At 42.9% G+C, this 72,089-nt stretch overlaps 1 protein-coding gene across 3 annotated transcripts; it reads left to right on the plus strand.

Moving 5' to 3' along the window:
* The first annotated feature begins 9,441 nt into the window (after positions 1-9,441).
* Positions 9,442-39,394, plus strand: TFAP2C (transcription factor AP-2 gamma). Of its 3 annotated transcripts, XM_068264454.1 has the most exons (8): positions 9,442-9,489; positions 11,448-11,924; positions 12,963-13,018; positions 15,684-15,697; positions 16,540-16,744; positions 20,667-20,785; positions 24,990-25,131; positions 38,975-39,394. In XM_068264454.1, the coding sequence occupies exons 1-8, from the start codon at positions 9,442-9,444 to the stop codon at positions 39,258-39,260; spliced, it is 1,347 nt and encodes a 448-aa protein (XP_068120555.1). In that variant the 3' UTR covers positions 39,261-39,394. The 3 variants fall into 3 exon arrangements, with proteins under 3 accessions (XP_068120555.1, XP_068120553.1, XP_068120554.1); XM_068264452.1 differs by lacking the exon at positions 15,684-15,697 and having other exon boundaries at positions 12,963-13,057; positions 16,556-16,744; XM_068264453.1 differs by lacking the exon at positions 15,684-15,697 and having other exon boundaries at positions 12,963-13,014.
* Positions 39,395-72,089: the final 32,695 nt, after the last annotated feature.

The following is a 72,089-nucleotide window of genomic DNA, read 5'->3' on the forward strand; positions in this document are numbered from 1 at the left end:
CTTTAGTGGTTTCCAGTCCTGAGGCTGGGAGCACACGTGTTTGAATCGCATGCATTTCCTGGGAGTGTGGGAAACACAAACAAAATCGCACATAACGAAAGACTATGGGCCGCATTGCAAAACACAGTTGTGTGCATTTTGCACTCCATTGTAAAAGGGGAGAGTATAAAAAAAATGCACATGCATACAAAAACACTCAACAAAAAAGTCAAAATTTACAGAAAAATGCAGAAATGCTCAAGGCAGAAAACGAATGGTTTTCCACACAGACAAGTGTGCTCCCAGCCTAAGGTTGAGGGTAGGAACACACTAGACAGAAACGCTACATACATAATGTAAGTCAATGGGCTGCATGAAAAAACTTACTTGTTTGCGTTCGGCAATGTGCATTTTTGAAAAAACGCTGAACTTGCTGCAATAAAATGCTAGCAAAACACATATGCGAAACGCGAATGCATCCAAAGTGCACTTAAAACGCACAAACGCATATGCAGCAAAACGGAACCTTTCATGCAACGCCTAGTGTGTTCCCATCCCAAACTACATACATAAAACTCAGCCAAGGCAGTCGATAGAGACCACCTCAGGTGAGAATCATTTGTAAATCTAGAGTGTGTACAGAGGTGTTACCTTAGAGCATACATGTCAAACTACAGGCCCGTGGGCCAAATCTGGCCCTTGGAGCCATCAGATTTGGCCCTCAAGTGGTTTCCCTACTTTGCATTATGTTTGGCCCACTCTAGACCACCAGAAAAGCTATACTGCAGGGTAAGCCCTAGGTCACCAGGAAAGCCATATGGGGAGGGGAAAAGCACTACCAGTGAACTGTCTAGAAAAAGGAAGGGGGCCACTAGACACCAAAGCCCCGTTCACACTTGCGTTTTGGCATGCAAACGGACCGAATCCGGATCGTATCAGGACCTGATCCGGATTGGAACCGTACGGTTCTGATCCGGATCCGATCCGGATCCGGTCCGTTTGCATCAGGACTGCTTCAGGCTGCCATCCGGATCCGTGGGGGAAAAAAAAAATAACAAAATACCTTAAAATTTGTTGGGGTCTGCAGAAGGTGCACCTGTAGAATCAGGTCCTCCGCTGTAGGCCTCACCTCCACCTCCGACATACTGCCAAACAGCTCCAGCACGTGTGTCACTGCTGCTCCACTCCAGATTTGCTGGGCCCATGTGTCCCCATCCGAAATGGCCGCTATAAATACGCATAGGAAATGGGGTAGAACGTCCGGTGTTTGTCTCCAGTGTGTTCTGTGCTTCCGTTTCCCATTGCTTTCATATTTCCGGATGGTGCAGTCAGGCTCCGGTCCGGGTGTGTGGGCCAGATGATCCGGACCGGAAAATAGCGCATGTTGGAAAAGTGTCCGGAGTCCGGCTCCGGTCCGGCTCCGTACTGTACGGAACGGACACGTGTGAACGTCCGCATAGCCTTTGCATTGCTATGCGGAACGTACGTTCAGTTTGTACAGTATACGGTCCGGATCCGGCCCGGCGGATCCGGACAGGGAATGCTAATGTGAACCGGGCCTAAGGGAGGAGGGGGCCACTAGACATCAGGAAACTGTATAGGAGAGGGAGGACCACTAAAGATCAGGTAACCTAGGCTGTTTAGCTATGCTGAATTCTCTCCCCCAGAGCATTCTGGGAGACCGCGTTTATTTTGTACTGGCTTCAGAATGCTTAGTAAACAAACATTCCGCAGAGATCACCTGACAGGACTAAAGCTGTTGCCGCTGTTGTGATAAATTTCAGAATGTAAATCAGAAAGATGAAAGATTTTACAATAGGCAAACGATGACTAATTTATACATGAAAATTACATTTAAAAAAAAAAAGCAATTTTATTCACGTTATTTTCACTACAGTTCCTCTTTAATAGCACCTTAGGAAAAGATGAGAGCTACATGTGACGACTGTCACTCATGTTTTATGCTAAGGGAATCATTCCAGTGTATTAGCCTCAGCCAGGCCTGGATTTACACCACAGCAGCCTATAGGCACAGATGCCCTGGCACCCTACACTTCCCCCTCCATGAACCTGCAAACCCCTGCTGCACTGCAAGTGTGCTAGCTGTCGCAGCTGTCACTTATTACTTACGTCCCTTGGCAGCTACAAGTGTCCCTTAGTATTAGGTATTAGGTAATAATAATAATAATAAGTAGCTAGTGGCTCCCCAGCTGAAGGGACATCTCATTGGTAGACTACTGAGAGCTGAGTGAGTAACCCCTCATTTACACTCTGCTTACGACCCTGCATAGGTAAGGAAGGAGGCTCTAGGCATAGGGGAGGGGAGTGAGCCGCCTTTCCATCATCAGGCGCCTGTAGGCACGTGCCTACAGTGCCTTATGGAAAATCCCTTTCCCTGCCCTGGCCTCGGCACATGTAAGTTGATTATACACTGTACAATACTGAATGTCCAATCTTACCACATCTATGTAGTATGTAAGCCTACTGAAAGAGTCTGTTCAGCGTATATGCAGCCATTTAACCTTCTATGACATAAATTTGATATAATTAGACATGACTGTACAATGATCAGGCCCAGATTTACATCACAGGAGCCTATAGGCACAGATGTCCTGTCACCTTAGACTTCACCCTCCGTGAACCTACAAACCCCCGCTGCACTGCAAGTGTGCTGGCTGGCCCAGATGTCACTTCTCCCTTACTTTCCTTGCCCATCATAGCTACAGATGCCCCTTAGATTAGGTAACCAGAGCTATCCTCAGTATTAGGCCTGGAGCCCACTAAAAATCGCATAGCGCTATCGCAATCGAAAGCAATTTTTAATTAGCCCTTTGTAAGCAATTTCATGAGCATTTTCCGGCGATTTTGGTAGCGATTGTAAAAAGTGTAAGCTTTTCACCAGGAATTGTGATAGCGATTTGCGATTAGCGATTTGAATTCTGATTGGTCCTTTCAAATTATTATAATTTTTTTTTACAGTTTGCAGTCATTTAAAATCGCACACAAATCGCTATGGGTAGCAATTCATGAGCGTTTTGCCAGCGCTTATATACTTTACATTGAAGCGCAAACTGTGCCCACAAAATAGTCATCGGCCATTATTTATAACAAATGCCCAAAGCTGTTGCCCGTTTCTTTTTGAATGTGTACGCACCTTACAGTGGGGCGCTAGCTGTATGTAGTGTTGATGCATTTGAGCTCTTCGAATTTGGGACATTGTCCTGAAGTCTTCCAATCAGAACTTGCATGCGGACAGAGGCAGGGGGCATTAACACACCCTTGTTTAGTGGCTTAGCTAGAGATTATGGGGCCCCATAGCAAACATTCCTTCGGGTCATAAGATGTAGGCAATCTTGAGCAATGCCACCTGCCCCTACCTTGAGTAAATTGGGCAATTTACATTCTTATGCAATCTACACTGCATATAGTCCATGGGCACTGCCACTGAGAGGGTGGAGGAACACAAGAAAGTTATTGGTGAAAACATCAAGTACCACCTGACCTGGGCCCTCTCTGCTCCAGGGTCCCATAGCAACTTCTGTAGCTGCTATGGCTATTGCTATGTGCCACAGCCTACCCTTGTCGCTGCCTCTGGCCACTCCACTCCACGTTGCGTTCCAGCTCTCCGATACTTTCTCCATCAAAGCCGGAAGAAGGAAGTATTGGAGTGATGTGAAAAGCGACGTGGAATGTAGCAGGTAGAGATGGCGACAAAGTTGAGTTTTACATTAATCCAATACTTCCACATTCTGACTTTGAAGGAGAAAATTTTGAAGAGCTGGAACGCCACGTGGAGCGCAGAGGCCAGATGTGGTGACAAGGATGAGTTATCTGCCTCTTAGCTTATTTACTGATACCAGAACCAGTCCAAAAGCTCTCATATGATTTTCAAATCCTGCTCTAGGAAAAGGAACTCAGTACAGAGTGCTGTGCTGATGGGGAGAGAATATGAGGGTAGAATCAGAATGAGGATGCAGTGTGAGATCTCCTGGATTGGCTATGTGGCTGGTTAGTGATCCGGCAAACTTACTGAACCTTTTACTAAGCTAGGCTAATGGCTAAAGGTGCGTACACACATGCGACTATAGTCGTTTGTAACGATCGTTCCCCGATCTTTACTAACGACGATCGTTACAAAAAACGAACCACCGACTATTAAGGCAAACGACGAACGAGCCAAATCGCTACAAAAGAAAGTTCTGTCTCGGCGGATTTTAACCAACGACGATCGTTTGCAAAAGTAGTACATCGTTGCAAATGGTCGTTCGTACTAGGCTTGACATGCGCATTTCACTATTTCTCCCTGAAACTTCTCATTTTTATGCGCAGGCGCAATAGTTGCTTTACGTGATGTAACGTTTGTTCTAACGATCAGATCGTTACACACATTTAAAAACTAACTTTACTCAGGTCGTTCTTTCATCAATTAAAAGCTCGTTCGTAGTTCTCAACGAACGATCGTTGTCGCTTGTGTGTACGTAGCATGAGGCTGTAGACACGGTTTTGTTTCAGAGACAATGGGTCTCTGAGGTCTTCTTATATGTCCTTTATAATAGTAACATTGTCAAGGTTGTTGATTTGCATTATGGGTTGATACTAGTTTAAAACTTCCTGAAAATATTGTCGGGCCCTTTCAATGGCCTCAATTCACTAAGGTTAACTCCTGTCTTTAATAACTCTTCTGAGCTGTTTTACAGTTATCACCATGGTGATATAATTGTGATAACTGTAAAACAGCTCTGAAGAGTTATTAAAGACAGGAGTTAACCTTAGTGAATTGAGGCCATGTCCAGTGCGTTGTGTCAAAAGTGCAGCAGACAAATGATTGTGTATACGCAGAAGGTGTGCAGACCTTCCTGTGAGCATTTTCACACATGTATGTTGCATTAGGGAACTTGCATTTCCCAATGTGAACGTGTTCATGGGGGCAAACTGCCTGTGCTGTAGCTGGGAAAAAGGGGGGAGCTGGAATCTGGTTGCTGTGGGCAACTACTCATTGGTGGTCATGTGATCGCCACAGGGCAGACATGTGGTGGAGGGAGTTGGAATGGTGGCCAAGCTCTGCAAATCACTTTGAGGGCTGGAACCCACTAGAGCGATTTTTTGAGCGTGTAGGGAGCGTGATAAATCGCTAGCGATTTCTCTAAACGCTCTGCCAATGTAAATGGATGGTGCAAATTCCACAGAAGCGATTGCGATTAGCAAAATTACAAACGCAGGACATGCAGCATTTTGTTAGCGTTTGCGCTTCAATGTAAAGTATATAATCGCTGGCGTAATCGCTCATCAAAACCTGCACTGAGCGATTTTGCAAGCGTTTTGAAGTTACTGCACACTGTAACAAAATTAAAATTAATAGAAAGGACCAATCAGACTTTAAAACGCTAATCGCTGATCACTACACAACTGCTGGCAAAACAGAAACACTTGTGTTTCTAATAACCCTTCTCTCTTCTGTACCAGCTGGACACTGCTTTATTCAAAACAAAAGCTCCATATTTGTAACACCTTCATGCTCAGGTACTTGCCTCTTATATTATTGCCTTCAGCCTTGGCTTGAGAAATAATTACCATTTTGAAGGCCTCTTTTTGGATTTAAAGTGGCCCTGTAGTGATATATAGTAGAATGCAGTAAAGTGTACACGATACCCACTTTTACGGTAGTTATCCTGGTTTCAGCCTTTAAAAACACTCTCTATAGCTAGAAACTGATGTGCATTGATTTGTAGCCCTGCCTCCCCACTGAGGCTTAGCCTTGGCTGTTTATTATGCCACATTCTCCTCCCCCCTTGCATTCTGGGAGACAAGATATTTTGCTGCTGGCAGAGCTTTTTCACCTCTGTGGCCACACCCTTATTGCACAAAGCCGCTTGCACAGGGAGGCATCATTCTACTGGGCATGCATAGTACGGTTGCGCCTGTACAAGGATGCAATGTGGGCTGCAGGATGATTTTGAAGCCTCTGGACTGTCCAGACACATCCCTACTTTCATATCCGGCTTCAGATGCACTTAAAGGTGTACCAGAGCTGAAAAAATAGAACAGTTTTATACATACCTGGGGCTTCCTCCAGCCCCATGCGCACGGATCGCTCCCACACCGCCATCCTCAGTCTTCTCCTTCTCCGGTAACGGGTCCTGTAACTTAAGCCAGTTGGGGGCCAGTCTGATGCAAGAGAAGTGCTCTCTTTACGTATTTCTCCAGCAGCCGCCGGACAGATACGTAGACGCCGCACTTCTTTTGCACAGACTGGCCACGACTGGCTGAAGTTACGGGACCTGGTACTGGAGTAGGAGAAGACTGAGGATGGTGGTGTGGGAGCGATCCGTGCGCATGGGGCTGGAGGAAGCCCCAGGTATGTATAAAACTTTTATCTTTGCTCAGCTCTGGTTTCCTTTAAGGCCCATGCAGATGAATTGATAGGTGCTCATTTTCTTGGTGGTTGTTTGACCAGTGGGAACACAAGTGCCACATTGCTCTAAAGGACCCCTGGGCAGAGGACACATGGGCAGCGTTAGGGGTGTTGGCGTCACAGATAGAAACTCAGGGCATAATTATAGTTAAATATGGTAATTATAGTTAGCCAGGTGCCCCTGCAGTGATCAGTCGGTGCCTCCGCAGGGCACATACAGGCCAAGAGCTAGGGGGGCCCAGGTGTGGTGCCCAATGTAAGAATGCAGAATGTAGAGGAAGCCTTATTATTCATTACCTGCTCCCAGCTATCCTGTCTCCTCCACTTCCTGGTTTGTTAACTACGATTAAGGGCAGATGGTAGGCCCGATACGCGTGAGTTGATCCTGTGATTTTATTGCCATGTCTGTGGATTTTTCTAATAAACTACAACCTTTTTATACTTCTACCTGGTCTGGCTTGCGGATTCTCCTTTTTTGTTTGTTAGCAAGTGCCATGCAGCCAGCCAATCCCCATGTGGCTTTCCCTAACCAGGAAGTGGAGAAGATGCGATAGCTGGGAGTAGTTAGTGTATAATAAGGCTAGTGCTGAGCATTCTGCATACTTACATTAGGTACAGGACCACTCCCAGGATCGCCTCAAGCCCCCCCCCCCCCTTCCCAGCTGCCAGCCCCTGGCGGGGGCTACAGTTACGCCACTGGGAGTAGCCATTACCCCTGAAATGCACTTTGTTTTTTATGTTGCATATTCTGCTGTTTCCCAGATGGGCTTTTTTTTAATAGTTACCGTACTTTTTTCATTTTGTGGGAAGTCATAGCAAATGCTGGGTCAGCTGACCGTCTGCAAGTAACCAAAACCAGCCAATTTAATTAGCCAGCTTATGCCTGGTACATACATCCAATTTTGATTGGCCAATCACTGGCATATTTTACCACTTCCATGTAGTATGAGAGTTTACTTGCACAATTTGCTCATAGTATTCAAAATCTGTTGACCTTCATACTACATGGAGGTAGTAAAATTGGTCAGTGAGTGGCCAATCAAAATTGCATGTGTGTGTGCACCCTAACTGACCAGCACATACTGGGTATGGCTTGCCCAGTTTCACCTCAGTGGTCTGGTCTCCTGGGTGCTGGTGTGAGTCCTGCCTCTGCAGGTGATGCCAGGGCTTGCTGGGATCTGTAGTGCTGCAGTGATGTGGCTGCACCTCCCCTCTCTTCTCCTGGGTGCTGGTGTGAGTTCTGCCTCTGCAGGTGATGCCAGGGCTTGCTGGGATCTGTAGTGCTGCAGTGATGTGGCTGCACCTCCCCCTCTTTTCTCCTGGGTGCTGGTGTGAGTCCTGCCTCTGCAGGTGATGCCAGGGCTTGCTGGGATCTGTAGTGCTGCAGTGACTCCCCCTCTGGTCTCCTGGGTGCTGGTGTGAGTCTTGCCTCTGCAGGTGATGCCAACCATGCCAGGGCTTGCTGGGATCTGTAGTCCTGCAGTGATGTGGCTGCACCTCCCCCTATGGTCTCCTGATTGCTAGTGTGAGTCCTGCCTCTGCAGGTGATGCCAGGGCTTGCTGGGAACTGTAGTGCTGCAGTTATGTGGCTGCACCTCCCCCTCTGGTCTCCTGGGTGCTGGTGTGAGTCCTGCCTCTGCAGGTGATGCCAGGGCTTGCTGGGATCTGTAGTGCTGCAGTGATGTGGCTGCACCTCCCCCTCTGGTCTCCTGGGTGCTGGTGTGAGTCCTGCCTCTGCAGGTGATGCCAGGGCTTGCTGGGATCTGTAGTCCTGCAGTGATGTGGCTGCACCTTTCTTCTCCTGAGTGCTGGTGAGTCCTGCCTCTGCAGGTGATGCCAGGGCTTGCTGGGATCTGTAGTGCTGCAGTGATGTGGCTGCACCTCCGCCTCTTTTCTCCTGAGTGCTGGTGCTGATAATTTGGTGACGTTTGGAGCAGCCTGGCTGGGACTCGGAGGTGACAACTTGCTGCAGCTGCTCCGCGGCAGACGGGCAGCAGAGGGTTAACAGTGTCACATTTAGCATTAGCGCAGAATGTAATGCCCGCATGTCGGACTAATAAGCAGGGACTTTTGCTGTGGAACATGAGATACTGCTGGTGAGTGGACTTCATCTGTGAGAGCGTCAGGGATGAGCCAGGACACTATCTGCATGGAGCTTGTATGTCCCCTACCAGGCTACCACCCCTTACCTGTGCGGGATTCCTCCGGCCACTCCAGCCTCCTCTCGCATCCGCACAAACACGCTGGCAGCACACACTGGTGGTTTGTCCTCAGACTGGCACTTTGGGGGGGGGGGGGAGGGGGGATGTGTCTTTTGATATCGCTGTGTAAAGCTGCTGCCTTATTATTTTTAATACCTTTTGGCCTCTATTTTACTTGGGGACACTTTATTTTTTATTCATTTTACAAGCCATCAGTTCTGATGCAATAATAAAAATCCAAAAAATGTACAGTTGTTTGTACAAAAACTTCACAACTTTAAAATAGGCAGCTTAACTTTTTTTCTACCATTGTCATTCATTCATAAAAGCACTCCAGCCCTTTTCGTCCTAATAATAATGATGATGATAATAAGTGTAGCTAGTGAGTGTGTTGCAGGTGCAGCCCAGCCAGCAGTAGCTGAGAGTGTTTAGATAAGAATATCACACACAAGTGTGAAGTCAAACACGGGGCTGATGCCTGTAATGTAACATTTCCTCTATAGATAAAAAAAAATCCTCATTGACTTCTCCATAGAGCTCCCTCCAGTGACTGCCCAGTCCAGGCTGCTGCCTGACATTACCCAGGGAGGCGTGGCCTGTGCGGGCCGCCTCCTACCATTGGCCAGCTCTGCCCCCCTCTTGCGCTGCGCTGAGCCCAGTCCCCACTCCCCAGGGAGGAGCCTGCATAATTGCCACATTTAGACACACAAGGAGGAATAGGCTGCATGCATTACACAGTAGTCAGCAGTTGCCCCATCAGCTTCCATGCCTGCTGGGACCTGGGGATACACAAGCTAAACACTTGGATTACAAATTTCTGATTGTGTGATCATCTGGATCCCGGGCACCATGCTGTGGAAACTGGCTGATAATGTTAAATATGAGGAGGAATGCGAGGTGAGCCTTAAGGCATTCAATCTGAACTCTGCTACTTTTGCTTTAAACGCAATGCAATTTTTGTGTGTGTTTTTGATTTTTTGTTTTCTGTATTTTGTTTGTTTTGGGGTTAAATCACAACAGGTTGTGTGTGAGTGTTTGCTGTGCACCCAGGACTAGCTTCTGTTTCCTTTTATTATGTTGATTTTGCAGCCCATCAAGGTACAATGATTGCTCTGTGAACTTGGTGAGGGGTTTATGCCTGTGGAGTGCTTGTTTTGTTTTACATTTGTATTGTTCCTGGTAGTAGTGGTGTGTATCTGTAATCTGCAGTGCTTTCTGTGCATTTGGTTTCTTTTTTTTCCCCCTTTTCATTCTCCCGATTTTATGTTCGTATAGTAAATCAACAGACCGATGCAGGACTGATGATCTTGCTATACACTCCTTCAACGCTAGTGGGCGCCATAGTCAAAGAATCCAAGGCAAATATGAGCAGTAGATGGGGAGGGTAACTGATATTATTTTGCATTTATCATTTGATATCAAAGTGATACTGTGTATTGCCCTGTGGATACTTTTTTTTTTTTTTTTTTTTTTTAAGTTTTTGAGAGTTACTATTAAGTAATAATGTGCTAAATATGGAAGGTATTTACCCTTTACTATTTAACATCTTTTTGCTGAGATCCTGTCTCCCCACTATGATGCACATGGTATTTTTTATCTAATCTCAGTTTGTTATTTAGTCCTGATTTATGATTGGTTGGTTGTGAACACACAGACTGCATAGGCAATGCCTCGTAGTATGTTTTATTATAGAGTCACTTTCAGATCCTTTATGAGAGCTGACTCATCCTCAAACATTCTGTCTTATTTGAATTCGCTCATCTTAGTCTCTCATTTATGCACATTGGTCATGGTCTGCGTGGTGCGCTTGTCCCGGCTCCTGCCGATTCGTTTCAGTCATTTGTAATCAATAGGAGGTATTTAGTAGGGTGCGCTGGTCACACAGGAGCCTGTTGGGCTGCTTTTTTGTCCTGAATTAACTAGCCCTGTTATTTTAACAACCGTGAAGCTATAATCTGCTAAAACCAAGCATCAGCCCAATTTAAACACTTAAGCTTAGGTTGCGGCCCCCCCAATTTTTTTTATTTTTATTTTTTTTTTAATCCTCCAAGCTAAAAATAGCAGAACATAGTCTGGTCAGCGAGCCATGATATTAAAGTGCAAAAAAATGTTTGTGAACTTTTTTGGGCTATTAGAATTATTTTTGAGCTAAAAATCTCATGCTTGCCCATTAAATTGAATGCACAATTATTTTTTTAACATGGATACAAATGTGGAACATGTATACCATGTTTTCAATAATTTTAGTAAGCAATTTTGAGACCACTTGCTTTTTTTGTTTATTAAACTTACCATATTTTTAAAACCAAAAATATGACACTGCATTGACAGTACTTGTGGCTTGTAGTAGCAACTTTGATATAAAGCATTGGTCCCAGACAGTAAGTTCTTGTGGGGTTTATTTCAGAGACAGTAAGACTATTAAATATGTCAGTAATTCCTTGCAGGGTTGAATCCTACTGCTGCATCCGCTGGTCCAATTGCAAGCAGCTTGTATGTGGTTTTTTTTGTGTGCAAACAGCAGCATGAAATTTTAAAAAAAGCAAAATCAATTTGTGCAGTGCTTGTCTGTTTTTGCAACTTAATAATCGTGGCTCACACACAACAGATTCGCTTAAAAGGGATTTAATAACTTCCTTATTTAATTCACCCCCCCCCATGGGAGAGAGGGAAATTAAGTTCATATGATTTTGTTTAACAGATCACAGTGCTCCACTTTTGAACATGTGGGGAGATTGAAGGATGAAGATTGTAATTTAGTGCGCTTAACAAGCTAAATCTTATTTAAAGAAAACTTGGTGTTATGAACAAATCTAATTCTTTTTTTTTTTTTTTTTTTTTATTAATTATTCTAGGATAGGCATGATGGAACCAGCAATGGTAACCCCAGGTTACCCCATCTGTCATCAGTCAGCCAACACCTGTACAGCCCAGCTCCCCCTCTTTCACACCCAGGATCTTCTGAGTTCCAGCCCCCGTACTTTCCACCTCCTTACCAGCCTCTGCCCTACTCCCAATCTACAGACCCATACTCTCACCTAGCCGACCCATTCGCCTTGAACTCTATCCATCCTTCTCACCCATCACCCAGTCAACAGCAAGGATGGCCCAACCGTCAGAGCCAAGAACATGGAGGACTTTCTCACCACAACAGATCGGGGCTGGTCCATCACATTCCATCTTTGGATCCCTCATCTGGGAGACTAAGCAGAGACTTCCAAAGACGTCCAGACATTCTTCTTCAGCATGCTACAAGCCATGGGCTGGATCCCTCCAGCCTAGCGGACAACCTTGGTCTATCAGAAATTGGCCAGCAAATGGAAGATGTTGCGGTAATGTCTTTTTTAACACAATTTTGGAAGCTGTTTGCTTTGTTTGACTTGGAAAATCTGACATGAATTTTTAACTGACAGCTTGACGTTTAATGTTCCCAGATGATTAGGTTTATAGGAAGCCATAAACTGGTTGCCAGCTTAGGAAGTCAAGCGGCTTTTGTAGTGATGATTTAGGGTTTGGAATGACCATGATTAGAAGGAGGTACATTGTAAGGAGCTTTTTTTTTCTTAATATAGTGAAAAATGATTATTTAGAACGATATGCATAAATTAACATTAATCACCAATTTCTCTGACTTTCCCTTGGATTTTCTTGCCTATTCTATATAAGGTTATATATAACCTTATTAGCACCTCAGAAGCAAGAAGATCCAAAATTTGAGTCTATTCAGGGATTACTTTTTTTTAGTAGTAGTTTCTGTTTCTCCAGTGTTGCAGTAATATTATACAGGTGTGAAATGCATACTGTATCCCCTTTTTAACTTTTGTTTTAACATTGTTCCTTAAAAAAAAATAAAAAAATAATAATATATATTTATGTTCTTTTACATTAAATTTAAATGCTTAAGGGCACTAGTTATGTAACTTTAACCTTTGTAGCCTTAACTAATGGATGCAAATAACATGTTATACATTACATTCATAAACTTCAGTAACATTAGGAATGCAAACTTTATCGACAAGTTGAAACTTTTTTTTTTTTTTTACTTTTTTATTTTACAGATCTTGCCTTGTGCCTGGCAGTGTAGCACTGCAAATTCTACTCCTATATTATAATAATACTGTGATTTAATATGGAAGATACATTTTACTATTATTGAAGTTATAATGTGGGGCCATTAAGTTGCATTTTCAAGCTACAGATCTATTCCAAACAAGAACATCATACGTTCTAGTACAGATGTTCTGCTCTTTCTATACTTTACACAAAAGCTGTTTTTATGTAGATGATTATTTGTGGTTGTATGGTTATGTGATTAAAAAGTGAAATTGGGGCAATGGATAGCCTAATGATTATTTTTTTTCTTCTTGCAGAGCTTAGAGGAGCAAGGTTTAATAATGCATGATCAGACTGTCATCAAAAAAGGTTTGTTTAAAATAAAATATTCCTCCTTTCCAAAAATTTGTGTGTAGTTCCATTAAAAAAAAATCATCTTAAAAGCAAAATATTTATGGTCTGTTTATTTATTTTTTTATTTTTTCTTAGTATGTTTTGAATATTTTCTTTAAAAATGTAGAAGGGTGACTAAAAACTGAGAGAAATAATTTCCAGCATATGCAATCGCTGTATATGAGGGTTTATTCCTTTTTTGTGTTAAAAAGTCTATTTTTATACACTTGATTTGCATTTGGTATTTTTTTTTCCCTAAATAACAAAACATGTTTTCCTTGACTCTAAACCATAAATGCATTCCAATATCCTTTTAACCCTTGAGAATTGAGCAGAAACAGAGCTTTTACTGTAAACTATCTTGATTGCATGATTGTATCATGTCAAAAATATTTATATGTCAAGTTTTTTTAAGTGGGACGATGAGTAATTCTGTTATCGCAAACATCATTTTGCTGTGAAGCGTGCAAAATGTCTGTTTTGGCTTAATTAAGATTAAGGGAACTTTTTTTTTTTTTTTTTTTTTTTTTTTCCTTTGATCTCATTTATATAGCAAATGTCTAATTTTTAAAGATCCTGCATTGTCTTACAGAACCCTAAATGATGCTGCATTTAGTCAATTTTATTTGTAAGCACTGAAGAAAGTGCAGTACCTAAATTGAAAATGGATATACAATCAATGAAAAACTTTTTTTTTTTTTTTTTTTTTTGTTTGTCTACCTGTGATACAGAATAGGGATATTTCTATACTTCTATGTAGCCAGCTAGCTGTGCAAGCTGTTAAAGGAGGGTTTTGCTCTATCTTCCAGTTGCCTGCAGATTAAACAGATTATTCTTTGAAGCTTATGTAATTTGGCTATTTTTCTGGTGTTCAGTTTTCTAAACCACCATCTGTTTTTTCCATGCTCTGTTCAAATTTTTGTACAATAAGATCTGTTCATGTTGTTTACGGTTAGCCAAACTGGCATTGCTGCACATGGGCAGATAAGGGACAAGAAGGGAGGGGGGATATGTATTTAAACAGGAAACCTACAGCCTAGGTTTAAAAAAAAAAAAAAAAAAAAATCTTTATTTTTAGAACATGCTATGGAAGTTTACATTAATTTCTTTCACCAATTTCTGAAGCTGGGTTAAATTGAATCTTGTACATTTTTGACTTTTGAATACATTTTGGGTTGATGAACTTAATTTTTTTTTCCTTTTATCACAAATATTTATTTTTATTTTGTTAGTAGCCTTTAAATACAGCAATCGATCTCTTTTTGTAGCACATCCACCACAGACCATTGTCCCTATACACAAACTTGTGTTTTTTTATTTTTGTTTGTTTTTGTGGGTTTTTTTTTTTTTTTTTTTTGAAGCAGGTTTGATAGCTTTTGGCTTATTAAGTTGTAGAGGGCTTTTTTGTGTGCAGCCAATTAAAACCTTCAGTACTGGGAATTTTTCTCCTGAATGTGGTGTTGCCCAAAAAATTTGAGCTCACAATCACCCAGCTGGCTTTTTGACATCCAGTTATTCACACTAAGCAGTGTCCACCCGCGCAAGTTTAGTTTGTAGAGAATGTGTAGATAGATGCAAACAAACAAGTTGTACATACAGCAGTTTGTCCCAGAAACAGGAACAATTGTGCAAAGTTAATGGACTTTTATATGCTGAAATATCTTTCTATTTTTCTTTCTCTCTCTCTCTCTCTCTCTCTCATCCCTTCCCCATTGATCCTAAAGAATGTAGCCTGACACTCCTGCCAGCCTCACTACTAAACTGGTCTTAACTTTTTCTGAGACATGACTTGTACCTCCTGTTTTATTTATTTAAAGCCATTGTATTGTTAATTCTTCAGCAAAGTGCTGGGAACGCTTGCAGAGATGTACAAATGCTAGGCCTTGGATTCAGATAGAGAAAGAGACACAGTGTGTATGTGAGTGTAGGCTCTTTCAGAACACGTGCACAGAGTCCTCCACGCCCTTGTGTACATGTCAATACACCTACACACTTCTGGATTTAGGCCTTAAAGAAGTTAGGAGTGTCGCAACAAGTTCTGTAGATAAATGCTGAAGTTGAGGTCTGGCAAAGTATTCTATAAAGCATTTGTGTGTATAAATTGTTATTATTATTATTATTATTAACCATCTTGAGGTACTTTTTGAAGTTGATTTACTAGCAGGGCTGTGGAGTTGGTACAAAAATCAACTGACACCAACTCCTCCGTTTTATGAAACTGACTCTGACTCTAGGTGCCCAAAAAATTGCTTTGACTCTGACGTCGTTTGAAGCGGTTATTCAGAGCGATTCTAGGCATGTGCAGAGCGATTTTCTACGCATGCGTAGCATTTTTGGTGTAGCATATTTTATTTTTTGTTACAATAGAGCTTCTGTAACTAAAACGCTTGGAAAATTGCTCTGATCTAGCACTTTTCAGAGAGATTTTCAACTTTCCTATACTTAACGTTGAGGCAGAATCGCCTCAGAAATCTGCAAAAATGCTGCAGGACCCGATTTTGCATTTAGAGGAGAAATAAAAAAAGGATCAGGTGTGCTCCATCCCAATCAAATACATTAGCCATTGTTTGTTTTTTGTTTTGTTTTTTAAATGCTCAGAACCGCTCTTAGTATGCACCATACCTTAGTCATAGACCCCGAACAAGCATGGCAATCGGATGTTTCTGAGGCATCTTTCCAATTAGGAGGCTGAACTGCCAGGCAACTGGTATTGCTTTAATGGAAATAAATATGGCAGGCCTCCATATTCCTGAAGGTCAGCTCTGCAGTAGCCAGAGAGAACTAACTGCTCTGTGAGTTCAGGCACCCATACATCTATCGACTCGGCCAATCGACCATCTGATTTGATAATTTTCATTATCGACTCTGGTGAAATCGGTGTCGCCAAGCGCATGCCTGATCGAGGATGCGACCAATTTTGGGGCGAGCATGTTGATCGGACATGCTGCAAGATGTTAGGCAATCGTGGTTGGTCGGGTGTACATCAGTAATGATGAGCGACGAAATCCCCAGCGCTGCCCACCCCCCCCCCCCCCCCTCCAATGTCCGATGTGCCTACCCTGGCACATCACACACGCAACTACGTGGGGTGCATGTATGGATGGAGACCAGAGCCAGTGGTGGCCACGGGCAAGTAGTGTATAGTGTACGTGGCACCGGAGGGGGACACATCGAACATTAGGGGATGACAGCGTCGGGCCAGCGAGGCGACTTCGCAAGACCAATTCCGGATCAATTTCAGCATGGAACTGATCGGGAATCAGTCTGCAGATATTAGAGAGGGATTTGTTTCTTGGTCAAATCTGCCCATCTTGGCTAGATGTATGGCTACTTTGGCCACTACCACCTACCCTAGGTCACTGGGGTTGTCCGTTCAAATCTGGGTTCATAATCGGAACCTCCCTACTGAGATTTGGTTGTTGTGACTATCTTTTCTATGTTAATAGAGATGATTCTATGCAGAAATGCAATCAGTGTGTTAAACGTAGTGATTTGTTGCAGGTAAAAACACTCTCAGCATGCCCTACCAAAAGGATGGACTGATGGGGATGGTCATTAACCCAAACGAAGTCTTCTGCTCAGTTCCTGGAAGACTGTCCCTCCTGAGTTCCACCTCCAAATACAAGGTTACAGTGGCTGAGGTACAGCGCCGACTGTCGCCCCCAGAATGCTTGAACGCGTCCTTGCTTGGTGGTGTCCTGAGAAGGTAAGACTCAGAGCTTGCTTAGTTCATGCAACCTCAAAAAATGGCCTATCAAACTAGGTAGTTCTGAACTCTGTATGGGCTTTTATCTTTGTTATCCTGGGCATACACAGCTCCTTTGTGCGCCGGTCCCCACAGGCGTCCGGATCGATTTGCGCTCGTCCCCGTGGGTGCTTCCTTATCTGATGCTCGTTTCTTCCATTGTCCACCCGTGGGGATAGAGCGTGGTATCGATCCGGCGCGGTGATCGGACATGTCGGAAATTATCAATCGAGCCATCAGCGGCTCGATTGATAAGAAACATCTCACTATGTATGCCCAGCATTAGTTAATATTTGCCATTTCCATTCTTTGAGAGCATGTCTACAATACACACAATAGGGGTAAAGGGGCACCTTGGTTTGGCGTTAGTAACAGTAAAAAATGTAAGGGTTGAGGTGGCTTACCTATATGACGACAGTCACAAAAGATAACAGAAGGCACTCAATGCTATCCGGCTATTTGCTGATTGACACTTGTATTGGCCTGAGGAAGTGGGCCTCGACCCATGAAATGCAATGCCTGTGCTAAATAAACCTTATCTTATGTTACTGTCATCATTGAGGTAAGCCACCTCACTTCTTTATGTTTTTACGGTTTCTAACTCTGTTTATTATCCAAACCAGGATGCCTCTTTACCCCTATTGTGTGCACATACCCCCCCCCATCCCCTTAGAGCAGTGATGGCTAACCTTGGCACTCCAGCTGTGGTGAAACTACAAGTCCCATGAGGCATTGCAATACTCTGACAGCTCTAAGCATAACTCGGGGAGGCAGAGGCATGATGGGATTTGTAGTTTTTATCACACCTTGAGTGCCAAGGTTAGCCATCACTGCCTTAGAGGTTGGAGGGGATCAGTCTGATTTCACCTGGTGGACACCATTGTGATACCCAGGGCCATGTGCAATTACATTTTTCACCTGACTTTTTTTTTTTTTTTTTTCTCCTCCCAGAGATAATTTTCCAGCACTTTTCAACTAAAACAGTAGCAACAATTATGTGAAATAATACTATCAATTTTTTTTTGAGTATGTACTTGCTTTCTGGTGGCTTAAAAGGCAATTTTCACAAGTTTAAAAATATCGCCTAGGAGAAAATTCAGATGAAAAAGTGAATTGCATATGGCCCCCAGTATTTTATTTTATTTTTTTGGGTTCATTGTCTCCACCTGCCTCATGTGGTTGGTTGCCCCTGCTGCAACCCACTTTTTGTAAGTAGCCCTTTTTTTGTGACAAATATTCCATTCCATTTGAATACTACCATACTACCATTGTTTTTGTGTCTTTTCCTTTCGGGTCCAGAAGCTGTCGCTCTTTAAGACATTTCGTAAACGCAACACAACTCTAAATTGCGAGACAGTTTGCACTACAAAAGTTGTGAGTGATCAGACGGTTTGATCTCTCGTGCTAGGGCTTGTCTGCAGATGGTCTTTGTCACGCACTGTGTACTCACGGAGCAAATGTTGCACAAACCATCCTCCATCACCTGTTTTGAGAGACTTATGTATGCTGTGGATGGCAAATCCTGTAGTTACAAAAAGTCACATACTCACTTGGGTCCTATAGAGCCTTCCTGGTCCTCTCATGGTGTCCTGGTTCCAGTGCTAGCGCAAGCACAGTATGGTGCCGCCTGGCTCCAGCCCCCCCCCCCCTCCCATTGCACAAAGTTAACCAACTGGTTGAATATGCCTTTCGGGATCCTTGGAAGCACTTGCATTCCCGAGTGCTTTCGAGGATCTCCAAAGGCATATTCAACCAGTTGGTTAAATCCGTGCAATGGGGGTGAGGGTGCTGGAGCGAGGAGACCAAGCAAGGACCAGAAGGCTATGTGAGATTCTGACACCCCATGTTTTTTTTCTTTTTCAGGTCTATGGGTACCTTAAGACCAGTCCTAAATAGATTTTGTTTTGTGCGTTTTGTATAACATTTGAATCTCCTCCAACTGCTATTTAATTAACAAAGGAAGGGTGGGGGGAGCAGCCGGAAAAGTGTCCTTGTATGAATTGCCACAAAACGTACTCTCCATACTTTCTGGAGCCGCTCGGCTCATAACAATGGCTTGCTTTGTTTACAAAACTGTAAAGGGACCACAAAAGTGCAGACGGATAAGATGAGGAAAATGTTTAAAGAGATCGTTACACCGCATTGTGCAGCCTCCTTCGTTACGAGACAGCTCATTTAAATGTCAACTAATTGTATTCAAATGAATTGGAGGCTCTGCTGTCCAGTGTTTTGTTGATTCTTTTGAATAGTCACTTCAAAGCTCTGGTCCTCCCTTTTTGTTTTTGAAGGACACATCTTAGAAATGGAAATATTTAATATGATCCTCATCCAATTAAATAGACCCTCGGCTTTGCATTTCTTTTTTTAAATCCATTTGTTTCTGGGGGACTTCAGATCTTTAGCAGCTGATTTGTTGAAGTAGAATGTTTTTTTTTTTTGGGGGGGGGGGGGGGGGGGGGGGTAATGGAAGGTCAGGTATGGTCAGATAGATGATATGCTGGCATGGCATTTTGTGCATAAAAAGTTAGAGCCCTTGGAAGGGATAGAAGGCTCTGTGAGCTGCTCTGGTTTCCCAAGTAAGGCGATATTTATCTGATGCCTGTTTGAACCATCAGAGACCAGATGGACTCTTTGGTGGAATTCCAGACAACTTCTTAATGTATTTATGGAACTCTATATAACCTGGTTTCCTCAAGGCCCCATGGCCAGTCCTTATGGCTGCTATGAGCGGTGCTCCATAGCCTACAGTGGGAGTGTTGTTTTTTTTTTTTTTGTGGCCCTAAAGTGAGACTTCCTTATTTATTTTTCTATTTAAGCAATACTAGTTGCCTGGCTATCCTGTTGATCTCATTGGCTGCAATAGTGTCTGAATCCCTCACCTGAAACAAGCATGCAGCTAATCTTGTCAGACTTAAGTCAGAGCACCTGATCTGCATGCTTGTTCAGGGTCTTTTGCTAAAAGTATTAAATGTAGAGGATCAGTAGGGCAGCCAGACAATATGCATTGTTTAATAGGAAGTAAATAGGGGAGCTTCTATATCCCTCTCGGTTTAGGTTCCTTTAAGTGTTTTAATAGTGCATCTTGATACTGTCAGGGCTTTGAGGAACTCAGGTGAATCCTCTGGACGTCTTGTAATTTAGTACGAAGACTAAAGGTCCGTACACACGCCGTACTAAAGGCAACGACTGGTCCATTGTCACCTCCCGCTGGGCGGGTTTTCAGCAGACAGTCCGGCGTGTGCACAGTCTGTTGGCGGACTGATAGGGCTGTTTCTGAGTGATCGGCCGGGCGGATCGCTCAGAAACAGCCTTATCAGTCTACAGACAGACTGTACACACGCCGGACTGTCGCTGGAACGCCCGCCCAGCGGGAGGTGACGACGGACCCGTCCTAGATGAAAACTGCATTGAAGACTTGGCAAAATTTCAGGTCTTCCTCAACGTATTGAAAATAAGCCAAGCTTTGCTAGAGGTTCACTTTAAATATTGTTCTCAGTTGGGCCCCGGTAATTGTAGCAATTCCATTAAAGTTTTAACTTTATTAACATGTCACAATAGTTTTGAGGTTCTCCATTCTGAAAGGAACTGGATGTAATTCCTCTGCAAGTCTCCGCAGAGCCAGAGCCCTTTTGAGCCAGCTACTGTGAAATACTATCGTCTTAATCCATTGTCTATCAAGGTTTTGATACATTGTTCTGTGACGTGAGAGGCTCCTGCCCTTGTCAGATCAATGTTTTCCTCCTGTAAAGTCTTGTTGCCTTTTGGGAATATTACCCTGGCAGATATTTGAGAACTGTTTGTTGGTTAAACACCTTGGCGGGATCATTGGAAGTGATCTAACGCTTCTGACTCTCTCAAATAATTATATATTTTCTTCTTTCAGAGCAAAATCAAAAAATGGTGGAAGGTCGCTGCGTGAGAAATTGGAAAAAATTGGCCTGAATTTACCAGCCGGGAGGCGGAAAGCTGCAAATGTGACTCTCTTAACGTCGCTTGTGGAAGGTTTGTTGCTCCTCTGATGTGAATTTTTATTTGTTATGATTTTGTTGTCATTTAAAGTCATTGGGAACCTGGAAAAAAAAATCAACCGTATACTTACCTAAGAAGAGGGAAGTTTCTGGGTCCTATAGAGCCTTCCTGCTCCTCTCACTGTCCCCTTCCTGGTAGCAGTATTTGACCAATTGGTCAAATACTACTTTCTGCCTTTGAAGGAGGGTTCGGAAGCCTTTTGTGTGCCTGAGTGCTTCCGAAGACGGTGGCGCTCGGTACTGCGCATGTGCAAGCGCGCTCTCTTGTGTGATCACGCCTGCGCAGTACAGAGCCGGCCGTCTTAGGGAGCACTTCGCTCCTGAGGACTTCCGAAGCCTGCTCCAGAGGGGAGATTCAAATGGGGAGCCAGCGCTGCAACGTGGGGACATGAGGAGCCGGAAGGCTCTATAGCAGTGTTTCTCTCCCCCCCCCCCCCCCCCCCCCCCCCGGCAGTGTTAGTTGTGTGCTAGGCACTGTACATACACATGTCTATCTCATCATGTCATGTCACTTCGCGTATCCTTTAAGTGATCCTGACCTAAATTTTGATACTTATAAACTGGCCACTGGGGATGGTCAATGAAATGCTTATTATTCTGTCTGCAGGTAAATTAAAATTTTATTTTCCACCTGGAAATGGGCCTTCAAATCTGCTGGAAGTACATTTGATGAGCCTAATTCCAAGTCACATATAGTTTGGAAAAAGAAAAAATACAAAAATTTGCATGCAAGTCAGAATATTTTTTTATTTATTTATTTTTTTTTTTTTATCTCCTTGACCATCTCTTCTGATTTATATTTGGCAAACCATAGATTTAATGAAATCATGCTTTTTTCCGAGATTCCGAGACACCTTCAATTTTTATTGGCCAATCAGTGACCAGTTTTACTGCTGCCATGTGGTATGATGGTTTACCTACAGAATCTGCTTATAATATTCAGTCTGGCCCTTATACTACATGCAGGGGGTAAACTTGGTCAGGGATTGGCCATTCAAAACGCGCCTTTAATTTTGATCAGCCAACCACTGACCAATTTTACCACCTCCATGTAGTATAAGAGCTTAACTACACAATCTTTTCGTAGTATTGAAAAATCTATGGACTGTCATGGAGGTGGTAAAATTGGCCAATCATAGGTCCCTCAAAGTTGAAAGTGTATAGCAGGCTTCAAGCCTGGTACACACTTTCAACTTTGGCCAATCACTGTCCCATTAAGAAGGTCTAAAAAGTCAAAGGGTAGGGGGTTCCTCTGACATGCACAGTGACTTGTTGTGCTTGCTGATAGAAGCTTTTTATCAATATTTATTTCTCTTTTGAAGTTTCTGTAGTCCTTTTTTAAAAGCCGGACGTTTCTGTAGTAATTTTACACGATGAGGCATTGGTTAACATTGTTGGGTTGTTAGTCACTTCCTTTTCCCATCCCTGCTTTGCATGCCAGTTCTACGACCTCTTTAAACTGCCATTTTCTTGTGGGTGGTTAGAACAGGATCTATATAACCTCTTAATTGGCTTTTTGTGTGGCTCATATAAGTGCGCTCAACAACTTCCAGTAGGAAGTGGAAAGTTTCTGAGTTCGGTACTGGTTTGTGGAAGCTGTTGTTGAAATTGTTCGGGGGGTTTAAATACTAAAGATGGAGATTAAAAATGGGCACAACCAGACTGAAGCTTGTTCTCCACAATAAACCTTAGTGTCTGGATATTTTCCATGTGTTTCTCCATGTTGGGGTATGTGGGTGTGTGTGTGGTTATTTTTTTTCTTTGGACCTCCGCTACCTCCTATTTTACTTTTTTTTATTTCTGTGACTGGAAATAAACTGCATGAATATTATTATTATTATTATTATTATTATTATTATTATTATTATTAAAAAAGATATATATATATATATATATATATATATATATATATATATATATATATATATATATATATATATATATATATATATATATATATATATATATATATATATATATATATATATATATATATATAAATAATTTTTTTTTATTTATTTTTTTTGTCTTCCACATAAGATAAACTGAGGTTTCTGAAAAACAGATGCATCTATGCTGCTTTAACCTCCTTAGCGGTATGGACGACTATATACGTCCATCACCGCCGGAGGTCGCCGCTCAGGCCCTGCTGGGCCGATTTTTGCAAAATAAAAAGCAGCACACGCAGCCGGCACTTTGCCAGCCGCGTGTGCTGCCTGATCGCCGCCGCTCTGCGGCGATCCGCCACGAGCAGCGGCGAAAGAGGGTCCCCCCAGCCGCCCGAGCCCTGCGCAGCCGGAACAAAAGTTCCGGCCAGCGCTAAGGGCTGGATCGGAGGCGGCTGACGTCAGGACGTCGGCTGACGTCCATGACGTCACTCCGCTTGTCGCTATGGCGACGAGGTAAGCAAAACAAGGAAGGCTGCTCATTGCGGCCTTCCTTGTTTATTCTGGTCGCTGGAGGCGATCAGAATGACGCTTCCGGAGCGCCCTCTAGTGGGCTTTCATGCAGCCAACTTTCAGTTGGCTGCATGAAACAGTTTTTTTTTTATTTTTTTTTTTTTTATTTAAAAAAAACCCTCCCGCAGCCGCCCTGGCGATCTCAATAGAACGCCAGGGAGGTTAAATTGCTATTACATAGGCTCCAAAAAACTTTGCTAAACTCAGCCTGGGAGTTTCATTGCTAGAAAGAGAATTAGGAAAGGAGAAAAGGATACTCGTACAGCAATTTGTGCATCAAACTCTCTGGATGCAATCAGGAGGATCACAAAATAAGGGCACAACTGTGATCAGGGCTGGGTCTACTGACAGGCAAAGCAAGCACGTCCCTAGGGGCAGATAGTATTAGATAAGCTGTGGAATGTAGCCAGCACCCCCCCCCCCCCCCTTCCTCTTCTGGTGCCTGTTGCTGTATTCCACAGCACAGTGAATAGAGCAAAATTCAAACTTCATACTTTTCTTTGTGTGTGTGTAAGCATAAGGCGGTGTGGCTTAGGGTGTGCCATATGGTGGGGTGGAGCTCAGGGCCGGCGCTACCATTAAGGCAAAGGAGGCAGCTGCCCCAGGGCCCCAGAGCTTGTAGGGGCCCCCAGTGGCTAAAAGAGGAAAAAAAATTTTCAAAATCGGCCTTATAGTTTTTGAGAAAATCGATTTTTAAAAGTTTCAAAGGAAAAAAAACACATTTAAAAACCTGCCGACTTTAATGGTTAATAGCAAATCCACCTTAAATGCTAGAAACCCTAAATTTGCAGGGTATGTTAAGGAGATCATTAGAAATAAGAGGAAAAAACAATTTTTCAAAAAGACCTTATAGTTTTTGAGAAAATCGATTTTAAAGTTTCGAAGTAAAAAAAGTATACTTTTTAAATGCGGTAAATGTCACTTTTAGTAGCAAACCTAACGGTAGTGTAATTTTACATGCATCAAGCGAAAGCGCAATAAATTTCCTGACGGGGTTTCCAGGGGGTCTATACGCAGCTGCAGCGCTTTGGCCAGGGATCGCTATACAGCCGCAATATGGCTGTATGAAGATCCCTGGCATTTTTTCCTATTTTCCCAAATTTTTTTTTTTTTTTTTTTATGTTTAGAGTGTGGGAATTTAAAAAAAAATTGTGGGGTCCCCCCTCCTGAAACTTTTTAACCCCTTGTCCCCCATGCAGGCTGGAATAGCCAGAATGTGGAGCTCCGACCGATTGGGGCTTCACACCCTGACTATACCAGCTGCAAAAAAGGTCTCTTAATGCCGATTTTTGTTCCGGGGTATATGTTGGGGGGGCCCCCCAGGTTTATTTTGCCCTGGGGCCCCATTGTTGCTTAAACCGGCCCTGGTGGAGCTTAATGCAATCAGTCTTCTCTAGGCTCTTGAGATGTAAATCTAGGTCTGACACTCGTGCCAAATTTCTTGGACAGACAAGTCAATATGGCTGCCCCTACTCTGGTTGTGCATTGTTTGAACTTATTTTGAATGGAAAAACAAACCCACCAAGATTCCTTACACAACATATCCTCTCGGGCCAAAGCTATTTACTATCAGTGATGAAGACACCACACTGTTCTTTTTGCTGTGGAAAACACAAATAATTTTGCTTTTATCATAAACCTGCGCATGTGAAGTACATGTGGTGTTTTTTCATTTTGTTTGTGTCCTTTCGTGAGGTAACCCCGATGCTTTTCTTGCAGGGGAAGCTGTACATCTGGCTCGGGACTTTGGCTATGTCTGTGAAACAGAATTTCCCTCCAAAGCTGTGGCAGAATACCTGAACCGGCCACACATGGAACGCAATGAGATGGTCAACCGGAAAAACATGCTCCTCGCCGCTAAGTAAGTCTACCCAAAAAAAACATATTTTTTTTTCTTCCATCTTTTATGCTTGTTTCTAGACCTGGTTTGTACCTAGGTGTTCAATAAAAAAAAAAAAAAATTTACATGTTCTCTGAAGCATGGTTAGCAACACACCTGTGTTAGCAACACATTTGTCTCTATGAAGCACCATGTCTCAGATATTTCCAACTTCTGTCTGTGGACTGCGAATATCTGAGGAATAGGGCTTCACAAAAACTAAACAAAGTATGGAGTGAGTAGAAAGCAGAGATGTGAAAGCAGTTGTTGTTTCGAAATATACAGACTGTCTCTCAGCTGAAGTACCCTGTCTTGCCTTGGGGGAGGAATTGTATGTATGAAGCGTAGATCAAGGCCAGTCAAAATCGCCATGAAGATCATTTGTTGTTGGGCCTGACTCCAAGCTGCAGAAAATTGAGCACAGTTGGAAATTGGGGTTCTGGTGACCTAAGCTAAGTGTGTGTGTGGCACTTTGATTCAGCTGAGCGTAACATTGCAAAAAGGCACTGGAGATCTGGGTGCCGCCATAGGTTGTAATGGGAATTACGGTTGTAGCAGAACTCTGAGAGTAATTTGTGTGCTGTCAAACGGAACCCAAATTACTTTAAATACATCGTATTTCAAGCCACCAGCAGTGGCTGGCAGCTGACTTGCTCCTTTCCCCGGTGTCCATGGTGGCCTGGAGGGGAAATGGTGATTAACGCTGCTGAAACTTTTGCAGAAGCAAGGGGAGCAGTTTTCCGGCTTCACTCTGCGCCCAAATTTCCCAGGACCGTTTTTTGTAAGCACGCTCAGCTGGGTGCTTTTCCTTATGCACTGTAGGAAGCGAGGGGGTGTGGTGCACGCATGGAGGTAACTGCCACATGCCTGACTGCCACTCTCGCTCCACCCGCCCCCCCCCCCCCATTTTTCCCTTTGAGCTGACCTTAGTCAGCAGAGGTGGCCGTTAATGTATACGAGAAGATTGCAAGTTCTAAATATTTTGCCTACCTGTAGCTGATTTGGATTTTGTAAGGTACTCTTTTGTGTGGTAACGCTTTCTTTAGCATTTACTTCTTGGGTTTTTTTCAACTCTAAGGTGAAAATCTGGTGTGTAGTTTATTTATTTTTTTGTAAATTTTCCTGTTTCGGTTTATTGAACCAATTTGTACCATTTAGGTATATTTTCAGGTGAAAATAAGTTGTCAGGTTCCGCACCGTCTAAAAGTCTTCATTTATTTATAATTCCTTTAAAGGGAAGATCCGCACTGTGTTTAAAAAAAAATAAAAAATAAAATAAAAATACAAATCCACTTACCTGGGGCTTCCTCCAGCCCGTGGCAGCCAGGATGTGCACTCGGCGCCACTCCGGAGGCTCCCGGTCTTCTTTGGTGGCCGACCCAACCTGGCCAGGCCGGCTTCCAGATCTGGCTCTTCTGCGCTCCAAAATGCGCCTCACTGGGGTGCGCTGACGTCATCGACTGAGCTGTACTGCGCAGGCGCAGAACTACTGTGCCTGCGCAGTACAGCCTGGAGGACGTCTGATGTCAGCGCGCACCAGTGAGACGTTGGAGCACAGAAGAGCCCGACCTGGAAGCCGGCCTGGCCAGGTTGGGTCGGCCACCGAAGAAGACCGGGAGCCTCCGGAGTGGCACTGAGTGCACATCCTGGCTGCCACGGGCTGGATGAAGCCCCAGGTAAGTGGATTTGTATTTTTATTTTAGTGTGAACCTTCCCTTTAACCTCCCTGGCGGTAAACCTGACACAGTGTCTGGCTAGCCACCGCAGGGGATCGCATGGCCCCAGGAGGATTTTTTTTTTTTATTTATTTATTTATTTATTTTTTTATAAAAATGGCTTCATTTGGTTAAGCTAGGCCTTGGCTAGCTAACCATATCCCCAAAGTGCTTCTGGTCCCCTCTGATCGCTGCCGGTACCCCCAGGGATCCCGCGATGGCGCAGCCTCCCAATCAGCACCTGGCTTCGCTATGGGGATCGGAACTGCGCATGACGTCATGTCTGACCGTCGCCATAGCGACGAGTGAAGCGATTTGGGAAGTTGCGGCTATCGCGAGATCGCGGACGGGTGAGTGTTGCCGGAGGTGATCGGGGGGTGGTCAGACCGGTGCCGGGGGGACTTTGGGGCCACAGTTATTTTGCCTAGTGCTAGCTAACATTAAAAAAAAACACTTCGAATTTAAAAATAATCCCTCCTGCGGACGCAGCCACCACATCTGCGTACCGCCAGGGAGGTTAACTGGTTAGTGTGCTTGTGATGCCATCTGATGAAAGAACTATGTTCTGAAACGCTGTGCGTCATGGCGACCCGGCACACTCTTTTATGCCCTCCTTTTTTTTTTTTTTTTTTTTTTTTTTTTTTTTAATGGAATTTTTATTACTAAATGAAGACTTTTAGATGGTGCGGATCCTGACCACTTATTTTGATTGGATGCCCCGCTTACACCAGGGGAGATCTCCGCACGTCATAGTCCATTGCTGCTATCACACTGGTGATTCATACGTATATTTTCAGGTGAAGATTCTCATTCCATTGTAAGGATCTTCTTTGTGCCAGGTGGCCTCAAGCTTGTAGAGACCACTGAGTTTTCTTTGTATAGAGTTTTTGCTGCACGTTGCCCTGTATTAGTAAAGTATTTTTATTGTTTTTGGTCTGTTGCTGTTGGTTAGAGTTCAGGTTTGTGCAGAGATGATTGGGGCTAAGTGACTAACTGCATCGCTCATAGGAGCCTAGCAATAACCATGGCCATAATAAATGGTACTAGGAGAAGAAACACAGACAACGGGAGCCCAAATTGGCAGTATGTCACAGATAAATGGGTAGGTATAGGTTATAGGCCCCTTCCATGGCCATAATAACACCTGTTTTAGAGGGAGGGTAAAGCTTTGTACACCTATATGAGGACTGTTTGAATTATTGGCTGACAGTATTAGTTTTGTACAGAGGGGACAGCTATGGGTTCCATTTTTGGGTCAGAGGGCTGACAGCGTGGTGCAGGGTGAGTAAGTGATCAACGCAATGGCCAAGACAATCCACTAGTCTTAACGCTCACCTGAACATTGAGGGGGATTGGGGACCACTGTGCACATGCAATGGCATAACAATTCATGGCGCCCCCTCCCTTCCCCAGCAAAACTTTGATGGGGTCCTTCAATGGTCACACCCCTTCCCATCTCATGAATCCTAGAACAAGTGTGGCCATCATGATCTTCACACCCATAAGTGTAGCCAAAAAAAACACCTGATGTGACGTATATTCACTTGTGTCGGAGGAAGTGAACATTAGTAGTTTGGGGAGGGGGGCACAGCTCTGGGCCACCCTGTGATTGCAGGGGCTGCTTCCCTCTAGTTATGACCTTGACTGGCTGCCTCAGCCAAAAACCATCTACCTTGTACAGAGCTTAGGAAGTTGGGACTCTCAAAGGTTTCAAGGGCCACTCATTCTGTAGATGGGCCTCTGAGTCGTGTACTAGGCCCAGTTTGGTGGTGTAGATTTTTAATTTGCATGAAGTCCTCAAACTAGGCCCTGAAGGGTACATCATGGTGCCCACAACATTTTACAGCTTCTGATGCCTAGCCCTGTATAGTAATCACCCAGCAAAGTGCCTTAATTTAAGGTTTCTCATGCAATTGGGTTTTAGCCTAAAATCTGAGCAGTGATGGACGGCTGCTACCGAACAGGAGTTCCAGCATTCGGCATGTTGCTTTTGGCCACCTTCGGTAAGCCTGTGTTCCCCTCTCTGTGTAAGACGAGAATCCAGGCCATTCAGCTGTGTAATGTGCACTGAGCTGGCTGCCTAATGCCTTTCAAAGCCACTCAGTGATGCAGAACTCTCTCGAGAGCGATTTGCAAGCTCGCTTAGCAGAACATGATCTTGTTGTGTAATTAACTTGTCGGCGTGATAATAAGTACTTAATGAACTCAAGTCCGTGTAATTCAATTTTACATCCATCCCACAAGTCTTGGGGGCATTGGTGTGTATCGATCACCTGTTCTCTACTGCGGTCCATTACCGCACAACTTTACAGAGGTTAGTTAACCGAAATGCTCTCCACTTTGAGATAAAAATATATAATATAAATATATATTTTTAAATGTAGCATCTTTTTTCTGTAAGTTGGGTTATAAGACAAAGAGCGTAAGTTAAACTATATCTTTATACTTTATGTTGTATCATAAAATTAGTGGTGTTTTTTTTTTTTTTTTTTTTTTTTTTTGTATGTAATGCATACATGGGAAAAAACTGGTGCTCAGAATTTAGCGGATAGAAGAATACAGGTAGTCCCCGACTTAAAGGGAACCAGAGATGAACGATAATGAAAAAATTAAAAAGCTTTTATACATACCTGGGGCTTCCTCCAGCCCCATAAGCCTGGATTGCTCCCACGTCACTTCCGGCAGACGCGACCAATCTTTCGCATGCACAGGGGCTCCCGCCATACCCTTACGCATGCGGCTGCGCAGTATGCAGCCGCACGCGTAAGGATATGGAGAGAGCCCCTGTGATGCGGACAATTGGCCGCGTGCTGACTCCAACTGGCCGACTACGGGACCTGGTACCGGCGGATCCAGGCAGCGGAGGACGGCGGCATGGGAGCGATCCAGGCTTATGGGGCTGAAGGAAACCCCAGGTATGTATGAAAGCATTTTTAATGTTTCAGCTCTAGTTCTCTTTAAGAACGACATGGATTCTGTGGTAACAAGTCAAGTTGGACTTGTAGTTTTTTTAAGAAAATCGATTTTTAAAAAATGGCTTTTAAACTTTTTACATAAGGTACGGGGGGCAGAGGTTGCATGGGGGGACAGAGATGTGGCACAGTGTTCTGACTTAATAACAGATTCAGGTTAAGAACTAACCTACAGTCCCTATCTCGTCCGCTAACCAGGGGACTACTTGTATTGGTAAACTTGCAGATAATCTACTTTTGCTGTGCTAATGATGATAGTAAAACATCAATAATATTTACCAATATTTTACCAGATCTAAACTTAACCCTATTCTTACACTGAACCCTCCCACTAGCAATGCCTAACCTTAAAGGACCACTCCAGCTAAAAAAAGTGAGCATTTAAAATATGACAGGACCAACAGGTTTTGGACAGGTCTATCTCCATATGAGGGGTTCTCAGGGTTTTCTCTGCTTTCATATCCATTTTCTGAACAGTGGTTGTCAAGTCTAACTACCAAAATAGTGTGCAAGTGAGCAGGGAGGCTGGATGGTATCTTACTATTGTAAATTATTATTTTTTTTTTTTTAATTTCTCTGCCTGAAAGAGTTAAATATCAGGTATGTAAGTAGCTGACTCAGACAGGAAGTGACTACAGTGTGACCCTGACTGATAAGAAATTCCAACTATAAAACACTTTCCTAGCATAAAATGGCTTCTGAGAGCAAGAAAGGGGTTAAAAAGGGGGAATTTCTTATCAGTGAGGGTCACACTGTAGTCACTTCCTGTCTGAGTCAGGACTGAGTCAGCCACTTACATACCTGATATTTAACTCTTTCAGGCAGAGAAATTAAAAAAAAAAAGTTACACAGCATAGTTATTAGTGTGCTAGGCCCTGTACATACACATGTCTGTCTCATCATGTCACATGTCAGTTCGGGTATCCTTTAAAAACAATGAAAACCCTGAGAATCCCCCTTGAGGAGACAAACTAGTCCAAAACCTGCCGGTTCTGTCAGATTTTAACTGTTTGCTTTTTCACTAGAGTGGTCCTTTAACCACTCCCACAGGATGCCTAACCCTAACTGTTCACACACACGCGCGCACACACACCTACCTAACCTTAATCACCCCCCCCCCCCCCTCCTCTTTCAGCCACCCAAACATCCACCAGTTGCGAGCACCAACATTTCCTATTTCAATATAGTAGGTAATAGGTGCCCAATTTTTTTGTTTAATTTTTTTTTTTTTCCCCCCTGTGAGGTCGCCACTTCCTGTAGGTGAGGGTGTTGCATTTAGGCATTGATTTTGTTAGTTCATGTTTTGGGTGCTTGTGAATACTCAGGTGTTGTTTAGATAGTTTAATGCTGAGTTGGGAACTAGTCATCTCAGCTAGATGTTTTGTGATTGCCTTGGATTTGTATTATCTTATTTTTTTTAAATTACATTTTTGTTAAATTGCTGTAAACCTAGATCAGTGCTACACAGGTATTTTTGCCATTTAATGTTATTATAATGATCATTCTGTTTTAAGAATTTCAAATTGCTACTGTATGTGGCATGACCCTTATATGACACTATTAGCTGCAGGCTTGTTCCAGGTGTGTGATTCGGACACTACTGATGCCAGAATGATCAGCAGGACTGCCAGGCAACTGGTATTGTTATAAAAAGGAAATAAATATGGCAGCCTCCATAAACCTCTGGCTTCAGGTACCCTTTAAGTCCTTTTATACCACCCAAGTGGACCTGGGTGACCATAAGCTTTCACGGTACTCTATAGTTTTGTTTTTAAGCTTTATTGAGATGTCTGTCCTTGTTTGGAATATTTCATTTAATTTGTCTCTCTAATGGGTGTTACAGAAGACAGGAAGTTGAATTAAAAATGTAACGACTAGCAACACTCTCAATAAAAATATTTTTTCTGTATTTTTCTCACTGTCTAGATCTAAAAAATTTTTGGATGGAGTCAAACTTTGCATTGTATTTAGGAGCATTTTGATGTATAGACTTAAGACTTAAACACTGAACAGAGTAGACTGTTTAAGCTTTAGACAAAGAAAGGTTCTCGCATTCCCCTTTTTGGAAAGTGGGAAAAAAAAATTCTGAGGTTGTAAAAGATACATAAAGGTTCCATGAGGTCCACAAGCATAGCTAAGTCACTCTCTTCCCCCAGGCAAGCCAGATGTAATATACGAGCACAAAATGCTACCATTACTACAGGTGGCTGCCTTCCAGGCTTGGCCTCTTTCAGGTGATGACCAGAAATTTTTGAATCTATTTCAAACTAGAATTGTATATAACATACCCTTTTATAAAAGGAAGGTTTTAGAGATGGAACTAATAATCAGTCTACTTCATTGTACTCATGCCTGCCTTTCACTTCAAGGGATTAATGTTAGTAATTATTCAGCGTTCATCAAGTGTTGTGTTTTTTTTTTTTTTTTTTTTTTTTTTTTCTTATGCACATATAAAAAAAGATGGACCCATAGCTTCCTACCAAACATTATCAGTAAAACATTTTAGATCTTGAACTACTTGTGCATTCTTATTTTCTTTTTCTATCTATCTCAGAGAGACATTGCTTGCTTGCTTGCTTGCTTGCTGGTGGCTTATAGGACATTTTATTGATAAGTTGTGAAAAAAATCACCTAGGAGAGAAAGTAAACATTTTCATCTATTGTTACTAACTACAAATGAACAATGCTAAGAGTTAGTTAAAATGATATCAAACTCATTTTGTTGTGTTTTTTTTTTTTTTGGGGGGGGGGGGGGGGGAATGTATTTCGTTGATCAGATCAGGTGTGAACACTTCTCCTGTGTGAAAGTGCAGGTGAAATAGGAGCTATTGTCAGGCTAAAAGGTAGTCCATATCGAGCATTGTAATTGCTGGGCCTTTGGATACCAGCAAACAAATTTGACGGTCCTTTTTTTTTTTTTTTTTTTTTTAATTTATCCACCTATTTGCTTTTTGTTTTAACTTTCCTTGGATAGGATGATAGCTAGGACCAGAACAGTAGATTAGTGGGGGATATTACAACACACACACCCAATTTCAGCGAACAATCATTCTCTGGGGTAGGGAGTCTTTTAAGGGACCCTGAAGCGAGTAAAATTATTTAAAATAAATACACAATGTAGCTGCAAATGTATATTACATACTTACCCCACGTCAGTTCCTCTCAGAAGGTCACCATTTTCTTCTTACAGTGATCCCTTCCAGTTCTGACAATATCTTGTCAGAACTGAAATATACCAGTTGCTGTCAGTTACAACTGAATGTGCAAGGTAATGTCCATGTTTCCCTATGACTCAAGTAGGTGATATTCCAGTTTAACAATGTGCTGACCAGGAAGCTGTTATGGAGTAATGTCCATTTTTAAAATGGAGGACAGAGAATTTCCTTAATCACAGTGGACAAATGGGCCGCAGGAGAGGAGAAAGAGATTGAGTAAACTACATGGGAGGTAAGTATGACCTTTTGTATAGTTATTTTGACTTTTTATTTTCAGTTCAGGTTCTCTTTAAGAATCCATCAAGCTGGACCCTTAAATGATACACAAGGTGACATGTGACATGATAGACATGTGCCAAGCGCACTAATAACTATTCTGTGTTGCGGGTTTTTTTTTTTTTTTTTTTTCATTCTCTGCCTGAAAGAGTTAAACATCAGGTATGTAAGTGACAGTTTCTGAGTGAGTCAGGACTGGGTCAGACTATAGCAAAACCCTCACTGATAAATACTGGAAATAAAGCCATAAAACACTTTCCTAGCAGAAAATGGCTTCTGATAGCAGAAAAGAGATCAAGGGGGTGAATAGTTCAGGGCCCGTTTCCACTTGTGCGGTGGGAATTGCTGCGGAAAAAAATCGCATGCGGATGCAAATTTTGCATGCAATTGTATGTGAGTCTTCATGCGAATTCACATACGATTTCGCATGGATGACTATGTATGTGAATTTAACCATGGCAGTGCCTGTGTGCTTTTCCCATTGTTTCTATGCGAAATCGTATGCGAATTCGCATGGAAATTCGCATACCAAAACCGCAATGGAATTTCCTATTAAATACATTGTATGCGAATCGCATAGCGGTGTGCGAATTCTGATGGCTCTGCCGTGCAGATTTTTTTTCTGCACAGAAAAACGCTCAGAAATCCTGACAAGTGGAAACAGTCCCATGCACTTGTATTGTCTATGCCAGGCATGGGCGAACTTGGCCCGCCAGCTGTGGAGGAACTACCAGTCCCACAATGTATTGCAGGAGTCTGACAGCCACAGTCATGACTCATAAAGGCAAATGCATTGTGGGATTTGTAGTTCCTGAACAGCTGAAGGGCCAAGTTTGCCCATGCATGGTCTGTGAATCTGCATGCAGGAAACGCATGCAGATTTGCTCTAGTGGAAACGGGCCCTCATAGATTTTATACTTTAATTAATGTGACACGGAGCCGAAACCATTAAACAGTAAAAGCCTAAAAAGTAGATTTAAATATACAATAAATCTGTGGGATATCTATAAAAAGTCATTTCTGAAAGAAAGAGAGGATAGATGCAATTGTTTATCACATCAGTTAATTTTCACCTTGGGTGTCCTTAAAGAGACACTGAAGCGAGACTAAATCTCGCTTCAGCTCTCATATATAGCAGGGGCACGTGTGCCCCTGCTAAAACGCCGCTATCCCGCGGCTTAACGGGGGTCCCTTCACCCCCAACCCACCCCCCCGCAAACCTTGGTCGCAGACTTGGTCGCTTTTCCCCTCTTCCTGGAGGCAGGGCTAACGGCTGCAGCCCTGCCTCCCAGCCTCTCCCCCGCCCCTCTCAGTGAAGGAAGACTGAGAGGGGCGGGGTAGAGGCGGAGATGCGCGTCTGACAGACGCGCGTGGGGCAGGGCTGCGGCGGTTAGCCCTGCCCCAATGCGGAAGCGCTCCCCCGCATTACGGAGGGGATTTGGGGGGACAGGGACCCCCGTTAAGCCGCGAGATAGCGGCGTTTTAGCAGGGGCACACATGCCCCTGCTAGCTATGAGGTCTGAAGCGAGATCTATTCTCGCTTCAGACTCTCTTTAAAGGGAACCTAAACTAAGGGCATGTATTTTTCCTTTTAAAATTAATACCAGTTGCCTGACTCTCCTGCTGGTCCTGTGTCTCTAATACTTTTAGCTACAGCCCCTGAACAAGCATGCAGATCGGGTGCTCTGACTAAAGTCAGACTGGATTAGCTGCATGCTTGTCCCCCCCTCCCCCTCCATAGCAAACGGAACGCATCATTAGTCTGAAGGCTAGCGATATGTCTGTACAGCATCTGTCCCCAAATTGTTGCCGGAGGAATTGTTTTGACGTGTGATTCTCGCATGTGTGTACTTGGCTTTATGACACCATTTTATCACTGTCCCCCTGCACAGCTCTACTCTATTCCGTCCATGCCTTCTTCCTTCATCCGTCCCACAGCGAATGTTTTTGCTTAAAGCAAACCGTCACAAACGCTGAAAAAAAATTTGCAGTTTTGACTTCAGCTCTGTAAATTGCAGGAATCTTGAGTACACCTCCATTATAGCTTGCTTGCATGTAGGCTTATGAAACTCGTGCATGTAAAACATAATTCTGAGTGGTGCGTACTGCTTACAGAGACTATCTTGTGGGAGTGTCAAAATTTGAAGATGGTGAATGGATCCAGCCAGGTGTTGAAAATGAACAATTTTGTTCTGTCCAACTATCTGCTCATGTAGTGAGGTGTGAAGTTTCTACACAGTCCATACACAACAAAGACAGCATGGATTCCAAACTGGTACACACCTTCAGTTTTAATTGGCCACTTTTCCCACTTCCATGTAGTAGGAGGGCCAGCAGATTTTGAATACTCTGAACTACAACTACTATGAATACTATGAACAGATTGTGTGGGTCAACACTATCCTGGTATAATTGGTCATTGATTGGATGTGGGTACCAGGCTTAAGTTTACACTGTGACATTGTGTATCCTGGAAAACAGTATAAATATGTAACGAAAGGGAAATGTCACGTGAGTGGCACAAGTGTGATGCAATGCATACAGTTTATGATAAAGACTATCAATGAAAGTATTGTTTCATTTAACATCTTAGACCTTTTTCCATTTAACCACTTCGCATTCAGACCTTGTTGTTTCCCACTTATGGACCAGAGCAGTTTTGACATTTTACCAATGTTCATATTTAATCGGCTAGAACATTATCCCTACTTATGACACCTAAATGCAATATTTATTTTATTTTTTTTTCAAGACTAACTAGGTTTTCATTGTATGGCATTTTATTCCCCTCGTACAAATTTTTTTTTTCTATGCATTTTAATAGTAAAAAGAGAAAAAAAATAGAAAAAGGTTTTACCAATTCCATTTAAAAAAAAAAATTAAAAAGCTCTACTGTAGGTAAAAAGACACCTTTTTGAAAAGGGGAGGAATTTATAATAGTAACATTTTGGATAAACCACTGTTACTATTACTACCAGCGGACTACCGTAGCTTTTTGTAGTGATTTAGGCTGGTTTCACAGTGGGACGTTAAAGTCCCACATTACAGCAGCCAGTAACGCAGCCTAACTCACAGCACTGTAAAATCAATGTTGCTGTTCACTGTGCCCACGTTGCGTTACATTGAAGCGCAGCACGTTAAAAACAAAGTGCTGCATGCTGTACGTTATACTGGGCTAAGCAGCATTAGACTGCCTGCACATGCTCAGTAATGTTGGAGGAGGAGGTCTCCCCTCCTCCTCGGCAGCCAGCCACATGGCTAATATTCACTGCATTGCAGGGACTCGTGGTAGGACTGTGTTGTCCGGATCATGAACATATCGTTCATTTGATCCGGATCTCTTTTGTGAGTCGAATCATCCGGATCATCACAATGAAAGATTCGGTTCACAGTGGATGTCTGTCTGGAAGAAACCGGAACATACAGAATGTACAGTGCAGGGAAAGTCCTGTCCTGCTAGTCATTTCACCCAGTCTGCTTCCCTAGTAAAATGATTCAAATGATTCGGTTCAAAGATCCGGATCTTTTCAATGATCCGATTCAAATGATCCGAATCCTTAAAAAGATCCGAACTTCCTATCACTAACTTGGAGCGGCTGCTTTGAGAGCTTCATAACGCAGCTCAATCTGACGTCCAACTTCAACACCACCATGCGTTGCGGTAGGGGCACGTTATGCGACCATAACGTCCCCTAAAACGCAACGTCTTAGTGTGTAACTAGCCTTAGAGGATGGATCATCGTGCTTTTGCATCAACTTATTTTTAATTTTTTTTTATAATTTCTATTTTTTTATTTTTTGGGGAAACGAAGTGGCTCCTTGTATGTGTGTTTTGAAGTATGAGAGGGTGTATGTTATTTAATAGAATCCTAAGCAATAAAAAGTTAAATGAAAAAAATGTAAATACAAAATTAGATCTAGAATCCCTAGCGCTATTTGGACATTTTATTTACCTGTACCTGGATCTGGTGAGCTCGTCCCAAATCCAGCTGCTGAAAACTAATTGGGGGCAACACTGTCTCTTTGAATCATTTACTTTTTAAATACGATTAATGTTGATAAAAGGAACACAGATTTCAAACCTCACCTCCTTATCCAGTGCTCCTCTTTTTGATTATATATAAAAATTTTGTTTGGCTATTCTTACTACAGTTTATCACAAAACTTAAATTACATTCAGCAACATTTTTTTTTCCACGTATTACCCATACAGTTAATATTTCTTGCGCACAAAAGCAAATATGTTTGTTTACAAATTCCCAAAAGTACAGTTTATTTGCTCTAAAAGCGGTCATTGCATTTTATTGCATAACTGCTGTATTTATATATGATCTATCTAGTGATCACTTCTCCGCTCTTTCTACTTCTCAGCTTTGTGCAACTCGATTTCAGCACCTGCTTACTAAATGTATCTGACAAAGGAATGTAAGCAAACAATGTTATCAGCTCTTTGGATATGGCCAGAACTTGCCCACTAAAGCAATGAGCTTTCCACTGAGGAACGAAGTGCCGTGTTTAACTGTTTGAATGCTATGCTGCTACAACTTTTTTTTTTTTTTTTTTTTTTTTTTTGTGTGTGGTGGTAGATATTATGCTGTAAATCTTTTTAGAACATTTTGAAAGAAAATGTTGTTGGGTGAGGTCCTTTATATTGTGAAGGATCAAAACACAGTCCTCTTTAAGGGCAGTCCACCTTGCCCACTGTAGCTAGTATATTACTTTAGAAAAGGACTCATATAGTCGATGCAATCTCAAAATTACAAAAAATTCCTAATAGAAAAAACTTTATTGGCACATATACAAAAAGGTATATCCAAAGATAGAAAAATATAAAAACACAATTCTTCACTATCAAGCAGTGGGTCCTCATAAAGCCAGAGACACAAAAACAATATCTGGTTTGTCTTGATAAGTGATTGTAGCTTTGTGGGTATTAAATTTTTCAAGGCAACGACACGTTTCGGGCTTTTGTAACTATATATGCCCTTCGTCAGGCCAAGATACCCAGCTCTGTGTGGCTCAATCAAGCGAGGAAAACCAAGTAAGAATCAACAAGCAATATGCTGGGGGCGCCTGAACATACCAGGCATACACAGTACCTTCCCAACAGCGATGGAGACGCTAAGACGTGGGAACCCCCACGTCTTAGCGTCTCCATCGCTGTTGGGAAGGTACTGTGTATGCCTGGTATGTTCAGGCGCCCCCAGCATATTGGTTGTTGATTCTTACTTGGTTTTCCTCGCTTGATTGAGCCACACAGAGCTCGGTATCTTGGCCTGACGAAGGGCATATATAGTTACAAAAGCCCGAAACGAACATGTGTCGTTGCCTTGAAAAATTTAATACCCACAAAGCTACAATCACTTATCAAGACAAACCAGATATTGTTTTTGTGTCTCTGGCTTTATGAGGACCCACTGCTTGATAGTGAAGAATTGTGTTTTTATATTTTTCTATCTTTGGATATACCTTTTTGTATATGTGCCAATAACGTTTTTTCTATTAGGAATTTTTTGTAATTTTGAGATTGCATCGACTATATGAGTCCTTTTCTAAAGTAATATACAATCTTTTTAGAACAAACAGGAAATGAGTTTCTTGCCACTATCTACAGTTTTTTTAATAATATTATTTATTTATTTTTTAGGCAAATTTGTAAAGAATTTACAGACCTTCTCACCCAGGACAGGACGCCTCTTGGTAACGCAAGGCCGAGCCCTATACTTGAACCAGGTATCCAAAGCTGCTTATCACACTTCAGCCTCATCACGCACGGTTTTGGAAGTGCTGCCATTTGTGCCGCTATGACCTCTGTACAAAACTACCTGAATGAAGCATTAAAGATTGCAGACAAAATGTATATGAATTCCGGAGAACAGAGCCCAGGAGAAAGCAACAAAACATTGGACAAGATGGACAAACACAGAAAATAAGAACTTGACAACAAGGACGACTTTAAATGTTGCTTGGAATGGGGTTTCTGAGACCAATATTGTGGCCCATCGCTATTCCCTTTATTTGAACGGGACCTAAGCACATACTTGTGTTCTGGAAAAATGTTATAGAATCTTATGGGACAGTGCAATTTCGGGAGCAACATTTTCACTGCCCAGAGTCATTTTTCTTTTTTTTTTTTTTTTTTTTCTTTTTTTTTGTTGGAGTTCCAAGAAAAGTTAACATCTTATCTTATTTCCTTTGCACTCTACTTGTACCTGTGGTGTTCTTCTCAAGAATCCTTTAAAGCGGACTATCTTATTCCTCTTTTGTAGTATTCCATTTGCATGGTTTTTAACACCTCCCCATTCCTTAGTCTTAAAATGTCATTGGCTGGATCAGACGACATCTCCCTTCAGTTTTGTGAAGACAAAATGAGGACGGTAATCTGGATATTCTTCTAGTGACCAATTTCATTGCAGCACAGAAGCTCAGATCTTATACCTGAGCTCAAGATTAGATTTTATTACAAAATGACAACATGTTGAATTTTTTTAACTCGAAATAGACAATGGGCAACCATTTCTTTGCCAAGAATTTTTTTTTTCTTGCATTTTCATTTCATAGAATAGAGCTGAATGGAAAATTTTATTTCCACAGGAACTGAAATTTGCTGAGGCTGGACTGGAACTCGCTAGGGCTAATCAGTTTTGAGCTTTGTAATTAAACAGCTGAGTCATTAATCTCTTGCTGGTTAATTAGCAGTTCACAAATCTAATTAGAACTCTGCAAAATTCCAATTCAGTCTTCACAGGTCCCGGCTCCTGTAGAACCAAAATATGTGGTTTTGATCATCACAGATTTGGACACAGAGGGCCATATGCAATTCTCTTTTTCACCTGAGTTTTCTCCTGCGTGAATTTTTTTTATACTTTTCAGTTAATAGCTTATTAAGCCTCCAGCAAGAAAATACTCAAAATAATTTTGATAGAACTTCTTCACCAACTTTTAGGTACTCCCCCCCCCCCCCCCCCCCCCCCCAATTGGAAAATGCTTAAAAGTTATTTAAAGCTAATTAAAAAAAAAAGTCAGATACTCACCTAAGGAGAGGGAGACTCTGGGCCCCATAGAGCACTCCCTCTCCTCTCCTGGTGCCCACTGTTGTCCTGGCTCCCCCGTAGCGGTATTCGACTGTTTCGGTCAATTACCGCTGTCTCACGGCCGAAGGGAGGCTTCGGAAATGTTTCGGGAGCCAAAGTGCTCCCGAAGACGGGCTGCTCTATGCTGCGCGTGCCACCTATGACCCACTCACGTGCGCGCCCTCTATGCGACTCGGCTCCCGAAGACTTCCGAAGTCCCTGCGGATGCGAATGGGGGATTGCGGATGCGAACGGGGGAGACAGCGCAGCACGGAGGGCACCGGGAGAGGAGAGGGCAGGCTCATCAGGACCGAGCCTTCCATCTCCTTAGGCGAGTATCTTTTTTTTTTTTTAAATTTTTTTTTTTTTTTTTTTATAAAACTGGGGTTACATTAGCTTTAAAGAGAAGATGAAAATTATCTCCTAGCCAGAGTGCCATATGCAATTTACTTTCTCTCCTTAGTTGTTTTTTTTTTCCTTTTTTATCTTCTGTTTATAATAACTTTTCAGTACTTTGCAATTGGAAAAAAGTACCAAAAAGTTGGGGAATATACTGTCAAGATAACTTGGAATTTTTTTTTTAATTTTTTATTTTTTTTGCTTTCTGGTGGATTAAAAGGCATTTTATTGGTAAGGTATGAAAACCTCACCTTAGAGAAAAAATGAATAAGGACCACTGGCCCGTATTTAATTAACTTTTTTTTTCACTTGAGTTATCTTCTAGGTGTTAATTTTCATCTTCTCTTTTAACTAACTTTTCAGCAATCTACAATTGATAAAACACCCACAAGTTGGTAAAAAAGTGCTATCAAATTTATTTTGAGTATTTTCTTGCTTGCTGTGACTTAAAAAGCATTTTATGAGAAGTTTTGATTATATCACCTAGGAGAAAACTCTGGAGAAAGGCCTCTTTCACAGCGGGACGTTAAAGTTGCACTTATAAAAAATAAATCAGACTAACGCACAGCAATACAAAGTCTGTGCGACATTCACAGTGCACACGTTGCGTTGTGTGTAACGTGTAGCAATATTTAGAAAGTGCTGCATGCTGTGCGTTTATCAATACATTTTCTGTGTTGTGTGTTGCACATGCTCAGTAATGTGTTTGTTTTTTTTTGTTTTTTAATGTAACGCACGCGCCGTTTTCGTTCCATCAGTATGCGATAAACGGTGCACCAAGAGACACAACGCAGTGCAAAATAATGTCCAATATAATAACCTACATGCGCTGCATTATGGGCACGTTGTGCGACTTTAACGTTACATCAAACGCAACGTCCCACTGTGAAAGAGGCCAAAAAGTGAATTGCATTTGGGTCCATGAGGTTTTTTTTTCTCCTTTTGATATTAATACAATGATTTTTAGTAATTTTCTTTATTTTTGTTTTTTAGATCAGTTGGTTAAAAAAGTCACCTTTTTTATGATTCTATTGTTATTGGCCCTGGAATTTTTTTTTTTCCTTATATTGTTTTTTTTTTCTTTTTTTTTTTTTTTTTTTTTTTTTTCTTTTTCTTTTCCTTTTTTCATGAAACGTAACTCTCTTTAACCTCCCTGGCATTCAGTTTCCCCAGGATTTCTGTGCAAAAAGTGATCCAATTAATTTTTATAGCCTCCCCTTTTTTTTTTTTTCCCCTGTGACTTGCCAAAATGTGTCAAGCAAGGGTCCAGTATATGGTGCAGGAGATTATTAGCGTGAATGGACGTCAATACTGTTAACAGCATGTTTTGTATTGACGTGTATATCCATCAATACCGCTAGGGAGGTTAAGGGCTGGAACCCCCTTTTTTTTTTTTTTTTTTTTTTTTTTTTTTTTTGAGCGTCTAGGGCAGGGGTCCACAAACATTTTGGGCCGAGGGCCGGGTCAACATACTTCAGACTGCTGTGGAGCTGGAGTATACATAAGATGATGTAGAAGTCTTTGCGGGCCAGACAGTGAAGCATACCCAGGTGACAACCTGCAGACCAAATTGGACAGCAGTGTCACCTGATGTGGAATTTGATTGGAAACCAGCGAATTACTGCTTCCTGGCTTCCATGTGGATGGGTGGTGCCAGCACTGCTATTCTACATGCAGACTACCAATATTTAAAGATGTAGCAGACCTTATTTATAAGTAATACTTTTTGTGTGTGGGGGGGCCAGTAAAACAGCCTCAGGGGGCCGCATTCGGCCCACGGGCCTTAGTTTGAGGACCACTGGTCTAGGGAGCGATTCAAAAGTTAACTATTTCCCTGAACGCTCAGCTAATGTTAATCATGGATGGGCCAAATTCCACTGGAGCGATTGCGATTAGCAAAATCGCTATCGCAGGACATGCAGCATTTTGGTGGCATTACCATTCCTGCAATGTAAAGTATATAAACACTGGCGTAATAGCTCATGTATCGCTACACATAGTGATTTGTGTGCGATTTTAAATTACTGCAAACTGTACAATTATACATTCAAAGGACCAATCAGAATTAAAATTGCTAATCGCAAATCGCTACACAATCGCTGGCAAAAAGCTTACACTTTTTAAAATCGCCAACAAACTCGCCAGAAAACGCTCACATTTCTTACAAAACTCACATTAAAACCGCTAGTGGTTGCAGTAGTGATTCGCGATGTCTAGTAGCGCTTTTCTGATCGCTTTGTGATTTGAAAAGCTCTTGCGAATGTAATGCTATGCATGTGATTTCACTAGAGATCTGGTTTTATAAAATTCCCCCTTAGCATTGCATTAGCGAGAGCTTTTTCAAATCACTAGCACTTAAAAAAGGCTTCCAGTGGGTTTGAGCCCTAACTTTGTTTCAGAATCACTTTTTAATAATCGGGCTATTTTTTCCACCTACCCACTGTATGTCTGAGCATTTCTTTACATTCTCCTTTTGAACAGTTGTCTGTAATTTCAGAGTCTGGTAATTAGATTATTCATGAATTTTTTTTTTTATTTTTTTTTTATTACTTTTTATTAAGACCACAGGTTGTACAATAGCGTTTACGAAGCAGTTGTGTTCATTCATAAATTTTGTGACCTCTCAAGAGGCCAATATTGCTGGGATAAGTCTCAAACTCGGATATTGTAGCTTTTCCCAGAACCACGTGCAGAGCTACAAGATTTTTTTTTTTCTTTCTAATTGTATATACTTATTTATATGTAATTTAAGGGGACTTTGTACATATTGGTGAAACTTTATACAACCAAGGTTATGGAGAAATTGATAAAAAAAATGTTTTTAGGTTTTTTGTTTTTTTTTGTCTTTAAACAAATTTCATTTTAGGGTATTTAACACATTGTGGCACTAAAATGTAAAGGTTTTAACCTTTGTAAAAAGCAATATGTGTGAAACTGTATGGAATGGGAAGTGATGCTTTGAGAAGAGCGAGTGTTGTGTTGCAAGTTTTGTAAAAAAAAAATTTAAATTTTTTTTTTTTACTTTCCTCGATCATTTTTTTTTTTTCACATTGGTAAATTTTCCAGTACTGAACTGTTGTATATTATAAAACTAAACTATAATAAAAACATTTCTCCACAGAAATTTGGTTGTTGTTTATACAAGATACTGGTCATCTAAATGTTTCAATCTGTGTTTTTTTTTTTATTTATTTATTTATTTATTTTTTTTGAAACGTTTACTTTATTTATATTTTTCAGTATAATTGTAATTTTGCCTTCTTAAAACAGAAGGTATTTGCAACAATTCAGCTTTAAAGCCTACCCGAAGTGAAGTGACCTGATGAGATAGACATGGGTATGTACAGTGCCTAGCACACACATACCTATGCTGTGTTCCTTTTTTTTCTTTCTGTGCCTAAAAGTTAAATATCAGGTATGTAAGTGGCTGACTCAGACAGGAAGTGACTACAGTGTGACCCTCACGGATAACAAATTCCAACTATAAAACACTTTCCTAGCAGAAAATGGCTTCTGGGAGCAAGAAAGAGATAAAAAGGGGAATTTCTTATCAGTGAGGGGTCACACTGTAGTCATTTCCTGACTGAGTCAGCCACTTACATACCTGATATGAAATGCTTTCAGACAGAGAAAGAAAAAAAGGAACACAGCCTAGTTATTTGTGTGCTCGGCACTGTACATACATATGTCTATCTCATCATGTCACATGTCACTTTGGGTATCCTTTAAAAGGAAATAAATATGGCAGCCTCCATATCACTCTCTCTCTTCAGTTGTCCTTTAAAGTCTATGTCCAGTCATAATTGCAGTGCCAACTCATAACTCGTACGTTATGCCAAGATCTGTAGAAAGGGCTTCATGCGACTCGAGGACATTAGGATGCCACCATTGACCATAATGTAAATTACAGCTATAGTGGCACTCTGTGAGTAATTTGGGTGCAGGCAGAAGACAGAGCCAAATTATGATTAAAAATGGCGCAATTCAGCCGTTAGCAATAGGTGGAAGCTGAGTTGCACCTTATCCCCACTGTACGGGGAATCGTTTTTAAGGCCGCTGGTAAATTTGCCACAGCAGGGTGAGATGTTTTTCGGCTTCATCCTGCGTTCACATTTTTTGGTGCCCTTTTTACATATATAGGTGTTATGCAACGGACCGCTGTGAATCCAGCCTAATACTTTTTAAAACTGATATTGCTGGTATTAACCGGTATTAGGCTGTTAATAGTGGGGAGTTGCACTGCGCTCCCTGTAAAGAGGGACACAGTGGGGGGGGGGGGGGGGGGGGGGGGGGGGGAGTCGCATCACACATTATGCATGCAGTGCATAGAAACTAAGCCTCACTGCCGCTGTTAGTGTGCGCGTTATGCGTTTACCCACTGCATGCATCGCATTATAACAGACTAGCTGATGGCCCGGTGTTGCCCGGGTATGCATTTGGCAGGTGTTGGTTCCGCCCACTTTTTCTAACCCTAACACACAATTACTCATTACTCAATTACCTAGTTTATGAGCTTGTGGCATCAATAATATGCATTGAAATTAAACCAATCTGATTGTCTGTGGCTCCACCCCCTTTTCTGAATGTGACACCTAATGACCAACTGTACCAGGTTTGAGGCTTGTGCCATTAACAGTGCAAGAATGGCAGCAAAATATTCCCCTTGAAAATCAATAGATGAATTTTGATTGGCTTTTGTAAACTCCACCCACTTTTCTGAATATTAATCCCAGTGAACAACTGTGCAAAGTTTGAGGACCCTGCCATTAATAGTGTAAGAATGGCTGCAGTGTACATTTTTCTGTGAAATTTGTAGTTTCTGCCCACTTTTTGGTTATTGGGATAAAAAGTATCTCATATGTTGTTCCAGGTAATGTAATATGTGTGACCCTAAATTTCATTCAAATCCATTGTTGCGTGATTAACCACTTCAGGATTCTGCGTACGCTTAAGTACGCCCCTGAATGCCGTTCCATGTCAGTTCACGGAGGGTGTCTGCGTGAACACCCCTGCGAGCCGCCGATCGCGGCTCGCAGGGTAAATGTAAACACACGGGGAAGATCTTTCCCAGTGTTTACATATATACGGTGCTGGGATCGCCGGCATCTGATAGGCTAAAGCCTATCCCATCAGGCGCAGGACGGAAATCCGTCCTGCGCCGCTCACAGGGGGAGGGAGAGGGAGGGAAGGAGGCCAGGAAGCGCTGCGGAGGGGGGCTTTGAAAGAGCCCCCCCGCAAAGCAGCCGGCGGCGATCAGACCCCCCCCCCCAGCAGGACAAAAAAGGGGGGGGGGGGGGGGGGAGTCTAATCGGCCTGGCTGCTATCTGATCGGTGCTGCGGGCTGGAGAGCCCACGCAGCAACCGATCAGCAAAAAACCACGTGGTACAGAAGTGGTTAACAAACCTCCAAACATACGCATTTATATTATTAGTGAGATTCTATCACACTGCATGCATAACAGGCTGATGAGAACTTAACATTACAACAGAATTGCATTTTTTTTTTTTTTTTTTTTTTTTTTTTTCACTGCTGAATTGCAGATCCAGATGGAAGGGGTGCACGACCTTTGGCAAGGTCAGACACTGCAGCGTGCATGGATGGAGGTAATTGAGGATGGTTTTTCCTAACATAAGGGGATATTTTTAAAAGTGGTGTTTTTCAGTTACCGTGGCATACAGGGGCGTTGCTAGCCCCCAATCTAGATCAGTGGCACGTGCCCTGGATCTATTCTGAGGTGCCTCGGATGTCTCCCAGGCGGAGTCGGGCAGCGGGGTGGCAGTATTTGCCTCTGGCCACTTGGTCTCCAGATTCTGCAGGCATCTTCTCTTCGGGGCTCCTCCCACTAGTGTCTGATTCTCTGATTGCCACAGAGGCACCACAGCTCCCAGCATACCCATGTAGAGCCTCTGTGGTCATGCTTCGAGCTGTGGTGCCTCAATGGCGCGGGCATGCTTCGAGCTGTGGTGCATAAGTATGGGCATGCTGGGTGCTGTGGTTGTCGTCTAGCAGTCCCCCCTCCCCCCCCCACCCCCATAGCATTCCTTGACCTTCCCATGCTCCCACATGCCTCACATTGAGGCACCACAACTCCCAGCATGCCCACATTGAAGAACCACAGCTCCCTGCATGCCCCTATCAAGGCATCACAGCATGGCACCACCAGCACCAAGCATGCCCCATAGAGGGTGCCTCTATGGGGGCATGCTTGGGTGCTGTAGTGCCATGCTGGGTGCTGTGATGCCTTGATAGGGGCATGTGGTGTGGTTCTTCAATGAGGCACGTTTGGAGCATGGGAAGGTCTAGGAATGCTATGGGGGGGGGGGGAGGGGGACAGCCAGACAACCTGGCAGCAGGCCAGCCTGCCCAGCAGAAAGCCAGGTAACTCTGTCTAAAAGTGACACTGCCTATTTATGTGATATGCTGCATTTTTTTTTTCGGAAAGGGGGGCTTTAGCTAACATTTTGCTGGGCAGGCCTACTTTAGACCACTGTTAAGTTCATGTAAATTTGTCTCCACACAATACCACACCCACTTTCTGGTGGGTGGCCACACCCATTTTCTGGCTGGAGTGCCCAAAAGTCCCCCGGATCTCTTAGGATCCTAGCAACGCCCCTGGTGGTATATTGAACACTGCCTCCTGTGGCATGATTCTTTTATCTTGGGGTGCATATACACATCCAAATTTAATTGGCCAAGTTTACGATGTCAATGTGGTATGAGAGCTTACACAATCTGTTTATAGTATTCAGAATCTTGGTCCTTGTATTAAATGGTAGTAAAATTGAACAATAATTGGCCAATCAAAATTGCATACAGTATTTATTATTGATTTATAAAGTGCCAACATATTCTGTGGCGCTGTACAAAGTAGGAAAACAAACAAGGGGTACATAATGATACAGACGATATACATCAAATATGGATACTGGTACAAAATACAGAACTGGTAATTACAATGACAGCATGATGATTATAAATGTATTACAGAGTGCAAGCTATTAAATGAACAACAAAAACCAAGACACAAAAGGGTGAGACGGCCCTGCCCTTGTGAGCTTACAATCTAAAGGAATCGGGGAGGGGGGCAAGAGGTGGGGAAGTATGCGTCATACATGCATACATACATACATACAGGTGCATGCATGCATACAGGTACATGCATACAGGTACATGCATACAGGTACACACTTACTTACATACATACACACTTACACACTTACATACATACATACACACTTACACACTTACATACATACACACACACACTTACACACTTACATACATACACACTTACATACATACACACTTACATACATACATACACACTTACATACATACATACACACTTACATACATACATACACACTTACATACATACATACACACTTACATACATACATACACACTTACATACATACATACACACTTACATACATACATACACACTTACATACATACACACTTACATACATACACACTTACATACATACACACTTACATACATACACACTTACATACATACACACTTACATACATACACACACACTTACACACTTACATACATACACACTTACATACATACATATACACTTACATACATACACACTTACATACATACATACATACACACTTACATACATACATACATACACACTTACATACATACATACATACACACTTACATACATACATACATACACACTTACATACATACATACACACTTACATACATACACACTTACATACATACATACATACACACTTACATACATACATACATACACACTTGCATACATACATACACACTTGCATACATACATACACACTTGCATACATACATACACACTTGCATACATACATACACACTTGCATACATACATACACACTTGCATACATACATACACACTTGCATACATACATACACACTTGCATACATACATACACACTTACTTACATACACACACACTTACATACATACACACTTACATACATACACACTTACATACATACATACATACACACTTACATACATACATACATACACACTTACATACATACATACACACTTGCATACATACATACACACTTGCATACATACATACACACTTGCATACATACATACACACTTGCATACATACATACACACTTGCATACATACATACACACTTGCATACATACATACACACTTGCATACTTACATACACACTTACTTACATACACACACACTTACATACATACACACTTACATACATACACACTTACATACATACACACTTACATACATACACACTTACATACATACACACTTACATACATACACACTTACATACACACACACTTACATACATACACACTTACATACATACACACTTACATACATACACACTTACATACATACACACTTACATACATACACACTTACATACATACACACTTACATACATACACACTTACACACTTACATACTTACATACATACACACTTACACACTTACATACATACACACTTACATACATACATACATACACACTTACATACATACACACTTACATACACACTTACATACACACACACACACACACACACACACACACACACACACACACACACACACACACACACACACACACACACACACACACTCTTACTTACATACATACATACATACATACATACATACATACATACATACATACATACATACATACATACATACATACATACATACATACTTGCATACATACACACTTACTTGCATACATACACACTTACATACACACACACACACTTACATACACACTTACATACACACACACACACTTGCATACATACACACTTGCATACATACACACTTGCATACATACACACATACATACAGGCAGTGCATGTTTAGGTAATATAGTAAGAAGTAAAACTTGAGGTTGAAGGGGAGTGGGCTAGGTTAGAGTATATGCTTGTCGGGAAAAGTGAATTTTGAGAGATTGTTTAAAGGGAACCTAAACTGAGAAGGATATACATTTTTCGTTTTAAAATACCAGTTGCCTGACTCTCCTGCTGATCCTGTACCTCTAATACTTTCAGCTACAGCCCCACAACAAGCATACAGATGAGGTGCTCTGACTGAAGTCAGACTGGATTAGCTGTATGCTTGTTTCAGGTGTGTGAATCAGCCACTGCTGCAGCCAAAGAGCTCAGCAGGACTGCCCGCAACTGGTATTGTTTAAAAGGAAACATCCATATCCCACTCAGTTTTTAGCTTTCCTTTAAGCGCTTTGAGTCCTATGGGAGAAAAGCGCTATAGAAATGTTATTGTATTGTATTATTGTATATTAAAGGATACCCAAAATGACATGATGAGACAGGCATGTATATGTACAGTGCCTAGCACACAAATAACTATGCTGTGTTCTTTTTTCTTTCTCTGTCTGAAAGAGTTAAATATCAGGTATGCAAGTGGCTGACTCAGACAGGAAGTGACTACAGTGAGACCCTCACTGATGAGAAATTCCAACTGTAATACACTTTCCTAGCAGAAAATGGCTTCTGAGAGCAGGAAAGAGATGAAAGGGGGCAATAGTTCATAGATTTTAGCTCTGGCATACTTCAATGAATGTGTCATTGAGCAAAAACAATAAAAGTTAAAACTTAAAAAGTAGATTTAAACATAAAAAAATCTGTGGAATATTTTAAGTCATTTTCAGGAGACGGAAGATGGGTACAATCATTCATTTCATTACTTTATTTTGGCCTCGGGTGTCCTTTAAAGATTTCGAAGGTTAGAGAGTGACAGATGTGCTGTGGAAGGGCATTCCAGAGGAGGGGTGAGTCACGTGAGAAGTCTCGTATGTGTGAATGCAAGGAGGTAATTCTAGAGGACAAAAGAAGCTCCTGTGCCATAGTACAATTAAAGGAAAATATGTGCCCTGGTGTATATAAAATGGATTAAAATCAGTTAAAAAACGATTAAGGTGAGGTGGCTTACCTTACTAACGAAATACTTGTGTGAATAAAGAATTGTATTTAGCACAGGCAACGTGTGCTAAATAAATATTTCTTTGTCTATACAAAGATCTCGTTGTTGAAGTAAGCCACTTCATTTTTTTTCGATTTTATCTTGTTTTTAATCCAATTTGATTCACACTGGGGCGCCTCTTTACCCAAATTGTGCTTTACGGACCCCCAACACACCCTGTCGGAGGGGTCTAGGCAGACCACACATGATGACCTAGCGATAATCTATCACTTTTATGAAAGAGAGCAACCTCACCCAGGTCCGGCTGGACCACCCCGAGTGGAGTTGGGTTTGTTGTCTCCACCTGCTTCCTGTGGTCAGTTGCCCCTCTGCAACCTGACTTTGTGAGTTGTACAATAACCTGTCGATATCCCGTATATGAAAACGTATTGCGCTATTGGGCCCCCGTTTTTTTTTTTGTCTCCCGTGTCTTTTTCTCTAGGGTGCTGAGACACCCCTACTACTCAACTTACATAGCAAGTCGTAATAATTAATAAACTAAAATCTATTCACTGGGTTAATAATCTCATGGTGCCATGCCCACTGTGACTGCATCTCATAAGCAAAAAATATATCAACTGGCCATGAGCAATAAATTATATCCAATATTCCCCGCCGCGGTTGTTAGCCGCAACATTTTCCATGTCTCTGATCTATCAACGGTCGTGTACTTGGCTGATTTATTAAATGCTGTTTAAGCGCTAACAAAGACGAAAAAGGAAGCCAACGATTAGTCAAGAATATTGGAAATGTCGATGTACCGCGTCTTCCTCATCTTGCGGGCAGCAGAAGCCTCAGCTGAAATCTGGTGAGAAGATGAAGGCTGTTGGACGGGACGCCATATGTTCCTCTTCTAAACTTGTGGATTCTCGGTCACACATGGCTGGGAAGTTTTGTATATTTATGTACAGAATCCTACACAGCTCCGAATGTTTGATCATGGTCCCATCAAGGCTTCATGATTGCCCTCCTAATTTGTATCGTGTCAGCTGTGAAACGCGGAGACCAGATGAGGCAGGCTGGCTGGGCTGGCCACCGCTGCTTGCGCGGAGAGGAAGTGGGCCATTCGGATGGCATTAGATCTTGAATTGGTTGCTGTACGGTGGGAACATGCAAATGGGGGGTATGGCAAAACCTTCCAATTACAAAGGATGTGGTTACGTTGGACAGTGCCAACTGGGATAACGGTACCCTCTCAGCTATAAACATGAGAGAATCGCCCCTTTGTGTTGACCGGGAGGCAGGAGGTGTGGTGAGGATGCAGCTTTCGGAGTTAGAATGTTATATTAACCCTTTAAAGCTCAAAACCAGGCATTTATTTTTTTTTGAAACAGAGGTTCCTTAATTAACTGGTGGCAGACAAATTTATTTTTTTTTTCTCAGTAATTTGTCAATACATGTTCATTCGAGGATAATAGTAAGTTGCATTACTAACAAATGATCTGTTATGCTATAATAGTAACAGTGAATTACCGGTAGCATAAAGTACTTAATACAAAATTCAAAATACAAACAGGAAATAAAGTTGTAGAACCAAGATAACTGAGTTTAAAGACTCTTGAATAAGTAGGAAATATCGTGGTGATATTTAGTGGAGAACACAGCATCTAGATCACAATTAAAATTTCACCTGTGATGTTAGATGAGGTCAAGAAAAATAGGGTGGTAAATGGTGAAAATTATATATTTAAGTGAGATCGTCTGAAATATATAGCCGCACCAGAACGTCTTCTACTTTATAAGACGTGGACGTGCTATTACTAAATCGGGCCTATCAGGCCAGAAAGACGGGGGTGGCGAGGGCGGAGGGGAATGCCAGGGAAGGAGTACATTATTGTTGGTTCTGTGATGCAATTTGCAGTGGATATTTTTATTCATAGATTATTAGGCTCATGAAAAAATATTTGGGGTTAATTGTATGAAAGATTGTGCGGAAAATTTGTCCCAGTCTATTTTTAAATGGTCTGTGGTTCTCCCAGGGCAGTGACGTCTTAAAAATAGGGTTTTCATGTGAAGGTTGAAGTCTACGAGATTTTGTAGTTGGGTAAGGGATGGGACTTGGTTGCTCTTCCAGGAGGTTAATATGAGTTGTCGAGCAGCGCATATTACATGGGTGACGACAAATTGATTTTTAAAGTAAACCTGTGACAAAATATATATATATATATATATATATATATATATATATATATATATATATATATATAATGGAAAAGAAATGATATTTACCTTGGGAAAGGGAGTCCTTTGGTCTTTATTATCTTAAATTTCCTCATTGGAGAGATGCTGGAAACCCCAAATAAGCGTAACAAAGGTTCAGATGCAAGTACTGCAAGTAATATTGGCGTGCGCAGGCAGCAGCAATATTACCATTATTAACTAACGCTGGCAGAATAAGCGATGCGTGCGCAATTAGTGCAACCCGCGGTACATGAGTAACAAGCATTACTATGGTAACATATTAAGCAAGAACTGTAATGCGCATTACCATAGCAACACTCGGTCACGGTGATTGCGCAACACCTTGTACTCTACTTATGCACAGCTATATTATCGACCGTAGGTGCATCAGGCCCAAAAAGAGATGAATAATTCTACCGCATGTATGTAATTAAGGCCCCGGGAAATTTGGGCGCAGAGCAAAGCCGATAAACGGCTCACCCTGCTCCTGCAAAAGTCCTGGTGGCGTTAATTACTATTCCCCCTGAAGGAAAAAGATGTAATTCCGCTGCCAGCGACACTGTTTTTATAGTAATTTGGGCTCCATCTTTTGAAGGCACCCAAAATTACGGAGCACCACTATAGCCATCTTTTAGATCTTTTTATTTTAGAAAACTAATCTGAAAAACGGCAGATCAGAGCGGTTTTCCAGGCGTGTTTGTTACAGAAGCTGTTCAGTAACATCTTTACTGTAACAATATTTGGAATCTGCTACACAAAAACGCTCCAAAAAACGCTAGGCATGTTAGATCTGCTAGAGGTTTTTGGTGGGCACTGGGCCAGAGAGAGAGCGAGAGAGAGAGAGGTATTTAAATTATTATTATGGTAACCAAACCTTAAAGTGGACCTGAACTCTTGCACAGGAAATAAGGAAAGCATAGAGAAATGCACCCTGTATGTATTTAGGGCTGGTGCACACCGAACGGCTTTTTCAGCGTTTCTGCAGCCGATTGCGGCTGCGGATACGCTTGGTCAATGTATCTCAATGGGGTGGTTCACACCAGTGCGGGAGGCGTTTTGCTGAAACGCATACTCCCGGGGTGAGGCATTTTTTGGATTGCGGATGCGTTTCTGCCTCCATGTGAAGTATAGGAAAAACGCAAACCGCTCTGAAAAATGCCTGTTCAAAGCGGTTTTGCCGGCGTTTTTGTTACAGAGGCTGTTCAGTAACAGCTTTACTGTAACAATATATGAAATCTACTACACCAAAACCGCTACACAAAACCGCAAAATGCTAGCTGAAATGCTACAGAAAAAGAAGAAAAAGCGTTTCAAAATCTCCTAGCATTTTGCGGATCTTCTAGCGGTTTTTGGTGTGCACCAGGCCTTAGAGAGTTTAGCCTGTTTAATCCCCCTCATTTGTGTCTAATCACAAGTTGTCATTTGATCTCTCCCTGTGTCACATGACTGCATATGGCAGAGATGGCAGATAAGCTGATTTGAAAGAACAGACTGTAAACAAGATGTCGGCTTGCATGAATCAGGAAGTAGAAACTTTGCAAATTTATTTTAAGATTAGTATCAGCTGTAACAAAATAATGTTTTTTGTTTAAAGGTTATTATGCTGATGTGTATCTTTTAGAGCAGAGAGGACCTTCTGAGTTCAGGTCCGCTTCAAAGAGGAAATGTAACCAAAGATTGAACTTCTTCCCAATCAATAGCTGATAGTTACCCCCTTTTCCACAAGAAATGTTGTTGCATTGTGGGAAATAACGCCTTTCTCCAACTGCCAAGCAAGCACTATCTCCCTTTGTGCCTAGAACTCTCAGTAGCAAACATTCTGTACAGATCACCTGGCAGGACTAAAGACGTCACCACCAGTGATATAATTTCAGAATGTAAACCAGGGAGAGGAAATATTTTACAATGGGCAAACACTGACTGAATAATTTATGAATGAATATTGTAAAAAAAAAAGCAATTTTTTTATTTTCACTACAGTTCCTCTTTATTCTAGGTTAACGGTAGGACGTTGCGGTGCTGTGTTACAAAGTCTTACAACGCAGCTTACCGCAATGAATTTAAAAGTCAATGCAAAGTTCACAATGTGATGTTAGTATCGTATTGTAACGTGTAGCGTTATGGTAACGCATTGCTGCAGTGCATTACCTCTAAACGCAAACGTTACCAGGTACAGGAAAGCATACTTTTCATTTACTGTATGCTTTACTGTACCTACTTTATGCGGCTGCAATGCAGCGTTAATCTGCGTTACCACGTTTTTTGTTGCGTTGCATTTTAATGTTGTGTTACAACTTTACAACGCAACGTCCTACTGCGAACCTAGCCTTAAAAATCATACAGTTTGACAAGGCAATGACTTCCTATCTGTCTTACAAAGCAGTGGCGTACCTACCACAAGGCTTCAGGTGCTCACAGCACTAGGTGTAGCCATGGGTAGGGGGTGCCGCTGTGGTGCTCAGTCACTGTGTTCTTCCACCTGGGACCTTTTTTCATAGTTTGGGTAACATTTGGGAAAATAGCAGCAGGCAGTGCAGGGGACTGTACTACTTCCTGCACTAGATGTAGCACCCCTCCCACTTCCTGTCCCATGGGCAATGTGTCTCCTCACTCTCTACACACAGCCTGCAGTGAGTGAATGTGCAGAGCAGCAGGGTGAGTAGAGAGAATGATTGCTGTGCTGTAGCATTAGCAGGGAGAGGTGACAGGGATGTGTTTAGAGCTTCAGAAGTTGCCTCTCATTAGTAGCCATGTGCACTGGCTGCTGTAATACCAGAGTGCCCTGGACTATTGATTATTTATCCCGATTAGTGTAATTAATCAATAATGCAGGGCAGTCTGCTGTTGCAGAAGCCAGTGATACAGGTGCTGACAGCCGACTTCTGTAGTGAGCAGAGAAGCAAGCTCCAGGCAATTTAGATTAGCTTGATTGCAAGTAGAGATGTCGCGAACATAGAATTTTCTGGCAAACGCGAACTTCCGCAAATGTTTGCTAACAGGCGAATATGACAAATCAGGCGAACCACCATAGACTTCAAAAGGCAGGTGAATTTTAAAACCTACATAGACTGTTTCTGGCCACAAAAGTGATGGAAAAGTTGTTTTAAAGGGTCTAACACCTGGACAGGGGCATGCTGGAGGGCAATCCATGCCAAAAGTCCCATCAAAAATTACGGAGTTGACGCAGTCGGGTTTTAATTCCTAAAGGGCATAAATCACATTATGCACAGCTCTGGGTGTCAGTAGGCTGTGGAGTGTCACAAACAGAGAAATGCAATAGTGCTATCACAATACAGTGCAATAATAATGCACTGGAGTGGTTCTGTGCCTGCAACTTTATGAGGCAACAACAGTAGTGTGCACACAGCTCTGGATGTCAGTGGGCTGTGGAGTGTCGCGCGCAAAAAAAACCCCACAGGAGACCGATGTGCTAGCCCTCAAAAGGCTTGTTTGGGGTGCTTTCACAGCAAGTGAGGAACAAGAACACAGGCTTAGCTAATGCTTTCCCTACCTATCTGCAGCATGTCTGACCCTGCTCTCACTAACAGTCAGCAGCCAGCAGCCAGCAGAGAATTAATCCAATATGGCCACCGCTACTGCTTTTTGATAGCCGGGTGGGGGGTCCAGGTTGGGGGTGCTAGCTGATTGGCTACCATGTGTCTGCTGACTGTGAGGTAAGGGGTTAAAGTTTAGCTCAATGATAATGTATAGGGGGGAATCGTACACGCCAAATGTTCGCTATTCACCACGAATGAGAACAGCCAATGTTCACAGAATACTGCTCGCCTGCGAACTGTTCGGGCCATCTCTAATTGCAAGTAATCTTATCTCTTTTCCCAGCTCCCCCTCCCACCCTGTTGTCTTCCCCATGACCCTTTCCTCTTTTCAGATTTCAGTGGCTTCTTTTAACAGCATGTCCCTGCCAAACAGCACTGGTGATGTCTGCAGTCCTGATGAGAGTCCTTCCTGCCATTTCTCCTCTCCCACCAGGCTCTCTGTCTTGTACCTTTACCTCTTTATCCCCCCTCCTTCTGTGGATCCCCCTCTTTTGTATGTACTCCTTTTCTGACTGCCCTCAGAAGAGCTCACATCTAATCGTACCATAGTCATAGTCCAATGTCCTACCATATTATTATTGTGTATTTATATAGCACTGACATCTTTTGCAGCACTGTATAGGGTACAGAGTTTCATAACAGTTAGCTCTGTCCACATCCTGACGACTCCTTTTCCACAAAAATCCCCCCAAATTTGCAGAAACACACTGGGCACCCCAACCCATCAAAGAAATTGGTTGTTTTGGTGGGTTGTCTGTAAATAATCAGCATCGAGTGTCAAATTCCCTAGGTACACAGCTGTTACAAAGCTGTATCCATCTATACAGGGTACACTGGCCTTGTACGAGCATCTCACTACGAGTCTGGTTCCTCATCCGTCGTCAGAAGTTATTAATAAAATTACACCACAGGCAATAACTTGCCTAGCAATGTTAATTATAGGTGGAATGCGAGGAGGATGCTTCCAGTCTCCGCATCCCCCTGAAGAGAAACCAGGGATGAGCACCAACTGACAGTGTTTATTATCTCTGCAAGGAAAAGAAAGGGATTTTTTCCCCTCTAGAATTAAAGTTTGCACAAACTTTTCACATCTCTGCTTTGTGTCTCGGGGTGAACTGGATAGATCTGGAGCCGCTTCCCCACATTGTCCTGATCAACCAAATTCCTCATTTCCATCGCTTCCTGCAGAGGGGATTAAGGAAGGGCTCCGGTTTATAGCCTTGCACTGGGTACAATTGTTAAAGGAGGTCGAAGTGAGAGGGATAAGGAGGCTGCCATATTTATTTCCTTTTAAACAATACAATTTGCCTGACTGTCCCTCTGATCCCATATCTCGAATACTTTTAGGCTGCTTCCACACAGGGACGTTACAAGCGCACATTAGTGCGCCTGTAACTCTCCCCCAATTCACAGCAATGTAACACAAGTGGGCTGTTCACACAGCCCACGTTGCGTTACATGTAACGCTGCACGTTGTCGGGAAAGTGCAGCATGCTACGGCGTTAGAGCGGCTATAGCCGCGTTAGACTGTTTGCACATGCGCAGTGGGGGGCGGAGAGGAGGCGGGGAGAGCCAGCTACAGTAGCCGCGCACATGGCTACTTAATATTCACTGCACTGGCGGGCGCTGATTGGCCGGCGGGACCACGTGATGCTGAGTGTCTCGCTCCGCATCACGTGGTCCCGCCGGCCAATCAGCGCCACTCTGGGAGACCTTATAGGGATAGAGCCGCCTAACGCGGCTCACTCTACCGTCCTCTCTTGCAGCACCATACGTTGTGTTAGGTGCACGTTATGCGACCTTAACGTGGCACCTAATGCAACGTCTTGGTGTGCAAGTAGCCTTAAGGAGGCCAAAATCTACCGATTTTGTGGCCCAATCGACCATCTGGTTCGATAATATTATTGAATCGGATGAAAATTGGTGCTGCAACAAGCACGCCCGATCGATGATTCAACCAATTTTGAGACAAAAACAATCAAATAGGTAAAATTAAAGAGAACATGTAACAAAATAATCTCCCTCTGGGAGATACTTACCTCAGGAGAGGGAAGCCTCAGGGTCCCAATGAGGCTTCCCTGTCCTCTGTAGCTTGGTAGAATCCAGCCCTGGCTCCCCCGAAACCTCCTTGACAAAGCCTGACAGTGTGCATGCGTGGCAATATTTACCTACCGTGATCCTGCGCAGGCGCACTAGGGGCTCTTCATTCGGTCTAAGGTGGAAATAGCCGAGGCCAATCGATTCACTCGAGTGCGCAGGCGAAAAAGACTTTTGCCTGCGTAGTAGAGCGGATACAATTGGGATTGGCTATTTCCGCCTTAGCCTGAACAAAGAGCTGTGAATGCGCCTGTGCTGGATCGTGGTAGGTAAATATTTACCTCACCGCTCTTCAGGGGGGCTGCAGCAGGAGATTGCCAGGACACCGGAGGACGGGTGAAGCCTTGTTAGGACCCTGAGGCTTCCCCCTCCAGAGGTAAGTATCCCCCAGAGGTTTTTTTTATTAGTTACAAGTTTTCTTTAAACGGTGTAAAATCTTACCTGTCCCACTGGCGTGACTCCCATCCTCCTGCACCACCCCCGTATGGCAGTGTACACTCAGTGTAACAGCGGAGACGGCAGAGGAGGTCGGGGGGGGGGGGGGGGGGTTGCGGCGTTTACATTTGGGGGGTGGCCAGGCAGGCAGTGTCATCAGTGTCACTAGGCCCATTCCTGATTTCATGTTGAAATCTATCGAGAATTGGCCTGTGGTTTATGGGCAGGCATCAGATCTTTCTCCAAACTGATTCCATCAGAGAGAGAGCTGTCACCTGGTCATTACTAAGGGTGCATACACACATCAGACCATAGTCTTTGGAAAATAAGAGATCACAGACCAATTTTACCCCCTTCCATGTAGTATGAGAGCCATACCTACACAGTCTATTCTATTGAGCTGAGCTGAACTCCCCATCAGACAGAAATCTTTGCAAGATGCTGCACACACAGATGCTGTACACATGCAACAGATCAGTTCCTACAAAAGATCTGTTCCTGCAAAAGATCCTTTCCTCCAAAATGCATTCATAGTCTATGATATCTGCAGATCCTCATACACACCTTGTTTAACAGACAATCCTCTGCAGATCTGAAAATCCATCCTGGTGAATCTGATCTGCAGATGAATGTCTGTTAAACAAGGTGTGTATGAGGATCTGCAGATATCGTAGACTATGAATGCATTTTGGAGGAACGGATCTTTTGCAGGAGCTGATCTTTTGCAGATACTGATCTGTTAAATGTGTACAGCATCTTTGTGTGCAGCATCTTTGTGTGCAGCATCTTGCAGAGATTTCTATCTGATGGGGAGTTCAGCTCAATAGAATAGACTGTGTAGGTATGGCCCTCATACTACATGGAAGGGGGTAAAATTGGTCTGTGATCTTTTATTTTCCAAAGGCCATAGTCTTTGGAAAATGAAAGATCACAGACCAATTTTACCCCCTTCCATGTAGTATGAGAGCCATATGTGTGTATGCACCCTAAGACTGCTGCATTGGGGGCTCCCTACGCATTGGGGGTTCCTACACACGCTGGGTTCACTTTTGGCCGCCTCAGCCGAGTTCCATCTGGGCCTTAACATACTGTTGGGGGTTTCCTGGTTGTATATAATACAGAAAATGATTTAAAAACAATGCACATTCAGTTTCACTTGGTGCAGCAGGCTCTGTGGGTGGGACTTGCCTCTGAATCATAGTGCTAGTTAGGGCACAAGGTGGGCGGGGCATGGACAGAGCTACCTAAGAAGGTCAAAGCCAAAGGCTCTGGACGTCTCTCAGCGGCAGGAAATAGTTGCGGACCAGGTACTTTCAAAGAATTGTCTTTTACGTTTGGTAATCAAGGAGGTTAAAAAGTAATTCCTGTTACCTAATTACCTGGGTAGGGACAGATACATGGGGGGGGGGGGTGTTACCTAATTAAAGGGGTCTGCCAGATCCAACAAAAATCGTGGAGATCTATAATTCCATAATGCCCAACATGACATGACCTTTGACCTGAAGTTGACTGGCCAATAGGGATGGAGTTTGTGGCAGTGACCATGGTCAAGAACTATCTTCGCATTGGGACAAACAACCACTGGCCAGCTGTCTTCAGGTCAGAGGTCACGCTGGGAATTATGGGATGGAACTTTACCGCTGGCGAATGCACGCCCCAACAAATTCCATCCCGATTCCTGACCGATTGATATTGAAGGTTCGTGGCCATGGCGCTACCACAGCCCACATTATTTAGTGTGTATACTGATTCCTGGCCCCTCCATCAGCAGAAGGGTTAAAATGCGAACATCTCCATATTTAAAGCAGTGTTTGGTCCTCATATCTCTATCGTGTAAACAAGCACATTGCCGAGTGTATTTGTTTGTCAGAGGCAGCTCTGGAGCATTCAAATCCCCACAGCCAAGGATGATCTGTTCTCTGTCATCCGTCATTCGCTGCTTTCTGATCTCCCATCAGGGGTGGGCCTTCCTCCACCACACTGATAGAGTGCAAGCTCTGGAGCCAAGATTACATCATCCAATTTAGTCCTGGGCATGTGTGCATACTTTCACACGCCGTGACCTGAATTTGCGGTTACTCTGGCCAAAGGGACCACTGGGTCTGGTGAAAATAAAGACATAAATGGTCGACAAAAAATTTCATAGGACTTCGTATGACGATCTTCAAGATCATTTTGGAGCTGTGACAGGAGTTTATATTTTTTGTAGTGATGTATATGGAAGGCTAAAGGAAGAACCCAGAGGAAATATTCCAATAGGACCCTAAAGTGCAGCACCCAAACCCCAACCACACTCTCTTTAACCTACAGTACACCAGTGATAAGCAAAAATGCCAATATTCTTTTCGTATTCATTTTTGCAAAAATGGACCGCAATAGCTGGGTGCACGGATGCAATTGAAGCTTATGAGGAGGGACAGTGTCTGTTCTCACTAGGTGGGTCGCCAAATGCGAAATGCAAAACTCATCTGTCCTGTAGAATCAGTTCCAGAGGCGTAGCTTGAGTTTTCAGCGCCCGGGGACAAAGACAGTTTTTTGCGCCTACCCCCACCTGGACAAAATGTGCGTGGCCACACATCAGAATGAGGACGTGGTCATGGGTGGTGTCAAATTTACAAATGCTATTTAAATAGCCAGATGTACCCCCATCCCCCCAAAGATAGCAATATGTGCCCTCTTCCCCCCATTTAGATGGCCAAATTTGTCCCCCTTCCCTTGTTCAGATAGCCAGCTGTGCCCCCCTTTAAACAGTCAAATGTGCCCCACTTTAGATGGCTAGATGTGGCCCCTTTAGATAGCCAGCTGTGCCCTCCTTTAAATAGCCAAATGTGCCCCCCATCCCCCATTTAGATAGCCAGATATGCCCCCTAGTAATAGCCAGCTACGTCCCCCTTTAAACAGCCAAATGTGCCCCCCTTTAGGTAGCCATGTGGGCTTCCATCCCCCATTTAGATAGCTAGATGTGCCCCCAGCCCACATTTAGATAGCCAGATGTGCCCCGCTTTTCCTACTGCTGTGAACGCTTCTGCATTGCTCTGCAGAGGTAGGGAGAGAAGCAGGTACACTCCAGGCAGCCAGCGAGCCACCGCTAATGCATGTGGGGGTGCAGCGGCTGTGCTGAGCCCTCTTACATTGCTGCGCCCGGGGACAAACGTCCCCCCCTTGCCCACCCATAGCTATGCCTCTGTTGGGTTCCCCCACAGCTAGTACACACAATTCAGGCCACTGTAGGGGAGCAACCAGTATAGATAGATTGGAGCCTGGCAGAAACATGGGACTCCCCATTGGATTGCAAAAGACAAATGAGAATCCTCCTTAGAAACAGGGAGAATTCTCATAGGCTCATGGTGGACAAATGAAAATCCCCCCTAATGCATCTCTCCCCAGTTGCACCCACCTCCCCAGTAATGTATCTCTACACAATTCTGTCCACCTCCTCAGTAACACATCTCTCTGCAGTTCTGCCCACCTCCCCAGTAACATAACCCTGTCCAGTAACTCATGGGTGTCAGATTCTAATAAGGAAGTCTTGTTTTCAATGGAAAAAGCAGACCCCATACCTGCTGCTACTTGGACTGTGCCACTGGGCTACCCTCTCTGCAACTTGGATTCTGCCACTGTGGAAACGCCCCTGCCCCCTGGACTGTGCCAGCCACTCCAGTAACCTCCTCCCTGCACCATGCCACTGTGGTAACCTCTGTGCTACATGGACTGTGTCACCGTGGTAACCTCCCTGCTACATGGACTGTGCCACTGTGTTGGTAAAGTCCCTTCTACATGGAACGTCCTGTGTTGAAAACCCCTTTGTTAAATGTGTGAGCCGTGATAATCCCCATGCTACATGGACTGTGCTAAGAGGCTGTATAACTGCATGGAGGTCACCACAGGGTGCTGGACACTGGTGGTGAAACCAACCAAGAGGAAGTGAGATGACCTGGTGGTCTGCAGGAGTGGATGGGCAGCAAGTCACAAATAAGCCACTGCAAAAGGTATTTTAACATCTTTATTTCAGTGACAAAACATTACAGCATTACACATGTAAAAAAATATAAGTTATGTAGAATGTCAATCACTGAATAACATGCAAACTTGATCTGGGGCTATGATGTAATTTGATTTTAAAAAAAATTGGATTTACTAATTGGCTGTTAATTTTGTTTTGGGTGGGTGTGGCTTTGTGTGTGTGGTGATTGTTTGTTTATATTGCTGAGTAGGGATAATCAATGAGATGCAAATACATTGGAGTTGCAGTATTATGCTAATTTTGTATGCAAAGTTATGCAGCTTGAAAATGAATCAATCAAATCCTGCTGAGGTAAAATTTGATTGGTCCATTGTCGAGGTGCATACATTTTCATACAAAATTTGCATGATCATGCATCGACTTGAAATTGTTTCTCATTGACCAACCCTATTGCTGAGTACAAATGCTTAGTGCATTCAAATTGAGGCCCGGTGCACACCAAAACCCGCTAGCAGATCTGCAAAATACTAGCAGATTTGTAAACTTTTTTTTTTTTTTTTTTTTTCTGAGGCGGTTTGTGGATTGCTGCTGCGGATTTCAGTGTAGTACATTTCATATATTGTTACAGTAAAGCTGTTACTGAACAGCTTCTGTAACAAAACCGCCTGCAAAACCGCTCTGAACTGCCGTTTTTCAGAGCGGTTTGCGTTTTTCCTATACTTTACATTGGAGGCAGAAACGCCTCCGCAATCCAAAAAATGGCTCACCCCGGGAGGATTTGTTTCTGCAAAACGCCTCCCGCTCTGGTGTGCACACCCCCATTGAAATACATTACCCTAGTGTATCCGCAGACGCAAGCGGCTGTGAAAACGCCAAAAAACCTGCTCGGTGTGCCCCAGCCCTTAGTGCACATTGAGCATGACATCTGATCTGCATGCTTGTTCAGGGTCTATAGCTAAATGCAGGCAGTGGATCAACAGCACGGCCAGGCAATGGGGCTGATTCACAAAGCTTTTTTTTACCTGTTCTCCCCTTATCTATGTTCCTTTTATAAGCTCCCAAAGTGCAAAAATATACTCTAATTAAGGTAAGAAAAGTAATATTGAAATGAAGTTAATCAGGAACAACCTACTTTGATTATTTTGACAAGCTGTGTACAATTTGTATTACATCTGAATGCAAGATGGGATCATTAGGATCTCATAGACCATCTCTGTAGTGCAGGAATGGTCAATAAGATGCAATTTATTCTGAATTGAAGCAAAACTATGCAAGTTGTTTATGCAGCTTGAAAATGCACCAATCAGGTGAATCTGAGGTGGCACTTGATTGGTCAATTTTCAAGCCGCATAAAGAATTTGCATAAGTGCTAGGTCGCAGTGCATCAGTTGCATTGCAAAATTATTCTGAATGTCAGCTCACTGCCCATACAAGTCTATGGGGCTGTTCACAGCACTGTGTAGTAATGGATTGTATTCTAACTTGCTGCATGCACGCTTTATATTAGTCTGTATCCAGTCTCCAGTGCAGTTCAGGCACTTTGATTTGCGCATTATGCAACCTGCACAGTGTGAATCCAGCCTAATTCTACATTAGGGATTGTCAATGAGATTCAATAATTTTGAGTTGATGCAGGATTATGCAAATGTATGCAGCATGAAAATGTACCAATCATATTTTACTGCAATAGAATTTGATTGGTTGATGCATATATTTGTATACAAAATTTGCATAATGCTGCATCAACTTGAAATTATTTGCATGCCCTTGACTTGACCATCCTAATTTCTAAACCACTAATTAACCCCACCTGTGCTTGTGTGAGGACTCTTGCAAGACCTGCTCTGTGACTGAGGCCTCTCTTCCATGGACAGTTGATCAAACTCTCTCAACTGCTCACTGCTGCCTGCCTGGTAACTGCTTGCTGAGCACACAGTTCAACAGTCCATGGAAAAGAGGCCTAAAGGTGATCATCCAGAATCTTATCTATTCTAATAGATCCACAGCAATGGGAAAGCGATCTAAACTATTCAGTGTTGAAACCAGGTGAGATTGTATGGATGTAAAACGGCTTTTTTTTTTTTCTTTTAAGTAAGGGCCCGTTTCCACTACCATGGAAGATGGGCTGAATCCACATAGGTTTCCCGCAGGCAAATCGCGCGGGGAAACTCTGCTATGGGGATAATGTTGCCTCCGGCCGAAATACTTAACATAGCGATTTGGCCAACATTGCTATCAGTTGTGGTGCGAGTGGCAGTGAATCCCATAGCTGTGCATGGCACAGCTTCTGGGATTCAGCTGCGTACTCACAGAAGAGTTAGTGCTGCCGTGCATCTTGTAGGATGAGTGGTGGCTAGTGGAAACCTAGCATCCACCAGGCCCCTAGATTCTCTCCAGGGAGTACATTTGAAATTGGCGCTGGTAGACTTGGGCGCAGGATACAGCGGTATATAGCTGATCCTGCTTCTGCACAAGTCCGGGCCGATTTAATTACTATTCCCCCTCCAGGCTGCCATGGATAGTGGGGGAATGAAATAATTCGGCTTCCAGCGATTGCTGGAGGCCAAATTATTATGTTTTTAAGCAACCTCGGCTCCGTCTTCTGACGGAGCCGACATTACTCACTGAGCGCTGCAATAGGAGTGATTCCCATTGTAGTCTATGGAGGCCCCGGCTGCGCCCAAATCTAACAGCGACCCGACAGCCTGTTCAATGTTTACCTTTCCAGGCTCCAGCGGGGGCGCTGTTGCGGCTCCTCTGACGGAGATGGGTGGAAATAGCCGATCTCCGTCGGGTCCACTCTACTGCGCAGGCGCAGTAGTGCGGCCCGACGGAGATCGGCTATTTCCGCCTATCTCCGTGGGAAAGAGCGGATACTGCGCCTGCGCTGGAGCCACGGAGGTAAATATTTACATTGCTGCCGCTCCGGGAGGATTTTCGCCGCCACCGTGGGCCTGAGGAAGACGGGGGAAGCCTCAATAGGATCCGGAGGCTTCCCCCACCCGTGGTGAGTGCCCCCTAGGAGAGTTTTTTTTCGTTACAAATTTTTTTTAAAGTGTGCCTGAAGTGGCCAAAAAAGGAAAAAGATATATACTTGCCCTTAGTAGGAGGATATACGCACTTCCTCATCCGCAGACTGGTTGCAACTGGCAGAACGAATGGGACCCGATTTCGGAGCTGTAAGCAGCGGGATTGTGAGCGATCTGTGCGCATGGGGCTAGAGGAAGCCCACAGGTATGTATAATTTTTTTTTTTTTTTTATTATTTCGTCTCTGGTACACTTTAAGTTTAAGTGACATTGCCTATTGATGTGATATTCTGCATTTTTTTTTTGTATTAATGGAGAGGGGGGGGGGGGGCTTCATCCAATATTTTACTGGGCAGGCCTACTTAGACTGCTGCTACATTCATGTAAATTTGGCTCCACCCATGACCACACCCACATCCTGGTGCATGGCCACCCAGTTTTCGGCTGGTGTGCCTAAAAGTGCCCCGGATCTCTTAGGATCCTAGCAACGCCCCTGCCGTCCACCCAATCACGTTAGGAGCAACTTCCCTATGGGGTTTCCTGTTGGGTCCCCTAAAGCAGACTGACACCAAAATTTTGTAACTTTTGTGCGCACAGCGATTGCATGAAAAAGTAAGTAAATATACATAAGCATTTCTCTGGTCTCTTGCATGTGTACAGCATTGTTAGAATGATCCTCTGTTCAAGCCCATGCAGCAGGTTGATTCCTCGGTTTGCAAAGATTTTTGTCTGACGTGTAGCCAGCTTTATGGCGCATACAGTACACCTCCTATCTTGATGTGCCAATCACTCGCCAATTTTACTACCTCCATATAGTATCGGGGCAAACAGACTTTGAATACTGTGAACAGATTGTTTAGGTAAGCTCTCAAACTCCATGGACGTGATAAAATTGGCTAATCCAAATTGTATGTGTGTACCATGCATACCCGAGGTGACATGAGATAGACATGTTTATGTACAGTGCCTAGCACACAAAATAACTATGCTGTGTGCTAGGCACTGTACATATCCATGTCTATCTCATCATATCACTTTGGGTATCCTTTAAAGCGAACCTTAGACTAATGCTTCATACACACTTGAGATAAAAGTCTTTGGAAAATTCAAGATCACAGACCAATTTTACCCCCTTCCATGTAGTATGAGAGCCATACCTACAAAGTCTATTCTATGGAGCTGCACTCCCCATCAGATAAAATCTTTGCAAGATGCTGCACACAAAGATGCTGTACACACTCCTAAGATCATTATCTGCAAAAGATCTCTTCCTGCAAAAAATCCATTCCTGCAAAATGCATTCATAGTCTGAGATCTGCAGATCCTCATACACACCTGGTTTAAGAGACAATCATCTGCAGATCAGATCCACCAGGATGGATTTTCAGATCTGCAGATGATTGCCAGATATGCAGATGAATGTCAGTTAAACAAGGTGTGTACGAGGATCTGCAGATCTCATAGACTATGAATGCATTTTGCAGGAACGGATCTTTTGCAGGAACAGATCTTTTGCAGATACTGATCTTTTGAATGTGTACGGGCATCTTTGTGTGCAGCATCTTGCAAAGATTTCTGTCTGATGGGGAGTGCAGCTCCATAGAATAGACTGTGTAGAGTATGGCTCTCATACTACATGGAAGGGGGTGAAATTGGTCTGTGATCTTTCATTTTCCAAAGACTTTTATCTCAAGTATGTATGAAGCATCAGGATAAAAACAGTTTTATACCTCGGGCTTACTCTAGTTACCTTCAAGCTGATCCATCCTGCGTCATCATCCTCCGTCTCGCTCCTCTGCAATCTGGTCCAGTAACTTTAGGAGTCAGTTTACTGTGCATTCGTGGCCCCCTTCGCTGGGAGAGTTCTGCACATGCGCAATACTACGCACAGGTGCAGAACGCTACAGCCGCAGGAGCACGGTTTCCATACTGCGCTGACTGGCCAGATTGCGGAGGAGGATGGCGAGGGATGGATCAGAGTGAAGGGGGGGCTAGAGAATTGCACATTTTATGTATAAAACTGCTTTATCCTTAGTCTCAGGTTCTCTAAGTATCTAATGCTAAATACATTTACAGGTTTGCTTTAAAGAGAAGCCGTAGCCAAAAGTAGCTGACACCCCCTTTCCTATGAGAAATCTTTTCCTTTTCACAAACTGATCATCAGGGGGCGCTGTATGGCTGATATTGTGGTGACACCCTCCCACTGTGTGATGTCAGGATCATGGTTCTGACATCACACTGTGGGAGCCTTGTTGCATTATGGGAAATAACAGCTGTTTCCAACTGCTGAAAAAGCAAGCATCTCATTCCACTGACTCTGCCAGCAGTAAAAATGTCACCATGTGATAAATGTCAAAATGTAAATCTGGGAGAGGAAAGATTTTACAATGGGCAAACACTGACTAAATCCTTTATAGATAATTATTGTAAAACGTGAACAGTATAAACGTGCATACACATCAATACTCTCCTGCACTGTATACTAGACCCTTGCTTGACACATTTTGGCAAGTTACAGGAAAAAAAAAGTTTTAAAAATGTATTTTATCACTTTTTGCACAGAAATCCTGGGGAAATTGAACGCCAGGGAGGTTAATGCTGCATACACACTTGAGATAAGTCTTTGGAAAAGGCAAGATCACAGACCAATTTTACCCCATTCCATGTAGTATGAGAGCCATACTCTTCACAGTCTATTCTATGGAGCTGAACTCCCCATCAGATAAAAATCTTTGCAAGATGCTGCACACAAAGATGCTGTACACATTCAAAAGATCATTATCTGCAAAAGATCTCTTCCTGCAATAGATCCATTCCTGCAAAATGCATTCATAGTCTATGAGATCTGCAGATCATCATACACACCTTGTTTAACAGACTTCATCTGCATATCTGGCAATCATCTGCAGATCTGAAAATCCATCCTGGTGGATCTGATCTGCAGATGATTGCCTGTTAAACAAGGTGTGTATGATGATCTGCAGATCTCATAGACTATGAATGCATTTTGCAGGAATGGATCTATTGCAGGAAGAGATCTTTTGCAGATACTGATCTTTTGAATGTGTACAGCATCTTTGTGTGCAGCATCCTGCAAAGATTTTATCTGATGGGGAGTTCAGCTCCATAGAATAGACTGTGTAGGTATGGCTCTCATACTACATGGAATGGAGTAAAATTGGTCTGTGATCTTGCCTTTTCCAGAGACTTTTATCTCAAGTGTGTATGCAGCATAAGAAACAATTATGTGAACATTGAGGATTGCTTGGGCCCATCAGGTTGTCTGCTTCCAAACAATTTTAATGTACATGATGTGATCAAAAATACGATTATTTGCTAAAAATTGCACAGTTAATTGGCAGCTTTAGTAGGAAATTCCACTTCGGTTAAAAAAGTTCAACACCAAAGAACGTCAGTAACCATAGATCAGTGCTGCAAATGTCTTTTTGTGCATACCTTTTTTTTTTTTTTTTTTTTTAATAAGATTAAACTTCTCCCCAGTTCAAACGCAGTAAAGTTGGCAGCAGTGTTCTGAGTCCTCTGTTTGGAGTACTGTAGTACTGTTACCATAAGACAATCAGCAGGACTGCCAGGTAACTGGTATTGGTTAAAGGACACCTGAACACAGAGGGATATAGAGGCTGCCATATTTATTTCCTGTTAAACAATACCATTTGCCTGGCAACCCTGCTGATCTTTCTGGTCAGTAGTGTCTGAATCACAAACCTTAAACAAGCATGCAGCTAATAATGTCAGAATTGTCAAACATCTGATCTGCATGCTTGTTCAGGGTCTATAGCTAAATGCAGGCAGTGGATCAACAGGACAGCCAGGCAATGTGTATAGTTTAAAAGGAAATAAATGTCGGGGCTGGTCGACTCCACACTCGGGCGCTCAATGGTGATCAGCAAAGTGCTGTTAATGTATCTCTATGGGATCATTCTCACTGCAGCGTTTACGATTTGCATAAATCCCAAACGCATGCAAGGTTTGGGGCGATTGCGGTGTGATTCTCGTTCTGTTGTCACAAATGCAAATCATGGCAATCGTGACGCAAAATCGGGTTCCCTTTAAAACTCACAAGTTTACCTTAGAAGCATGCAGAAAAAATACTCCAGCACTGAAAATGTTAACACCCCCCCCCTCCCCCTCGTGACTTTAGGCGCGCGCTCTTGTGGCGTTCCCGGGCCAATATTTGGACATTACATGGTATGAACAGATGGCGCGGGAAATTATTCTTTACTCTCGATGTCTCGAACCAGAAATCCAGGCCAAGTTGGTTCCACTTGGACCAGGATGGACTTGGCAGGAAGATCGGGTGAAACTTCTGTTCTTGCATAGGAGAAGAAACGAGGACATACAGATGACAACTGGCACACAGTGCGCCTCGGTGCGCACAAGCGCCCTCCCTGCTCTGATTCTAATGCTCACAGGCAGTCAGAGGAACACGTGGGGCGTTCGGAGCCGGGGACGTGTCACACTCTGTTACTGTGATCCCTCAACTCACAGTCTGTCCGTCACTCTCTGTCTCTCTCTATCTCTGCTATGTTTATAACAGTCCTTTAGAAATCTCAACATCCAGTTTGTTGGAACAAATAGTTAATTATGGGGAAAAACATACAAAAAGCTAAATGGTTTCCTTTTAAACTGGACGTGAGCCCGAAACAGGAAGTTTACACAGACTCAAAGGTATGACTTTTTAGGGGGAGTGGGCTGTGCAGTCACAGGAGAGGCTAGAGCTGTGGGGGTCCCTAGGGCTGGTTCTAGACTTTGTTGCCTGAGGCAAACTTGTGAGGATGCCATCCCCCCCTCCATTTGGAATGATGGCACAGCACCCTAAAAAAAAATCACCCTCAGTATAGGTAGGTTAGGTAGCCAGGTATAGGTGCCCCCCTGTATAGGGTAGCCAGTATAGTTGTCCCAGTATAGGTACCTAGTATTGTTGCCTCAATATAGGTAGAATAGGGACTAGTTTGTGAGCCCCTCTGAGGTGAGCACGTCCATTACAGCGCAGGAGCTTTGGGCGCAGCCGGCACCACTATAGGCCGTAATAGGAATTTTGGCTATAGCGGCGCACAGTGAGTAACTTCAGTGTCGTCAAAAGACATAGCTGAAGTTACTTTTAAAACACTTTAATTTGGCCGCCAACAATACCTGGAAGCCGAATTACATCATTCCCCACCATCCACGTGGCCCTGGAGAGGGAATATTAATTAACGCTGCCAGGACTTGTGCAGGAGCAGGATAAGCCATATATCGGCTGTATCCTGCACCCAAGTTTCCCGGCTTCGATTTTCTCTTGTTCACCTCTGAGGCAGGGGTCACACTTGTCTTTCAGTTTCTACACTTTTCAGAAAACTGAAAGACAAATGTGACCCCTGCCTTACAACAGCTAATGTAATTTATAGAGAAAACTGACAAATTGCGCAAGATGTCAGTTTTTTTTCTGCATGCGAAATCTGCATTAAAGTGTGACCTAGCTCATTGATTAACATGAGTTCTCAGTTGAAGTCAGTTTTTCTGTGCAGAAAACGCGTACGAAAGCCGGTAAGTGTGACCCCTGCCTGAGGGACAGTTAGTGACAAGACAATGGCCTCAATTCACTAAGCTTAACTCCTGTCTTTAATAACTCTTCTGAGCTGTTTTACAGTTATCACCATGGTGATATAATTGTGATAACTGTAAAACAGCTCAGAAGAGTTATTAAAGACAGGAGTTAAGCTTAGTGAATTGAGGCCAATATATGCTGTGCAGCGCTGCATAATATGTCGGCACTGTATAAATACTTAAAATAAATAGGATAGCTTATATATAGTTGCCCTCAGTATAGGTAGCTAGTATAGTTGCCCTCAGTATAGGTAGCTAGTATAGTTGCCCTCAGTATAGGTAGCTAGTATAGTTGCTCCAGTATAGGTAGCTAGTATAGTTGCTCCAGTATAAGTAGTATAGTTGCCCCCCACGGCTGCCGTTCTCACCTTCTGAGCTGACGGCCGCTTCTTCTAGGAGAGTCCCCGG

This window comes from Hyperolius riggenbachi, chromosome 12, assembly GCF_040937935.1.
Source record: "Hyperolius riggenbachi isolate aHypRig1 chromosome 12, aHypRig1.pri, whole genome shotgun sequence".
Taxonomy (NCBI): Eukaryota; Metazoa; Chordata; class Amphibia; order Anura; family Hyperoliidae; genus Hyperolius; species Hyperolius riggenbachi.

Excerpts from the sequence above, each read along its gene's own strand:
- TFAP2C (XM_068264452.1), top strand. The coding sequence starts at position 9,442 with ATGCTGTGGAAACTGGCTGATAATGTTAAATATGAGGAGGAATGCGAG. Across the intron at positions 9,490-11,447 it reads AATATGAGGAGGAATGCGAG|GATAGGCATGATGGAACCAG; the intron begins GTGAGCCTTAAG and ends TAATTATTCTAG. Across the intron at positions 11,925-12,962 it reads AGCAAATGGAAGATGTTGCG|AGCTTAGAGGAGCAAGGTTT; the intron begins GTAATGTCTTTT and ends TTCTTCTTGCAG.